Source organism: Chenopodium album, chromosome 1 (assembly GCF_948465745.1).
Source record: "Chenopodium album chromosome 1, dcCheAlbu1.1, whole genome shotgun sequence".
NCBI classification, from domain to species: domain Eukaryota; kingdom Viridiplantae; phylum Streptophyta; class Magnoliopsida; order Caryophyllales; family Amaranthaceae; genus Chenopodium; species Chenopodium album.
In genome coordinates, this window is record NC_137834.1 from 55,968,978 (window position 1) to 56,041,066 (window position 72,089).

General features: G+C 34.6%; 2 protein-coding genes across 7 annotated transcripts; one reads left to right on the top strand and one right to left on the bottom strand.

The window, feature by feature from the left end:
• Nucleotides 1–2,757: 2,757 nt before the first annotated feature.
• Nucleotides 2,758–16,589, top strand: LOC145556199 (CDP-diacylglycerol--serine O-phosphatidyltransferase 1-like). Of its 3 annotated transcripts, none has more exons than XM_081617855.1 (14): nucleotides 2,758–3,317; nucleotides 3,540–3,665; nucleotides 4,267–4,465; nucleotides 4,690–4,755; nucleotides 4,863–4,922; nucleotides 7,793–7,883; nucleotides 10,391–10,445; nucleotides 12,397–12,476; nucleotides 12,603–12,719; nucleotides 12,841–12,925; nucleotides 14,935–15,026; nucleotides 15,506–15,789; nucleotides 15,905–15,993; nucleotides 16,107–16,589. In XM_081617855.1, exons 2-14 carry the CDS (start codon nucleotides 3,581–3,583, stop codon nucleotides 16,232–16,234), a joined length of 1,431 nt encoding a protein of 476 aa, XP_081473981.1. In that variant the 5' UTR covers nucleotides 2,758–3,317; nucleotides 3,540–3,580; the 3' UTR covers nucleotides 16,235–16,589. The 3 variants fall into 3 exon arrangements, with proteins under 3 accessions (XP_081473981.1, XP_081473985.1, XP_081473991.1); XM_081617859.1 differs by having other exon boundaries at nucleotides 2,760–3,317; nucleotides 15,506–15,759; XM_081617865.1 differs by lacking the exon at nucleotides 3,540–3,665 and having other exon boundaries at nucleotides 2,760–3,317.
• Nucleotides 16,590–18,902: 2,313 nt separating this feature from the next.
• LOC145556221 (DExH-box ATP-dependent RNA helicase DExH5, mitochondrial-like) lies at nucleotides 18,903–42,584 on the bottom strand. Of its 4 annotated transcripts, none has more exons than XM_081617896.1 (20): nucleotides 42,334–42,584; nucleotides 41,928–42,207; nucleotides 38,763–38,923; nucleotides 38,602–38,689; nucleotides 38,150–38,395; nucleotides 37,938–38,033; nucleotides 36,930–37,118; nucleotides 36,682–36,841; nucleotides 36,472–36,602; nucleotides 28,983–29,150; nucleotides 28,601–28,873; nucleotides 28,247–28,441; nucleotides 25,474–25,677; nucleotides 25,243–25,312; nucleotides 24,991–25,139; nucleotides 22,182–22,487; nucleotides 20,961–21,020; nucleotides 20,662–20,814; nucleotides 20,337–20,447; nucleotides 18,903–20,166 (listed from the first exon to the last, which is right to left on the bottom strand). In XM_081617896.1, exons 1-20 carry the CDS (start codon nucleotides 42,384–42,386, stop codon nucleotides 19,699–19,701), a joined length of 3,561 nt encoding a protein of 1,186 aa, XP_081474022.1. In that variant the 5' UTR covers nucleotides 42,387–42,584; the 3' UTR covers nucleotides 18,903–19,698. The 4 variants fall into 4 exon arrangements, with proteins under 4 accessions (XP_081474022.1, XP_081474016.1, XP_081474010.1 ...); XM_081617890.1 differs by having other exon boundaries at nucleotides 41,928–42,173; nucleotides 42,258–42,584; XM_081617884.1 differs by having other exon boundaries at nucleotides 38,763–38,917; nucleotides 41,928–42,584.
• Nucleotides 42,585–72,089: the final 29,505 nt, after the last annotated feature.

The window sequence follows — 72,089 nt, forward strand, 5'->3', positions numbered from 1 at the left end:
ATTGTGCTACATTATCACTTAATGACACACACTAGTAGAAAAAAGCAAAAAAGCACCCCTTAATTGCCACTAGTTCAGTCCAAACCGGTGGCAAAAATAGGCTAAAAAATGTGCGGGTAAATGAATTAGTTATATTGGCACCGGTTCAGTTCAAACCAGTGGAAAAAACATATAGGCCACCGGTTCAAAGTGAACCGGTGCCATTATATATTTTTAAAAAAGCCGCCCCTTAAATTCCCCCAACCCTAACTCTTTTTCCCTCTCAACCGCTCCTCTTTCTCTTTCCCTCTCCTCTCCTCCTCTCTCCTGCTCTTTCCCTCTCCTCTCCTCCTCTTTCTCTCTCCTCTCCTCCTCTTTCCTTCTCTGCTCACCCCGTCTTTCTCATCTCCTCCTTCATTCTCTTTCTCATCTAGATCTCCTTCTCCCTCGTGTCCACCACAAAGACCACCATGTCTCCTCTTTCATTCGAATACCACCACGAACACATGCAACACCGTTCCCCCATCACCAAGACCACAACAAATCGATTTTGGTATTTTCTGAGTTTTTTAATCAATTTTAATTAGATTTTTTTTTTGTTTTAATCGATTTTTATTCGATTTGAATTCTGGTTTTTTTCCCAAGCTATTGAATTCGATTTCAATTTCTGGTTTTTTTTTCGATTTTGAATTTTTTTTTTTCGATTTCTGGTTTTTTTTTTTCGATTTCAATTTGATTTTAATCGATTTTTTTTATTTTGATTTTTTTTTTCTATTTTTGGTTTTTTTTTTCGATTTTGATTTTTTTTTATTTCTGTTTTTTTTTTTCGATTTTAATCGATTTGAATTTCTGGTTTGTTTTTTTTTCTGGGTTTGAATTTTTGGTTTTTTTTTCTGGGTTTGAATTTTTGGGATTGAATTTCTGCTTTTTTATTATTATTTTATTTTTATTTTTACCGAAGCTTATTTATATTAATCAATTTTTTTTTATTTTAATTGGTGCATGTATATTGATTTAGATCTTAAATCGAAGAATCAAGATGCAAAATGTTGATTTAGATGTGTATGGGGTTTATTTTTTTATTTATATTGTAATTTTTTATTTATATTGTACTCCCTCCGTTTTTAAATACTTGCTCCATTTCTCCATGCGCGGAGTTTTAGGATAAATGAGTGAAAATAATAATATATGGAGGTAGTGGGGTAAGTGGAAGAATAAAAAATTGTAAAAAACAAAAGTAGTGGAGAGGATTGGAGGAGAGAAAATATGTGGTGGGTCCACTAGGTGAGAAAATTAGTTAAATATTGTAAAAGCTTTCCAAATAAGGAAATGGAGCAAGTATTTAAAAACGGCCGAAAAAGGAAAGTGGAGCAAGTATTTAAAAACGGAGGGAGTAATTTTTTTTTATTCATATGTTGTAATTGATCTATATTGTAATTTTTTTTGATTATATATTATAAATTTTCGATTATATTGATTGATATTCGATTTATATTTTGATGTTCTTATTTATTTTAGTCAATTTAATTTTTAAGTGAAAAAAGACAAAAAAAAAAAAGGGGCACTTTTGGCACTGGTTAACCGGTGCCAAAAACAATGAAATAAATTTTTTTGGCACCGGTTAGCCGGTGCCAATAACAAGTTTTGCCACCGGTTTAATACGTTGGCTTTTCATGCAAGTAATTGGCACCCCCCAAATTGACATCGGTTCAAAAACGGTGGCATTGAGGGGTTTTGAAGTTTGAAATGGTGCCAATTTCGTTTTTTCACCTAGTGACGTCATTCTCCTCTCATAGCATTGTGCCACATCATACCAATTAACAAATCATTTCAACTATTATTAAAAAGTTTTTGATGGGTTTTGATCACTAAACCTCAAAGAAATAAAATCATCATTTCTCAAACAATAGAGTGTTAAAAAATATCTTTCTAAATTCTAACTCTTTTTCAATTAGTAACATAATTTTTAACATTTATGCATAACATACATAATCGATGATAATATATTTCATTATGTCAAAAAAGATAATAATATATTTCATATAGAAACAATTTAATCAAAGTGGTAACCCAACGCCCGGGCCGCACAATAGTTATATATTAAAAAGTGATCCTAAAACAGAATATGTGACACATGTCACCTTTTTAAAGCCTTACAAACATGACTTGTCACCTTCACAACATGTATTGGATTTGAGAACTAAAAAATGCTTATACAAAGACTTGAACTCGAGACCAACAAGTCTTAAGTTACAAGACTTATCATCTTAGCCATTTATTTTTTTGTGTTTTTCTACCCAAAAAATTACAATTAACTTAGATAATATACTTAGTGTTAATACTATTTGTTTCCATTATGTAACGATTGTAAGACGATTTAACAACTTAAAGTATAATGTTTGGAAACTTTGAATTATTTTCGATTAGATGAAAAATAATAATTTTATTTTTCTATTAAATTGTCAATAGTTGTTGAATGTCTTTAAATCATCATAATATATCATATATTGAATTTGGTTCCCTCTTCAAATCTTTTTCAAGTAATGAAATTTCAAGATGATTAGTAAGTATCAAGAAAAATGATTAGCAAACTAAACAAGTCCAAATAGCAACCCGGGGCATTGCTCGGGCTTTACACTAGTTAAAAAATTATTTTACGTATGTGAGAGATTAAAAGTTTAGTTTACGTATGCATTATCGCCTATATGGCGCAACACTTGGCGAAAACTTGGAATGTTAAGTGTCGTTGTCTTGTGGTATGACTGTGGCTTTATTGGACCTTATTCACTTCACCTTATTTTTGCTGAATTGAAATTATTTTTTTTTATTAAAGTTATTGTTTTTTTTTATTATTATTGAATTGACATTATTTTCACTAAAGTAAAAATTAGTTTTACTAAAGCGAAGTTAATTTCCTTAATTAGAAATTTTACTAAATATTACACATTGAGTAATTTTTTTGAACTAAATATTTTATGAGTGGAGCAAATTGAGAACTGAAAAGAATTGAACTACAATGATTGAGCTGAATTGAATTGAAATTAAGATGAACAAAATAGACCCTAGTAGGCTAGTAGGAATTTTTTGTTTTATAATTTTTTTTTCTAGGAAAACCTTAGTGAGAATTTGAAACAAGTTGAACAAAAATGGCAATTAACATAGAATAATATTAATTAGATGTTTAGATCTGACAATTGACTAGTGAGAATATGTGAGATTCTTTCTCCTAGTCCTATGTTTTCCGTTCAAAGCTTGTCACTTTTACGCTCTAATTTTCTCTCTCCTCCATTGAAGCGCATACTCTGAGCTTTTTCTACTCCATTGAACCAACTTCTGAGGTAAGATGTTTCTGTTTTTTTTTTTTTTTTTTTTTTTGGTAATCATCGAATATTAATTTCATAATCTAGGGTTTAATTATTACACTACCATTAATTTAAGTGTCAGGATAGTCAATTTAGGGTTCTTCTAAGGTGGATTATTGAACTATTGGTTATGATCAATGATGTTATGAAAGCTTTTAATGAGCGAATTGAGTATCGTAGACAACATGGCTATCGCAGGTAGAAGCAAACCAACCTATAAGGCGAATCAAACGGATCAAATGATCCATTTCCTTGTAATATTCCCTCCAAAACTTAGAAGCAGAGGGAGGCCAACACAGCGCTTTCTTTGTAAGCGGGATAAAAGTACGGCTTCAACGCCGCTTTAATATTACCCGCCGTACTCTTTTCAGTCTTTCCGTAGATAATCGGCATAAAAATACTTTTTACCAATTTGCTATCAATATACTCATTGTATAATTCTTTGACGGAATCAGGAAGATCTTCCTTATTAAGGAAGGACTTTAAATCATCCATAATAACAAAATAAACATCAGCTATGGAGTCTGGCTTCTCAGGGTCGGTTATAAGATTCGTTCTTTTGAGTTTTTCTATGTGCAATTTACGTTGATGATTTTAATCAAGAAGAATTTTATGTGATTTTCGATCCTAATTTGATGATTGAGTCAAATTTAATGTGTTGCAATTTTCGAGCCTAATGAAGTTCATCAGCTGAACCTGTATAAATTGAGCTCGAGCCAAGCATATTTGTATTTGAGCCGGTTGTAAGGGCTAGCACCCTTAATGAACCCCTCTTGATATTTGACTTGGTGGGTGCCCTTTTTCTGATGCTTGATTGGTGCACTGTGATAACTGGGGAGGGGAGGGGAATATTTTGTCGGGTTATTTTGTGATTTGTGATAGTTGTTGTATGTATCTTATTTAATTTCTTGTCTATTTATTCTAGGTTTTAGTGTGAGAGTTACATATATAAGCATCATATTTATGGAGGCTGATGGATCTAAGAGTATTAGTAGAAAAGGTACCACACATGCAAATGGTGGCACAAATGATTCGTGTGCGGATGATGAACTTGACCCCTGGACTGCTTGGGCTTACCGACCTCGGTCAATCACATTGTTATTCATTGGTGCTTGTTTCTTAATGTAAGTCTCTTTTGTTTAATTATTTTTAGTATCTGCTTTGTGTTCATATACAATTGTTTTTGATTCTATGCTCTGTGTTTGATTTGGATGATAAGTTATAACAGTATCTAAGCTTGGTCCAACTGTAATCAAGTAGCCCATGAAGTATGTTTCTAATTTGTGTGCAATTGTGTATACAGAGTATAATGTATTGTTTGTTTTTGCAATTTTCTTGGTATTTACAGCTGGGCTAGTGGAGCTCTTGATCCCGAGAGCAGCAGATCAGATGATGTTGTTACTTCAGTCAAAAGGTACTTTGAATTGCATGCAAGTGATGCAAGTCATGCAACATCATTATTCATCTCCCATTTATTCTTTGAATTGCACGCGTAATTGTCTTGTTGGTCTTGTTGTGCAGGGGTGTATGGGCAATGATTGCAGTGTTTCTTACTTACTGCTTGTTACAAGCTCCTTCAACGTGAGATTTCAACTTGCTTCTTTCTCTTTTGCAATATTTTCCCCAAATTTTATAAGAGCAACTCCAATGGCAAGCTAATTGTCAAATTAGCTTGCCATGCCACCTAAGATTGCAAAGCTATTAATCCTGCTAGCTAATTCATACCACAATGGTTAGGCTAATTAATTTAGATTTTTCAGCTTTATTTTTTAAATAATTAGTATTTTATTAGAGACAATTAATTTCTAAGCTAATTAGCTTAGCTAAGCTAATTTGCTTGGCATTAGCTTGACCAAGCTAATTATTAAATATACTCCAATGGTTGGGCTATTAGCTTGAAAATTATTAAAATTGCAAGCTAGTCCTTGAAAGCAACCATTGGAGTTGCTCTAATGCTAGATCTTTTTTTGTTGCGCAAAGCCTTGATAACAAGAGTTGCTGTTGCATTTAGTATTATATCTATGTGCAGATTGTCTATTTTACACATGTGCTTTAGATATAGGAAATTTTGTAAAAAAAACCCTTTTAAAGCAACTTTATCCTCAGGATAAACCTTATAAATTTTTTTTGGCAGCTTAAAACCAGATTGTAAATGTTTTTTGTTAGAGACAACCAACACCCAGTTTCCGGCATTGACTTGCTATTTTTCGGTGTTGCCCCCCTTAAACATGTCACGTGCCTCTTTTCTTTTTTTTTTTTTTTTTTTTTTTTACTAATTCCACCCATTTTCTTCTAATTTCCCTCTAATTTACTTCTTTCCCACTCTTGTTTTACATCTTCTCTCTCATCAAGTTGTTCTCTCTCAATTGAAGATCTTTCAAGCAAGGTAGTTTGATTTTGTGGCAATTATTGTTTTTGAAAATTGATTTCGACCAAGGAAACTATTAGACTGTTGAATAATTTGTGGCTAGTTCATCAAATTAGAGAAATTTAAAAAAATCAGGGTTTCTTGCCCCTTTTTTAAATTTGCGCTAATTACATCTGAATGAAGTAAGTAAGAGAGAAAGAGGAGGGTGTACTGCTAATGATAAGATTAGTAAAATGTTGCCTTCTATTGCTGGTAAACGTAGTTCCATCTATTGGGCGTTACCAGATTTTGCTTTTTGGGGGGTTAGAATTTGATTTTCTTTTGATGGGTTTTTGTTTGATTATTGAACTGAAATTTATTTGCAGTATAATTTATGAATGTTGTCTGATATATTTTTGAAGTATATTTAAAGAAAGGAGAGAGAATAAGGGTTTAAACCCGGTGGGAATCTAAAAAGAGAGTGAGAAAGAGGGAAGTTACAGGGAAATTAGAAGAAAAGGGGTGGGATTAGTAAAAAAAATAGGCATGTGACCTGCACAAGGGGGTCAATGCCAGAAAAGACCAAGTCAATGCTGGGAACTGAGTGTTGGTTGTCTAATTGTCTTTAACCTTTAACAAAAAAAATTACAATCAGGTTTTAAGTTGCCAAAAATTTTTTTATAAGGTTTTTCCTGACAAAAAAGTGGCTTTAAAAGGTTTTTTCTAACAAAATTTCCTTAGATATATGAAGTTTATGTAGTTGTAGTTGTGTTTGCTACTGAATTTTTTTTTTTTTACTATCCTGTGGATAAATTTATTAAATTGTTTCTTTGGTAAAGCCTGGTTATATACGAGTAAAAAGACTGATATAAATATGATATCTTGTTACATTTACTTAATTATCCATGTGGCCTTCGATGGTATATGCCTACGTCTTGTGATCATGTCTATGCTTTACTGCTGCACAAGGGAGCTATTTTGCTTGAAGATGAATCATATGAAAAATCTGGAATTTAAGAATTTTTTTGAGGTTTGAGTCAATGAGATTATCTAAACATAATCACAGATTTAGTGCTGTTCCTGGATCTTGTGAACATGAAAGCTTGTTGTTTTTGTAAAAGTTACTATTTACTGAATACAAGTGATGGCTGTTTGTCTCATCTTTTTGTTAGTTAGTTGGAAGTTTTTCACATTTGATTGTGTTTTTTCGTGCACCAAAGGAATACTTTTTCATCTTACGTCTTTAAGAAGACATATACTTACCATGTTTTTGTTGTGGATTAATTTCATGTTTTGCTTGGGCATACATACTTTCTAAATTTATTTTCGTATTTAATTTTTTTTTAGCCCACCACAGTTTATGAACTGTATTGTTTTCCTTTGCTAATGTTTTCTCAAACCTTTATGTTTTCTACTTCAACGTTTTAACCACTCTTTTCAAACTTTCTTGAATTTTATTCTTGATTCTCTTCAAAAACTCCCCTAATTTTTCTTAAATGCTACGTCGTTTACTTACTTTACTAATGTTTTTTCAAACTCTTTTAAATGATGATTTTGTTATGTCCTTTTCTTTATATCGTATGATTCCTTATGACGATTTATGTTAGCCGACCCCAAATCATTTTGGGACTAAGGCTTTGTTGTTGTTGTTGCTGCTGCTTGGGCATATGGGTTTTCTGTAGTGAACCATGGAAATTGATGTGTGTGGCATGGGCCGCATGGCATGACTATATCACTCCAATTAACCTAGGAATGGTTAGTAACATGCAAGTAACTGAGTAAGCTTACTCTTGTGTTTTTCATGATAGCAAATTGCTAATGCCTGCTACCTGGTTATCTAAAAGCAGTGTTAGGAATAATGTAGTAGGATAAGCTCCAAAAATGGGATTACAATCCCTGACTTTAATCTTTTCTCCACTAGTCTACAAGACTTGATAAATCACTTGTGTATTTGCAAAAATATTGAGTTATTATGTTTTATGTACTTATCTGCTTTTATCTAATCCGGTAGAAACACCTCAATTGTATGTTGAGTTTTTCAGTAATGTCTGCTCTCTCTCTCTCTCTCTCTCTCATGGACTGACCAGATTCGTACTTTATGCAGGGTCCTTATACGACCACATCCTGCAATTTGGCGCCTAGTTCATGGAATGGCTGTCGTTTACCTTGTTGCTCTGACATTTTTGCTTTTTCAGGTAACATACAATAAAATTTCTTTCTTTTTAATGTTTTGGTTATTTTGGATCAATTAGCTAGTATGCAGTTTTATGCTTTATATCCTATTAGTCCTGATTGTATTGGTGTGTATCATATTTCAGATTCGGCTATTTCACCAAATACCACTGAGCACTTTAATAATTCACCAAATGCCATCAAGGTTTTCAAAATTCATCAAATGCCACTGAGTTTTTTAAAAATTCACCAAATGCCACCGAGTTTTTAAAAAATTCACCAAATGCCACCGAGTTTTTAAAAAATTCACTGTGTGCCATTAATGACTAATGGTCGTTAACTCCGTTATTCATTAGGGTTTAATCATGATACATGTCCCGACATATTTGGTTCTTTTTTAAAAAAATAACATTGTTTCTCGATTTTCGTGACGAAAATTGTTCGGGTTAAGTTTTGGGAGTTATTTTGACCCTTTATGGGTTCAAATTAAGCTCGGAATTGGCAAAAAAAATAACAAAAATGCTCCGTTTTGTATGTCGAAAAATATCTCGATTAGCATATCATTAGTTTTTAACCATGAAAAATGATCGGGGAAGATTAAAGAGATTATTTTGACCCTTTATGAGTCCAAATTAAGCTCGGAATTAGAAAAAAAAAAAAAGGACCAATAAATAAAGCATTTATTTATTTATTTTTTTTGCTAATTCCGAGCTTAATTTGGATCCATAAAGGGTCAAAATGGCCTCCTAAATCTTACCCGATCATTTTTCATGGTTAAAAACTAATGATACGCTAATCGAGATATTTTTTCGACATACAAAACTGGGCATTTTTGTTTTTTGTTTTTTTTTTTTGGCAGTTCTGAGCTTAATTTGAACTCATAAACGGTCAAAATAACTCCCAAAACTTTACCCGAATAAATTTCGTCACGAAAATCGAGAAACGATGTTATTTTTTTAAAAAAAGAACCAATCATATCATGACATGTGTTGTGATTAAACCCTAATAACTAACGGAGTTAACAGACGTTAGTCATTAATGACACTCGGTGAATTTTTTAAAAACTCGGTGGTATTTAATGAATTTTGAAAACTTTGATGGCATTTGGTGAATTATTAAAGTACTCAGTGGCATTGGGTGAAATAGTCGTTTCAGATTTGATTTATGAGATTCTTACCCATTATTTTCACTTAATATGATAATAATCTATTCCCTCCATTCCAAATAAGTTATTACATGAACGTTTGCTTATTTATGGTCTCCAAGACCACCTTTGATGATAACAACAATCAAAACCTTAATCCCAAATATGGGTTTGGTACACAAATTAAGATTTTGTCTCATGCACTCGCCAACCATGATCTTCTCCTTCCATTTTTGTGGTTTCATAAGCTTTTACAAACTCCACTTCTTCTTGTCCGAAACTCCTTCCCTCCGAGTTATCTTGCTCTTCCCCTTCCTCTTTCAAGATTTCTTTGATCCCAACCCTCTACATTCCTTACTTACTGGTGTGTCTTCTGATCTCCACTTGACATGCCAAAATCAATGCAACTGGTTTTCCCTTATTTGATCCTTACTGGATTACTGTTCACAAATTCAACTTCCCTCCTAAAATTTTCATTTCTAACTTTATTCTTTATTAAGGTGTTCTCATACATCAACATACACATCTTTGTTTCTTTTTATTTTTTTTTTAGTATGATCCATCCTGAATGCCCAACATTTTGACCCATATTCGATAAAAAAATTTCCTTTATATTCAAAGTTATGGTACGGTGTAACTTTTCCAATTGCTACTTTCCATTTGAGCCAGCTGGACTTAATCTTTTGAGTTACATCTTGTTCACTTTCTCCATTCTTATGCAAAATTGACCCAAGGTACTTAAACCACTTGCTCATGGGCACCTCCTTACCATCCAACGTTACTATATCCCCACTTGACTTCTTCATATACTCGCTCTGGCTTAGTCTACACTCCTGAGACTCTTAACTTTTGCCTCAATTGCTCTAATTTGGCGTTAACGTCAACTCTAGTCTCAACCACCATCTATGTATTTAATTGATGTGATTACTAATTAATAAAAATCATTAAATATGTATATTTTGAAACTAAAAGCCGTCTCTTTTCAATCAAGTTCCCAAATGATAATGTTTCTTCTTGTATACCAGTAGTAAAATATATTGAAAAAGCAGAGGCAGTAATTATTTTGGGATGGAGGGAGTAATTATTATAAAGCGTAATTTGCAGGGAGATATATGGAAAGAACGGCAAGGGAGTCCATTAACACTGTAAATAATTAAGTTATTTGGTAGAGGAAAATGCAATAATACCAATTTAGTCCCTTCAAAATTTTTCTTTTGATCCCTTGCATGGAAAGATCTAAGGGTGTTATACTTTTCCTTTCCTTTCCAACACCCCACTCCTAACTTTCCTCCTCCTCATCTGCCAATCATATACAGAATAACAAGTTTTCTGGTGTTCATGTAACTCATCTTAATGTTAAGTATTTTGCTGAAACAATTATTTCAGAAGCGTGATGATGCTCGCCAGTTCATGAAATATCTTCATCCAGATCTTGGTTTTGGTATGTTGTCTGTACTTATCTTCTCCTTTCCTATTTAGAAAGTTTTTTACTGGGGTATTTGGTCAGTTGTGAAATGAGTAAAATCATGGAAAAATGGTATTTCCTATTATTCTTTTTTATTCATCAGATAGTCAATTGTGGGTTAAAGTAAGCCAATTTAACATCGTAAAGTGCGGTGGATTCAAGCTCAATGTTTATGCATGCCTGTAAGATTCCTTCAAATAGCTCCTTGTAAAACAATCTAATCACCTCTAGAATATGCATCTTCCAATTTTGTCTGAATCAATGTGGTGATATAGTTACTGAGCTTTAAAATAGGTTTTGATCTGATAATTGAAACTCATTACCATCTTATGATTTGATATCAACAAAGCGCTTGCTATGTTTTATCCTTTTTGTCTTTTGGTAATCTTGAAGTTGCATGCTAACAAGATTTGGGTAGTAAACTGTCAAACATATATAATCTAATTTGGATTTCCTTTTCTTAGTTGATAAATATAGGCTTTTCTTTCTAAGTAAAAGGAGGCACATGTGTTTGGAGTTAGTAGGCGATAATGTAGTGTGTTTGATCTGCCAAAAACAGCTTTCATTGTAACTCAGGCTCTGGATTGTAGCCTGAGCACTACTATTATCAGAGTGTTAGCATTGCCACTCAGCTTAGCCTGTTGATGTTTGAGGCCAATGGCCTGGAAAATGCAATAAGGATTGTTCTTTCCTCATCATGTGTATTTGTTCATTTGTGCTTCCTTGCCCCCTAAACTATAATAATCGAAGTTTAGAGAACCTCCCAATCGTATTTACTTTGATTTACTGTCCCCGCTCTCCCTCTTTGCCTCTTTAAAAGGGCATGGAAGGTGATTTTGGTTCCTTGAATAATAGGCCCTATGCAAGTTGTTATCCTTGTGAGAGCTTAGCTAATATTTTACTCAAGAATGTTGCTGAAGTAGCCGATTTATTTTCTTTAACCATCAAACAACAGTTGCCCAAGTGTTTTAGTCCAGAGTATTGTATGCTACCTATTGTAAATTTCACATAGGACACAAGAGCACTAAATCATGAGGGTTGGTGTAAGATTATATGCATGTTATACTGCTTTATTTGAAAAATTACAAGTCAATGGTGCTGATGGTTGGAAGAAGAGGAAAGGATTGGTCCCCATCAAATAAAGGATCCAAAGAAATGGAAGCTAGCAAATTCATCCATTCACACCCTATTCTGTTCACAAATCTTTTGTTCATCTACCATTTTTTTTAATAGATAAGATGGTATATGAACAACATGTGTGTGACATAAATATCACAGGAAAACTCTCCTAATTCTCATCTTGAAAAAGTAACATAAAGATGGATATTTGTTTTATATATTGCAGCTTTTCCAATCATAATATAAATCTACTGAAGGGATTTACCAAGATGTTCAATCTGTTGCACATGTTGACAGTGTAACAACCTTGGCTTCTCTTTGTACTGAAGCAGAGTTCTTGTCTCTTCATTATTCTTGATTTTCACTTAGGAAAGCATGTGGGTGATCTGTTCGATTTGGGTAGAGTGACCAGGCTTGTGTTGCTGGTTGATAAAAGGTATCAGTAGATAATGTGCATATCAAGTAACCTCATTTGGCCTTTTCAATTGGTTGTTTAGGTCTGTTACTATCTTTGTCATTAATCCTGAATCTATGACCTTCACCTATTTATCTAGTTCATATTTGTCATAAGTTCTTTGTATTAGTATTTTCTATCATGCAGGTTTATAAAATTTAGTGACAATCATGTCTTAAAATTTTCCGTTTTTCGTTAGTGGGTTTGCTTGTGTAGGAATCTCTGTGTCAAAGTTTGAAAATTAGCTGTGGCATACTGGCATAAATTCAGTAGGACCTCTGTAATCTGTTGACAACAAATGCTTTTACAAGTGTTTAACTTTCAGTTTGTGAATTATTTTGGATTTTATTGCAGAACTTCCTGAAAGATCATATGGCTCAGATTGTCGAATATATGTTCCTGAAGACCCCAACAACAGGTTTAAGAACCTTTATGTATGATAACTCCTTTCACATCTATCTTATTTGGAAATATATTTTCCTTGTTTCTTTACAATGTGCTTCTTCTTTAGCCTGCATCATTCATGATACCAGTGTTTTAATGCTCGAGTTCTTTTATAGGCAACAATATTTGACGAATTTTTCCTGGCGCACATTCTTGGATGGTGGGGCAAGGCGATTATGATTCGGAATCAGCCCTTGCTCTGGGTATTATCCATTGGATTTGAAATGATGGAGGTAATTATTCTGAAGAAGAAAAATAATCTCCCCTGTTACTTGTTTGTGGTGCTGTTCCTATTACAGGGAAACAGTTCGGGTTTTGTTATGTTATGATGTTGACTCTTGCTGTTCTTTTCAGCTAACCTTCCGTCATATGCTACCAAATTTCAATGAGTGTTGGTGGGATAGCATCATTTTGGACATCCTGCTCTGCAATTGGTTTGGTTAGTTGTGGAAAAAATTTCCTTCACCCCAGTTCAAGCTTGTGAGAAAATTATTTTAGCATTGATGTGTTGATTTGAATTGATTAACAACTGTCCTTCCTTAATCCATTTATGGTCTATAAAATGGGGTGCTCACAACAATTTGCATCGAAGGTTATTATCTGAATTAAACTTCAGTTTAGGCGTACCTTGTGAATTACCTTAACATACAAGATTACCATGTGAAAATTCCTAATAAATTCATTTTTGGCATGAAATTCTGAGTATTAAAGCTGAATCGTGCAAAGTACATGAACTCATTTTGGGGAAAAGGCTAGGCTTGGGACTTTGGGCCAACCAGAGATTTTCTTCCTATTGACTGTTCATATGCTTGGCAAGCTAGACCAAGCCTCGGGCTTTTCAGGCCATCACATCCATTTTCAGATGTGGATTTGCATATTATTTATTGATTTTACAGAGACTTTTGGCATGTGCATCTATGCACTGTGCAGAAGTCTTTGATTTACTATATTGCATGGGAACACTAGCTAACTAACCAAGCCATTTGTTACATGGCTTACTGAACTAGGCATTAAAAAATTTCCTAATCTTGGAGACGTGCAAAGTTTCATTTATAGGACTGTAGAAGTTTAAAAAAAAAAAAATTACCTCCTTGCTTATAGTCTCTTGAGATGTGATTTAGGACTAGACTACTGTTTCTAAAGATAACAGATGTGTGCCCAGTAATAAGTTGCTAAAGAAACAAGAACTGTAAACAAATTGCTTATTCATGTTGTCTCCATTTCTTTTTTATTTTTGGAATTTGGTAATATTCTGATATTTATCACTGTAGACAGACAAGTTACCGAATATATCCTCCATCTCATTTAACATGGAAGTCTTACTTCTGCACATTAAGGTTTGTGTTTCAACGTCCTCAAAATAGATACATTCTGAAATACTCTCAAAATTCCCCCCAACCCCCGATGTCAAAAGGTACTGCTTTAGATATGTTTCGACTTTTGAGTTTTCTTCACAAGTTTCTGCCCTAGAATCATCATATAATAATGGAGGAAAATCTTCGTATAGCCGAGATCTTTGCTGATCAAAGTCAATCAACTCGCCCGCTAGAGCAAGATGTTCTTTCTCTTTCTTCGGGCTGGATCTGACAGACTATCGCTCAATTTGCAGGCAGATTTGTCATGATCACCTATATTATTTATTTGGAATCCCCTCTCCCTCTGCTCAATTCGCAGTTGGATTTATCATTGCCACCTATATTATTGTTTCCGATAGTTTCCCTCTATTGCTCAATTTGCAAGCAGATTCTTCCTATTTACCATTATTTTTTTTCTTAAATTCTCCTCTACTGCTCAATTTTTTTGCAGATTTGTCAATTTCACCAATAGTTCTGACTTCTCTCTCCATCTGGATATGTATTTGATTGCTTGTTTAAATCCTTTTTTAATCATTGGCTTTAAGTGATGGCTGACTTTAGGAAAAAGGGAAGCGGGGAAGATATTATGTGTTTTCCCGGGTTTCCTGTCTTGTTCTTCCTCTTTTTATTTATTTTTTAATCATTATTATTTCTTTATACGAAACATGATGTTCCAGATACAAGTATACAACTTTTAGCATGTAATATTTTTTTTCTTAAATATTTAGTAGACATTTCCTTGTCTCCTATATTTTGGGACTCTTTGTATTCTTGTTTCCGTTTCTGTTTTTAACATCATGTTGTAATGTCCATTTGGGCATACGTTTTAGAACTCATGATCCTTGTAAGCTTTATAGAGAGAAATTGAACCAATTTCTAGAGATAAATAATGGGTATGAGTTTTCTCCACCTCGTTGTGTAGTATGTATGTTTATGATCTATGAGATCATGAACTCATTAACCTAACAGTTATAATGTAGTCCCAAACTTTTCTGATGTTTTTTAAGATTTCAATGTTGAGATCTATCAGTATTTACCTGATTAGCAGTGTATATTATGGTGTACTCAGTTCTTGTTATGATCTATTTTGCAGGTATTTGGACTGGTATGTGTACTGTGAGATATTTTGATGGGAAAACTTATGAGTGGGTTGGAATAAGCCGCCAACCAAATATCATTGGCAAGGTATGTCTTATGTTGACTTAGTGAGAGTGTGATTATTGTTGTTAGGTTATTGGAATCAAAGAATAGTCCCACTGTTATACTTCTTTCATAGCTATCCTACTAGGATAGCATTTGCTGGAAAAAAAATTCTTCTATTGGGAAATTAGTGCAATTTAAATTGAGATTGGGCTGTGCAGCCCCTATTTCAGAGGTTCATCCCAAGGCAGATTATGCCCACCACTCACCACTCCCTAACCACATGGAGACATGATCCCTTAGGGGTCAGAGTTATGCCTGTGCTTCAGGCAGGCTTCGTAATTCCATTTATATTGTTTTGTCTGAGATTTCTGTGGCCTCTATTTGCAATCTTTCACTCTGTTGAAAAATCCTTCTAAGTGATAATTTTCCTGCTCACAATATGGGTCAAATTTTCAAAGAACCTTGTCATAGCAATATGTCAACTTTGTGGTTAACAAACATCCATTTCTTGAATTTTGCAGGTTAAACGTACTTTAGGACAATTTACACCTGCGCGGTGGGATAAAGATGAGTGGCATCCACTGCTTGGTCCCTGGCGCTTTGTACAAGTTCTCTTTCTGTGCATTGTGTTTTTGACAGTGGAGTTAAACACATTTTTTCTCAAGTTCTGTCTTTGGATTCCTCCCCGCAATCCCATCATCATCTACAGGTTGATTTTATGGTGGCTAATTGCTATTCCAACTATACGGGAATACAATTCATATCTACAGGACAGGTATACAAATCCTTCCTTTTTATGGCCTAGGTAAATTTCGATTAGTTCCTAAATTCTCTTATTTTGAAATCCTTTGTTGCATGATAAGTAGCTAAAGGCTACCTTGAAGGCATATCACATTCTCTTCTTCCTTTTACCCTTACAGAAAACCAATAAAAAAGGTGGGGGCATTATGCTGGCTTGCCTTGGCTATCTGCATTGTCGAGTTACTCATCTGTATCAAGTTTGGAAATGGTGTGTTCGCTAATCTATGGCTACTCAATTAGTAGATGAGCTATTCAGCAGTTTCATTGAAATTTCCATTGTAGTAGTTTATTGATTCTTAATATATTTCTTTGGTCTTCCAGGATTATACCCAAATCCAATGCCTCTGTGGCTGGTGATTTTCTGGACGTCGTTTGGTGTAGGAATTTTGATATTTTTGTTGACATGGACTTGGAAATTGCAAAAATATTCAGAGAAGAAGAGAGACTAATTTACATTACATGAGGATTGTGGGGATGGTTCATGCCTTAACCTTTCTTGACTTGTAGCTGTTCGACTGTAAATACTTTTTTTTTCCCATGCAATTTGTAAATGCTCATTGTTTGAACATTAGATCACAATTTTCCTTTTAGAGGTATTTTTTCAGGTCTTGAAGAGTTATAGGTTAATATTTTCCTTCTAATCTAGGTTGTGGATATGTCTTGTTCCATTACTAATTTTGGTCATCTTGGTTGTATTCTTTCATTCTTCAGTATTGTTGTATAACTTGTATTGTACAAATGAGCACTATCTATTTGAATGCCCTAATGGAGAATTCTCGGTTTTTTGTGTTTGTATGGAGGTAATTGATGGTGTTTATGTTTGTGTTATAACTAAAAGGCAAAAAATGAGCATATTGCTAATTTGCTTTGTCTATGCACTTGTCAGATAACCGCAACTCACACCAATAGTGGCACTGACTGGCCGAGGATTGATTACCCAAATAGGCCACCTCTTCAGGATTGTGATAAACAGCACTCATGAACTGAGGATGATAGGACGAAGATCTCCATTCTCACACCGGCATAGGGTTTTTGCCTCTATCGTAGAGTAGCATACTTTCTATACTATAATATGCCGAAAGCAGTGACGATTGCTTTTGGGATTCATCTTAGAAGGCTTAGAGCTCATCTGCCCCTCTTAGTCTCAGAGAGGTCTGAATCCCTACTAACTATATTACATCTTTCTTTGCTTCATCGCCGGAGAGCCAGAGCGAGCCAACTGAACTGAACTGATTGGAGCTGAACTGAACTGAACTGAACTGATTGGAGGTGAACTGAACTGAACTGAACTAAGCTGAAATGAATATTTTATGAGAGAGGGAAATTAAGAGCTGAACTGAACTGAACTGATTGGAGCGGAGCTGAACTGAACTGAACTGAACTGATTGGAGCTGAACTGAACTGAAAATAAGTAAATATGAACAGGCCCTTAGCTATCACTAAACTAGACCAAATGACGTAGTCATTCTTGAGGCACTGCTTTCTAGAGTAGAGTTTAGGTTTAGACTTGTTCCAATGGACGATTGCATTAAAAACCTTGACAATAAGTCACTGAGGACGACCAAAATTCGATTTATCATAATAAGAAGAATGGAATATCGAGCATTAGTCTGGGATACCTCCCAGCCAAAGGGGGAAGGTTGAACGAAGTCGAATGAAATTCCGAGCTTTCATAGGCTTGCCCTAGACATAGTAGGAAAGGAAGTCACGAAAGTCGCCCACGAAAGTAAAGCTTGGCTTAGTTCTAAATCCTGGTTCTACGATCAAGATCCGCTTTTCAAAATGTGTTAGTACGATTCAAACATTACAAAACATAAATTTTCTGGCCCTAATTGTATCAAATTCTAATTAAAATATGTTAAAAACTTTAAAAATAAGATGGCACTTACTGTACAAATCTATAGGTATTACATATTTTCTTAAGTGAAATGTTTCTCCTGAACACATTTTCAAAACTTTGGATGATGAAATATTTTATTATTAAAAATTATAACAATTATATATTAATAAACTATTAAGTGATATTAATACTAATCATATCATATAACTAATATATAAAGCTAAACTTTTAGCCACACGATCATATAACTAATATATAAAGCTAAACTTTTAGCCACACGACGAGATAACGACACTTGGCGTTCTAACTTTTCGCCAAATGTTGCGCCACGTAGGATAGAGTTATATAGAATTCAATTTGTAGGATAAAAAAGTTAATTTTAGAATTATATTTTCAATCAAATTTGGATAGAATTTTAGGATAAAATACCAATATTTCATATGTACAAATTTTATAATTTTATTAAAAAAAAAATTTAACACTCATGCATTATCATATAAATTTATTTTTTGTATCATAGTATTTTTTTGGAGCGAAGGAATTAATTCAAAATGCACCACATCCATTATGTATAATATATTCTAATCAATTAAAACAATATACTTTACAATCTACATTGTGTGTAGACCTGTCAATCGGGTCGGGTCACGAGTCATTTTAGACAAGGTAAAAAAAATAAAAAAAATCACCAATATTATTATTATTATTTGTCATTACATTTCTACAAGTTTAAATCGTCACAAAAACACGTCAATTCCTAGGTAATTTTGTATCAATGATATGTTTTAAATTTTGACATATAGATTAAAATATATCTTTAAATTTAATAAACAACCCGGGCATCGCATGGGCACAAAACTAGTACTTTGTATTAGTTAAAGTGGATTAAGTGATAGCGCAAATATCAAAATGTTTCATTCATAAAAAAAATTACAGAGGGAGTAACTTAAACACTCCATGTTATGTTGAAAATTTTCCAGTGGAGTTGGAGGAACAAACTATCTGGCCAGGAGCCTTCGTTGTGAGGGCAGACCAGATTCAGTCTCCTTTACCATCCCAAATATTAAATATGAACAGCCGAACAGGTCAGTTACTATATTACACCTGATGTTGCATGATGTATTCCTCCTGTTTCGTATTACAAGATTTACAACAGTATAACGGTAAGATTTTAGAAATGATAAAACAAAACACCAAGAGGCAAATACCAGAGGTCTAAGAAAAAAACTCGTATGAAAAGAACCAAAATTCAGTACTAGATTAACAAGAGGCCTAAACATAAGTGTCATTGCTTCCATTGGTTTAAGGCAGTCACAATAACTGAAAAATGATGCAGACAGGATACCTGCCTAAAGAATAATTTGTATCATACAACAGATAGGAGCAGAAGAATTAATCTCCTTGATTTAACAGGTACTGCATTGATAAATTTTCTAAGCTATACTGAGACAAATCGTTTTTGTACAAAGGGACTAATTACCCGTAGTAGTCCCTAATATCTCTCTTCTAGTTGCAATTTACAAAATAGAATTGGATGTAACCTTTTCTGTGACTACTATCCCAAAATGGAGCGACATGTAAAGAGCAAAGCTCTTTTCCTAGCCATTTCGCCCCCATCACTATTCACTTCCCATCCTCCCCCCCCCCTCCCCCACAAATATCCTCTACATGCAAAATGTACAACCAATATATGGCAGTGTATTTCCTACCAAGCATCTAGAAGGTACAAAATGAACTAGAACTCACATATTTTTGTACACATAACATCATCTGTGCTCATCTTCTTTCGAGAATAATCCCCGTCCCCTCCAATTTTTCTACTTTGGTCAAAAGCAAGCATTTTCCATGGTGTTCTCTCATGAGAATGTAGACCATTGATATTTTTCCCCTTCAATCATGAACAAGCACTTACCATGGTGTCCTCTCACCAGAATGTTGACAATCAAAACAGACTGGTGAATAGACTCAACTCGATCACAAAACTATCCAATCATAAGGCCTCATCAGGCTCTGCATGCAGCATCTGCTGAGTGCAATCTGCTAATGCAGTTTCCAGTCAGTACATGTCAAGTATCAGTTGTGACATTTCTTGCTCTTTTTCAGCAGTATTGACATGTGATTAACATATTCATTTCCCATCTGGGTACCACCCATAAGCCACTCTAGAGCTTCAGAAGCTGCATCTTTCTCCGCATTCTTCTTGTTGTTGCAAGGTCGCCCCATGATCTGCATTCCATTGAACTCTACAGTAGCTCTGAATTGATTATTTGATAGTTGCTTCACTTTATATGTAGGGGCAGTATACCCGGCCCTAGTAACTAAAGTTTGAAGTTGACTCTTAGAGTTATCACCGCCAGGTCCACTTTGAGTTCTAGAAGACAAAGCCGGCACCATTGGTGAGATAGATGATTTAGTAACAGTAGGCTTTAGAATCTGGCGGCAAAACACAAATCGACCATCACATTTGTCCTCTGTAACAAGAAGTTTTATGGCTAACAGAAGGTCCTGATAAGCACATGTATCCATTCTGGGATTTTGGAGCTGCAAGCAAAATTATATATTATTGTGGAGTGACTTCAAATCGAATCAAATTGGAGAAACAAAAGCCTCTACAATCAGTCATACTAAGTGAACATTATACTTATTTTATATATATAGATTCCCATCAAAATTTAGACTCATAGAGCACCCCTGTAAAGAGCTTTTCTTACTTTGAGCTGTATGAAATCCTCCAATTCTCTCTTCAGGTTTAAGTATGTTTCTGCCATCATAGGTTTCATAAAAAATTCCAAGTATCCTCCCAGCATTTTCAGATGTCCATCCTGCCACAACAGAGAGTATCGAGTGGAAATGAGGATTGCTTAAAGTAGTACACAGAACCAGAGTTCAATATAGACATTATCATGTTTCTGAAATGAGTTAGAGGGTCAAGGAGAGGAAGGATGGTTAGTCCCTCCATCCCCCCCCCCCCCCCCCGAGTAAAAAAAAAACTTTCTGAAATGAGGATTGTTTTGGGGTGAAGATAACTCTTCTTACCATTTCCCCTTTGTCAATGTTTCCTCCAAACAGCAACACCACAGAATCCGACACTGCAGTTGAATCACGCAGGAAAACGGAGTTGACTTTAATTTTCTCATTGAAAACAAGCCATGGATATGGAATTTTTGCCTCACGGGCATTAACAGAATTCTGCAGCATAGAGCCAAAGATTAATTCCTCAAGGATACAATAGTATCTGAATATATTATTGAGTTTGAATTTTGAATACTCAGTAAAACAAATAATTGTGTTTCTGGTTTCATATCCAAACAAGAGAGCTAAAGAAATGATCTTACCGAGTAAAGGTGCACCTGACCATCTTCCATGGTCTTTAATGATAATGATTTCTCATTGTGCTGTGGGAAAAATTAAGCTTATTAGTACATAGAAACTGCAGTCTGCAGGTGTGATGAAGCAACTAAATTTAAAGATAATAAAAGAGAGCAGCAGAGACAGAAGCAACTCAATTAGTACATAGAAACTGCTTATAGATAGTAATAGAGAGCAGCAGAGACACACAGCATACCAAATCATATTATGATCATGCAAACCTTCTAATTTGTCCAGCTAACTACCTCATTATAGCTCCAATAAAACTTCTTCAGTAGTTTTAAACAACTAGATACCAGCTCTGGTTTGCTACAAACTCCCCCACCCCCCTTCCCCTCCCCACAAAATAGGCAAAAAGAACACACATATGATATTATGATTTGGTATGCAAACTTCTACTTTCTATTTCCATTAGCCCCGTTGAGAATTGACTTAACCATCCAATTTCTATAACTGAATTAGTGACTTACTATCACAATTTTTAGTATTTATTTTATTTTAGTTTATTTAATAATTAATAACAGTTTAAAGATTTACTAATGTTCAGTTTTATTGGACTAATATAGCTTTAAACAAATTTTGGAAGTACAGTCAACAAACAGGGTCATCAAAAAGGGTTGTTTTTGCTGTCCAAAAAAAAAGAGGGTTGTTTTAAGAAACAATTAGTCAACTAGTAGATATGCAAAGTTATGGTTGTGACCAAGAAAGGAAATGTGCAAGAGAAAACAAGCTAGTAATGGCAGAAGTATCACTCTTACAACTGAAGATTGATTCTACTTGAGCAATGGGGGAAAAAGAAGTGAGGAGTGGAACAGGAAGGGATTTCAAAAACTGGGTGTGGAGGACAAGGAAAGGGAGCTACGGACCAAACAAAGGGGATGCCAGTTCCAGTAGACAGTATGGCAGCAAGGCCTTGATGAGCATTGATAACACCAACAAAATTCAAGGAAAGATTATATGTTGTAGTTTAGATGTAATAAAATTTCAAGACGTTTTTTCTTCCTAAAGTCCACTTCCTGTAATTAAGGGATTCCTGACAATATAGCATGGCAAGGTACATTGGAATGATATGAACCCTTGCAAATTCATAATAACATAGATTCAAGCACAATAGTTTACAGGATACTGATTGCCATGGAGTGAGGAAGATAAGATTTAGGCTTTTAGCTGATAGTTAAACCACTCACCACAACAGAGCAGATTCCTGGATACAATCCATAGCATATAACTGCACGGACAAGCCTGTCGCCATGGCTCCATCCGTTGAAGGAAGATGGGTTGTCATCAATTAGTCCGGTATCCTTCAACAAAGTATAGAATTCCTTCCGAAGGGAATCAATCGCTTTCATGGACTGTACAGAGAGAAAGTTTTTCCAGCAGTAGTCATAACCACCATACTCTTTCTCAGCACTTTTCCAGCCATCATAAGCACGAACAAGTGCAAGATGGTCACTATAATCATGCGAAAACTGAGCTTTAGCAGCCTCTGCAAGCTGAAGAGAAGAACCAACACAAACTTATAAAGCTTCATAAGTATCACAACTGAATTGCATTAAGTTATTTCAAAGTAAATAAAAGAACTAAACATAAAGATGAGAAATAGGTGCACTTGGGCACGTGACCCAGAAGGGATAAAAAGTAACATGGACATTCAGCACATAAAGTGTGAGAAAGAAACCATTTCAAGAATGACATTTACAGTTCTCTTACGTTGAAATTCAGTTCAGTTCAGTTCAGTTCAGCTCAGCTCAGCTCCTAATTTCCTTCTCTTATAAAATATTCATTTCATTTCAGTTCAGTTCAGTTCAGCTGAGTTCAGTCAATGAGAACAGGCCATTAATGTGATGGAACCAGACTGAAGTTCCATGACAGGCAACTTACAAATTATAAGAAGCATATTACACAAAATCTCATCAGAATACCTATTTTACGGCCCTTGTACCCACTCTTATTCACCATGTGGATTTACACAAACTTCATCAAAGGAGTGTTTTCATTGAAATTATAATGGGGCTGCAAATTTTTATGGTACTTGTTGGGGTAAGATGTCCTCTAAGTCAAGCATCCAATATTGTTTCCTTATTCCCCATACTCCCAATCCCACCCCCTTTATAACTTGCCATATTAGAAAACTATCAAGTCATCGATATTATTTGGATTCTAATTGTATTTATATTTGAATTCTAGTTATAAACTATAATTCTTAAATGAGGAACAGAGTTGTGAATTCCAATTCTTTGATATAGCAAATGACCAATGGATTCTGAATTTCTGATTTTCAATGAACCAAAAGTAGGCAAATTCCAAACATTCATTCAGACACTCGAAAAAAAAAAAAAAGGCCTAATTTAATCTAATAAAATTAAAACTCGCATTTATAAAGAAAAAAAAGTATTATTAGCTTGCAAATTTATATCAACAGCCATTGATTTTTGGAAAGTCCCTAGCATTCCACTATTCTTGGAGGCAAATGATACTAGTTATACTACACATATTTTCAAATTTGCCACATTGTCTGTCAAAATGAATAATTTGATTGTTTTATACAGAATCACAGATACCACGTACTAATGAAACCTGATTAATAGGATGTCTATCCCTCCATATTGAGAACCCCACTTCACACTAATAATCTAGTAGGAAAACAGAAAGTCTTGAAAGGGAAAAGAAGAGGCAATTTCATCGATCCAAATTGTATATAACGGTTCCATTGTCAATAGTAAGAGTTTCCCCAAGACGAGTTGACTGATTATTTGTGATGAAAAGGGTCATCATGCTAATCATATTCCACATCATGTCATCTTTGCAGCTATAGTATATCAGCAGCCATCTGTAAATATCCATTTAAAAACCTACAAAAACTAAATATAATGCCTATGTAAATTACTCTTTTTCAGAATATATCTAGGCTGGAAGGTAAGTTTTACATTCAAAAGCATAACTCAAGTACAATAGCACTTGACGCATGCAATATGTGGGATCATTTTTAAATAATCTACAGCTAGTTTTATATTCAAGCACAATGCTACCAGCCTACAAATAATATTTACTAACATTTTTTTGATTTAAAATAAAGATAAAAAACAGACAACCTCTGAGGGCTATGCAATATGTGGATCATTTTTAAATAATCTACAGCTAGTTTTATATTCAAGCACAATGCTACTAGCCTACAAATAATATTTACTAACATTTTTTTTGGTTTTAAATAAAAAATAAAAAACAGACAACCTCTGAGGGCTCTGACTAAGGATATTACTGACGTTTTAAGAGAAAACCATCTATTTTTCCCCTTCCCTCGGTACTTTCACGGTTTCACCAACCCCTTACAAGTGATTATAAAATTAATGATGTTAATTAGTTGTCAAATATATAGTAGGCCGCTTTTGATCGCATTTTGATGTACTATATAAAGTTATAAACCGTGATGAATGAATGCAAACGTTTGCCAAAATTAAGATAAATTTTGTATTCCCTATCAATTATGTCAGTGACTTAATTTACGTCAATGAATTATGTCAATGAATCTAAACGTTTACCTAAATAAAGATCAATTTTGTATTCCCTACCAAAAAACCTAGGTAGCATGGAAAGGACAAAGGTTTCCCGAGAGGGGACATTATAGATTACAGTAAACCATCAATTTTGAAATCAAGAATATATATCAAGACTGTCTTTTAATTATAAGAATTATAAGAATTGATTATAAAATAAAGACTGTCATTTAATTATAAGAATTAATATCAAGATATTAGACGAATGCGGAAAAATAAAAAAAAGTTATAAATATAAAATTCAAGTGACACGTAAATAATAACCAACAAATGAGTTCACAAATTTAAAGAATTTCAATATGAAAATTACCTTTTGATGTAAGGGGTATTTTTATTTATATATTATTAGGTGTAGGTAACTTATTATAATAATAATTTGAAAAATTAATTAAAAACTAATTTTGGCTATGGAGGGGGGGGGGGGGGGGGAGTATTGACTTACGTCTTTCTTGTCCATAGGTGTCAGAAAAGGATCTCTTACGCTAAGGCCAGCAACAATGGTCAATACAGGATCCAGACAGTTAAATATGGCACCTAATACCAGCATTTTCCCAAGTTTTGGCTCCATGGGTAGCATTGTCAGGTATCGACCTGCCAAAATATTTAATGACATTATGTTATCAAATATTAAATTAAAAATTTCAACAAAGATCCCAGCAGGCATAGAAGATTGCAAATATATTTGACCACACACCTAGAACAGTGAGATTTTCATCTGCGTCCAACGCCCTGATGACCTTCAAATATTCTATAGCATTTTGAACCTATAAAATTAAAAGCATAAGAAACATAAATGGAATAAATGTTGTGAAGAGTGCAAATCAGGAAGCCAAAACAGCTGAAGCGAGAACATTCCAAAAGTATAACGTAACACAATTACACACTTGGAAAAAGGATCTAAAAAACTGAAGAATTTAAAAGTTACCGCCAGTAGTTCAGGTGACTGTAGAGCACTGGACAAGAACTCAGAGATACTGCCAAGTTTTAAACTTTTGATCTGCAAGCAGAGAGACTGTAGAGGCGTCCTCAGAATTTCTGGAAGCTGGTACTCTGCAAAAGCATCATACACACATCTTGGATAGAGATGGTAACATTCTCCAGGTTGAACACGACCAGCCCTCCCTCTTCTCTACATTAGTAAGGAATAAATTCAGTGAGGACATTTTCAGCAGGCAATCAATACTTTATTAATTACTACCTTTATTCTTAATTGTTCTTTAACACTTTCCCCATTAGTCTGTTCCTTAAAGTTCTTTAGACTTTTACTTTATTCTATTTATGGAAAACACCATCAACTACCTTACCCCGCAATATTTACACTTTCCCATTAACTCTCTCTTACTTATTCCACATTTTTCTTACACCAACTCACCTTTTGACTCCCTATCTCTTACTTAATCAACTTTTTCTTACACCCACTTACCACATAAACACTCTATTTTCAATTGCTTAAATTCTTATGAAAATAGTCAACATCAAGAACAAATAGGAACAGAGGTAGAACGTCAATAGATAGACTTTAGTGATGATTCGGAAAATAAAACTTAGTTTTAAAATTCTCTACATAAGCATTGTGCATTACAAGCTTTTATGCCATTCACACCTATTTGTTTGAATAATCTTGGTGCTAATTCACCATAAATAGCTTTAAACACAAGGTTTTTGTCATACACCACCTTTCAGTTAGATGCCTTCTCAAGAAACATACATTTAAATCATTAAACACCTTTTATATGGTATTCATGCTATTTACCATGCTTGAAATTTAACTGACCATTCATTCCACATCATCATGAATAATAATTGTATGCGACATTTATAATGGAAAAATAGTCGATTCAGGTGGCTGTAATTAGTAAAAACTAGGTTTTTTTTTTTTTTTTTTTTTTTTTTTGGGTGAAAAAGAGGGGCAAGCCCCGAGTTAAAACCTAGTTTAAAAGGTATGAGGTAATTATAAAATATTTATTATCTTAGAGATTTCTCAAAAACGCATAAGGCTTTTTAAAATATTATATGAAAGGAGAAATGATGTAGTGCCACGAAGTCAAGAATATCCTTTAATTTGCACAGTTACCCCGGCATACAAGGGATATTAACAGCTAGATGGTGTTTTAGGCAGGTTGACCATAATTACATTGAAAACCTCATGCAAAGAATCATGGCTTAAGTCAAGAAGTTGTTCTCTCTCCTATGGTGTGGATAATCATCACGTAGGTCTTTGGTATCAGCGTTGCATATGAATTCATGACAGTCAGACATGTCATGTTTCATGCACAGTAAAGTCGTCAAATACATGGACAAGGGTGCAAAACTTTAAATTTGTTGACACCTAATAAAGCCCTAAAGATGAATAATTCAATTTGGAACACAATGCACAAAAACTCTTTGGGACAGGTACATGTGGACCCTAGCTAGACCACCTACAGTCTGTGATGAGATGTAACGAATCAGAGCAAGCCACCTGTGTCTTATACAAACAAAAGCCAGCAGAGAAAAAAGGACAGGGTCTGAGACCTCTGACCACTATCTTAAACAAGGCGGTGAGGCAGAATCATACCAAGCAACAGTAACCAAAGAGGTGCAGCCACTAGTTGGCATATAAGGATAATGAAAAGGGGTGGTGAAGTTAGTAATTAAAGCTGTACTATTTAGCTAAGTAGTATAAAAAGGTAGAGAGTGGTAGAAATTTGGTGTAGTCCTTAGGAGAGTTGTGACCTAAAGTCACTATTGGAGCTTTGTAGGCTAAACCTAATACTATCGTTTTTACGAAACCATTAATTTGTTTAATCAAATTTATCAGTTTTCTCCATAATTATATAGAGTAATATCAGTCCATTACATGAGAAATTGTGTGTATTTAAGTGTGTGTTAAAACTGATGATATAGATTTATAGTTATTCATGAACTCTTGATTCCATTGTTGTTATTTGGGTCACATTTTGCATTCCCACTCCCAGTTTTCCAAATCTTAACAAAATTCACACTCTGAATTTTCCATTTTACTTCAACAATCAGTGTCAAACTGAAATTTCAGACATTAGTCTCCATAATTTAACTGCCCCTTGTGCTTTAGACTCAATTGATCACGGAACTTCATCTTGTCGAGACTTTGTCAACTCGTCAATAAACACTGCAAAGAGAAACAGATTCATATTGATGAATGTCACTCTTACACTTGCTCTACCAATTGTTCTCACTATACTGTACAGATCCTCCATGGATACTCCTGTAACCATATGCTAAATGAAATTCAGTTCGAAATTCAGCAGACATAAACATCTGGCTTCCATTCAAGATTTCAAGGTACCCCTAAACCCTGAGCCAACCAGATCTCTACAACGCAAAAAAAAACTTGGAGTTCCAGGGATCCAATAAGAAAGAAAATGTTTGATTATCCACTTAGTCCACCATCGGGGCAAGTGGGCATTAATCAAGGATAGCCTTTATGTTGGCAGGAGGAGAACAAAGAAAATGCAGTAAAGGTTTACGAATATACAACACCATATGTTAAATGGAGATGATGCCTCACTCGTTTAAACCCATACACACTCAAACGTGTTGGAAAATAAACAAGAAAGTAATGAATTCACTGGGATAAGCCTGAAGAGATCCTATATAAACAATTAAACATATAATCACAAGTTCACAACGAAAGTTTCATATCCTTGAATATGTGTTGGACGCAAGATGAAAATTACCTGTTGGGCAGAAACCTTTGCAATCCAAGAAGGAAGCAAGCAAGGAGTATTATTTAAGGCATCATATGATGTCTCCTTTGCCTTGCCACAGTCAACAACATAAACCACATCATCAATTGTGATGCTAGTCTCCGCAATATTAGTAGCCAGCACTATTTTCCGCACCCCATCTTCTGGTTTCTCAAAAATTAGCCTCTGTCCATAATCAATATGCAGAGTGTAAAATTGATGACAAATGACAAAATTAATGAAGAATGAAATAATGACATAAAGTTCAGATGAAACGCCATCTCATAGCACAAGCAAGAAGAAATAAGTTCAGTTGCAATTAATATTGCAAGACATGAAACTTACCTGTTCTGAACTTGCCATAGAACTGTGGCAAGCAAGCACCAATACTCTATTTGGATCACCCAAGATGGGATGAGCTTGGAGTTTGTCCTTAAGTGAACTTATGTCATCCCATCCGGTCATGAAAACTAGCACAGCACCAGGCCCTTCATTTTCACAAATATTAAATAACAGATTTTCAATCAGATTAAACCCCATGGAATCTGGATTCCAACAAGATAATGATTCCCTAGTCTGTGAACTATACTCTCTGAAATCAGCAGCAGCAAGAGCATCCTGGTAAATTACAAAAATAAAAAACAAAAATAAATAAAAGAGTGAGACTATAAAAGAGACATAGACACATAGTAAACAAAATAGAGGTCCCAGCCATTTAGCTGCATACCTCAACAACTGAGGCAATTTGACTTTTTCGTTTCCTGAAGCCTTGTTTGTTCATCTTCCATGATCTATCTGGTCCATAATCATCTATCTGATTGTAAGGAGTCATTCTATATCCAGACATTTCCAATATATCTTCAAGGAAATGAGTTCGAACAGGGTAGGTGAATCCCTAGAAGATCCAAAAGTACAGAGGTAAACCTCAATAAGTTCAATCAGAAAGCAACAAACCAAATAACCATTATGAACATGAACTGTAGCTTTTCAAGAATTGCAAAGTCAGAGATTACAGCACAAGCGAATCATGTCATCAATTTTCAAAGAGATTAAGGGAGTTGCAGACACCCTAGAAATCCTTGGTTTACATATCTAATATGATAAATAAGGAGATTGTTTATCAAGAAAGAATAAAAATCCTTATTTTTTATTCGGGAAAGAAAAAAGGTCTTTGACTCTCAAACTATCAATCAATCAATCAATCAATCAATCAAAGCCTGAATCCCATTAGTGGGGTTAGTACATGAACCAAAAGTGATTATTCCGTATAGTCATCCACTAAAATCTTCCTCCTCCTTCCCTTACAATCAAATATCCCATTCTCATGCACATCCATATGCTCAAACTAGCATTAGAATATTAGAAAAACCGGCACTAGTATATTAGAAAAACGAAAACTCATACCAATAAATTTCACAACACCAACCAAGTGTCTTCCCTTTCTCTTACCACCGCAAGGGAAGCATTCAGTATTCTCTAAATAAGTGATGCTGACATATACATTGCCTCCTTCCTAGTCCTGAAACGTGCAAGGTACAGCAAGGCACAAAGGGTCCCTGGGGCCTCCTGCCTAGGCACAAGGCGAAGGCATGCACCGTTTATAGGCAAGGCACACCCTTTTCACCTTTATTTTCTAAATTGTGGAACAAAACTTCAATAGAAGAGGCCCAATTTTAGTAAAATTTAAGGCAAAAACAAGGAAAAAAAAAGGGCTGTAAATATGGAACTTTTATAGGCAAGGCACACCCTTTTCACCTTTATTTTCTAAATTGTGGAACAAAATTTCAATAGAAGAGGCCCAATTTTAGTAAAATTTAAGGCAAAAACAAGGAAAAAAAAGGGCTGTAAATATGGAGCTTTAGATGTAGACACGGACCCACATGATTTCAAATTATTTGCAAAAGGATGCCCTAAGGCTCACATGAAGACACAGAAGAAATAAGAAATTTCTGTCAACAAAAAAAAAAGGGGGAAAAAAAACCAGAGAAAAGAAGGTGACTTAGTTGTCATCTGAAGGCTGTCAGTGTTGGGGGGGCATAGTAACAGAAAAAAGAACAAATAGAAAGGAGAAGCAGCAGAAAATACACGATGAAGAGAGGTGAAAGATTGCAGAGAGAGATAATTAACCTTGATAAGCTTCACAGGCAACAAATTTAGTTCTAGTAATCACCTGAGAAGGCTAGTCGGCAAAAATTGTCACAACTCCAATTGTCAGTTTTACATAACTTCTCTTATTAAGGTTTAACTCATTGTATAGGTTAATATTAATTTAAGGTACATAATAGCATATTATAATAAAATATTTGATCATTGTTTTAAATTTTAACTGACAAAAAAAATAAAAAATAAAAAAACATTGATTTGTTTAAAGTTGAAAAATCAGATTCCCCCTTTTTTCACATCACTACAAAATGCGGTCAAGGAGCTGCTCGTATGCCTTTCCAGAGGCGGCTGAACCAGCTCTTTCTAGTGTCAGCTTGTAGCTAGCTTAGCCTAGCCCTTCAAAGGTGCTATTCTTAGCCTAGATTTGTCCCTCACCAAGGGGCACGCTTTTAAAATTAAAGCTACCCTTGTCCACTTTTTTCTTGGTATTTTTCCTCAATGCATCCATTATCTTATGCAAGGGTTTCAAACTCAGATCTGGATACCAGAATATGATCAGACAACTAGAACTGAAAGCTAGGATGTTGGTCCATCTACAATAATAATCTGATGCTAGGTAAGGCTATTCACTTTTCTTGTAGCTTTACATTTGTTTTTTGAAGTGAAGAGGATCTCACAGGGTGTTGCAGCTAGACTGAAAGTGGTCAATATATTAGTAATGAAAGGCAGGCCTAGGTCAGGAAGGGCAGGTGGGTCATGGCAGTAGTGTAGCTGGTATAGAATGGTTTCTGAGCTCAAGCAGAGGTGGAGAACTAAAGACGAAATATGAGGGTGATCGGTGATTGCAAGATGTTGGTTGTCAAGGTGGTGAGAGTGGTGGATAGAGGTTTGCATTGTTAATTGCATTTGAGGTATGGTAGCCAGTTAGCCACACACTATTTTCACTTGATGCAATTATAGTGGAGGGTTGGAATATTATTTACGGAGCTCATCATAGAGAAAATTAATGCAACAGATTTTCTTTTAGGGCGTAATTTTAGCTTAAAATATGCATGGACATAGGTGGAAAGTGTCTTAAGACTGAACGAGATGAATTTTCAGATAAATGTGTTTCCATCAACATTTATTTATAGATAATGAATGCATCCTTGTTCAATTGTTATAGGCATGTGTTGACAACTTGACAGGGTAAGGGTACAAGTCATGATTATAGCAAAACAGGTCGAGCCATTAGATTTAATAGTCAGGGCAGCTTGTCTTTCAAAATGAACAATTAAGAATTAAGTCTACTGTTCTATTTACTTAAGTCAAATTGCAGCTTCTCTTTAATGCATAAATAGAGTTTTGGTGAGCCATTAAGACTTGGGTTCCACTCATAACTAGATAAAAACTGACATGTAAATCAAGTACAGAATTAGGAGTGCTATATACAGATTTTGGTCTTCCAAGTATTGCAAGGTTCAGGCAGAGATAAAGGTTGTAAAATAGCATTGTTTACCTAGCATTTTGAAAAATGATTTTAATTACTGAGATGCACTTAACTTGAGAAGTATTGCTTGCATTTTTAAAATTATTTACCATTTGATACCTAATGGCAAATTGACCTTAACGCTTCAATAAAGATAAATCTCGAAATTTTAATTTTCACTCTTGGTGGTTAAAGGAAATTTCTACAGGACAGTATTAGACTGGTAGTAATATAAGGCTCAAAATGTTGGGCATTTAAGATGTTAAGAAAAACGTGTGACACGTATCGGCGTATGTTGAGGTGGATGTTGGGAACATCTTGAGGGGAAAAATGGGGAATGTAGATGTTTGTCAGAAAGTTAGAACTGTGAATATTGAGAATAATATTAAGGAGATTCAACAACGTGGGTTGGACATGTAAGAAATCGACTTAGGGATGTAATAGAGCTGTCAATTCAGGTATTCAAGTCGGGTTCGGGTCAGGTCAAATCAGGTCTTGGGTCGGGTCAAATCAGGTCTCGGGTCAATCTAGCCTCAGATCAGGTTCAAGTTCCAGTCGGATCAATTTCAGTTCAGGTTATTCCGGGTCGTTCATCTTTTCGGGTGTAGGTCGGGTCCGATTCGAGTCAAATTCATAACGGGTTCAATTTCAGGTTCGGGTTGTATTGAGTCGGGTTTAATAGATGGTACATTCGGGTTCGGGTTAAGATTGGGTCAGATACTTATTTGGTCGGATAATCTTAAAGTTGGATCATTCTTGGTTTTGGTTCAAGTTCAATTCGAATAAATTCGATGTGGTCAAGTTAATTTATTTAATTACGCGCTGCATAATTTGTTCAAGCATTATCAAGATTTGATTACACTTATATAAGAAGTAATAAAGAACAAAAGGTATATAAAATTTTATTAAACCGTCCATGACTCGCTTCAATAACAGGTTGTGTTGGGTTATAAACGTTTTCAGGTTCTAATAGGGTCGGGTACTAGTTCGGGTTCGGATTGTTATCGGGACTTATTAAATTGGTTGACGGTTACTATCGGGTCGGGTGCGGGTGCGGGTTCGGATTCAGGTCATAAAGTATTGGATCTAATCAGTTGTCGATTAACATCAGGTTGGTTCAGGTCGGGTTACGGGTAACTAGTTTCACCCCATAGTTCGGGTACAGGTGAGGTTCAGATCGTTACCGGTTGAGGTCAGGTTCTTAGGTCAGGTCAATTTTTTACGACTCTAGGATGTAAGAAAGGTGGAGGGTTAGAATGATGGAAATTACAAAAGACGCCAAGTGAGGCCTACGACTTAGATAGAGAGGTAGTTAGAAGAAAAAACAATATTGGAAAGAAAGAAAATGGGAACAAAGAAAAGAATTTATCAGTTCGCCCGGAAGTAGAATGCTCTGTATTTGCAAGAGCAAGTGACAATGAAAAGAAGAAAATGGGAGCATGTGGACGATCATAGGAAATGAATTCTCGATTCATGCCACCAATACAATCCATGTTATTGTGGAAAGAAAGTTAAACATGGTAAGCCAGCTCTTTGACTTCAAAGATTTATTCTTTACAAGAACAAATCATTAACACACCCGCCATACTTTATATGATAATGGTCGTCAAGATTAGCCTTGTGTTTACTTGTGTAAACTCACATGACCTTGCATAATTTGCATTGATAGTACATAAATATTTTTCAATGTTTCCACAATTAAGCCCACTTTAGTTACCTGTTATATCTGGTTGTGCAAGTAAACAGAACAACTATCTTAGGGTGAAGTGCCTCATCATGTGAAAACAAACATAAGGAGTTGACTTGTAGTTGGTAATGTTTTATCAATTTGGCATTGATTAGTGGGTTTTATGTGGCATATCATGGTTATACTCTTGGCATCTGAGGTAAGGGGTATTTAATCAGAAAAAAACATGTACATCTGATATTCAAGTATATACAAAAGAAGGTAGATTCATGCAAAACTATTTTACAACTAGAGATAAAGCTAGAGATATAGAGACCAAATCAATACATCTTCAAACAAGATAACAAAATTGGAAGTTATAGCACAAAAGCATGTAAGGCATAATATAGTTACATGAGAAGATAGGAGATTACCTAGAAAGAAATGAGACTATCAGACTACTAAGGAAAGAATATTGCCCGGTTGTGACTAATGATTGTGGGAAAGGAAGAAGATTCTTAATAAATAGAAGAGAGTTACGTTATATGAAGGAAAGGATGTAGCAACACAGAAGGGAAAAAAAAAAAGCTAATGGAGCTTACGAACATATTCATAATAATATCATACATGATTTTTTTTATTGGAATTTATACAATCTTGAAAGGGCGCAAAGATTTACTATACTACTCCTTTTGTTTCGGATTAATAGCAATAGATTAATTACAAGACTTTTCTTTTCCATCCATTTTTTATTAAGGGTATGTTACAGTCACTTGATTATCACTTATCAGAACTTCTTTTAGTTGTAATTTGTACTTGGATAACCATTGTCAAACCGCATTATTAGAGCTTAACTAAACTTATCTATTACTCTATACTAAAGCAGAATCTCTTTTGGAGGGAACTTTCCCTCCTAAAATCTGCTTTATTCTTTTTTTTTTTTTTTAAGATTTTTACATAATTATTAACTTTCCTAGGAGCATCATTATCTAATTATTTATTGTTATGCACATTTTTCTACACACTTCAAATTAATTAATTAACAAACTTCATTATTTATTTATTTATGGGTTGACTATTGACTTACATTAATATAAAAACTTCTAAATTTCAATTACTTTTGCGTATTCATTTTAAAAGCTGAGGCTCGGGCATTATCTAGTTACAACTTAAATAAGTGAAAATAAAGTGAACATAAAATGCCCTAATTTACACCACTTCCTTTTTTTGCTAAGGGAGCCACTATTATCTTAGTATTTCTCTCTCCTACTAACCCCAATTTCACAACGTTTATATTATCTCTCTTTACCACTACTAACTAATATATCCCCGCCAACTATACATTATATTATAAAATCTCACTTTGGTCCACTACCAACTAAATATACCCCCACTAGCTATACATTATACTTCCTCTGTTTTTTTAATATTGCACAATAGGGGTTGGGTACAAATATTTTGGTAGTGGAAAAAACTAAGAGAGAGAGGTAAAAATACAAAATTGCCCATGTGACATATTGATAAACTAAAAAGTAAGTGTGAAAAGGCAAGGGTATGTTGGGTATTTGTAGTGTGAACACAAATAATTTTTTTTCTAAAGAGGAAATGGTGCAATATTTGTGAAACTTCCTAATAAGGCAAGTGGTGCAATAATAAAAGAACGGAGGAAGTATAATAAATTCTCACTTTGGTCCCTACCCTATGTTTATTCTTAAACTATGTATCAAATCTTGTGTTGTGAACTTGTGATTAATCTAAAATGGAGGGAGTAATTAGTCGTAAAAGAAGAGAGCAAATGGAACTTTTGATCCTATTTGCATTTCATTCTGTGTAAGACAAGGCCGCATGCACGAAACACGGTAAGAATTTCAAGAGATAGCCTTCAAGACTATTGACTAGATATGGGTTGACTATATACGTGATTACTATTGGAACATTATAAAGCATATTAGTTTATCTTCAGAGTAGCATGTATTTAGATAGAATTTTAATAAACTGTATCTTATTTATTTTGCTTCAAGTGATCGTAATGATAAAGCTTCTAAGAACCATCAAAAGTTGTTATTACATCCTGATTAGACTTGCATTCAGCTATCTTCTTACTCGTGTTTTATCCTATATTGACTTATTTTCTTTTATTTTTTCTCAAACATTTTCATACAAAAACAAGTTTATTCTAGACAATTTAAGCTTTTGTTCAGACATCACAAGATTAAACAAATGATGCTTGGACTCGCCTATGTACTCAACCATACCCATGTTGATGCAATCCAACCCGGGTGCGAACACGGAATATGGGTCAGACCTGGGAGGGAGAAAGTGGACTCACTGGTTTTGTACTTCTTGTTCTTCTGCAACAGGAATTTTTTACTCTTCTATATGTGGGGGTGGGAGTAGGTGTGGGAAAGTGAACCACTAACCCATGTGACATGCAACTGCAGTTATTACCTTTTGACTTTTCAAACAGCTTTTACTTCTACCTTTTACAATTATACTTTTCCATACATCTTTGACTTTTACCCCTTTTATTTGTATTCTTACTTGGTAAGCTGTACCAAAAATTAAGACTTCTACTTCGAAATCATGAAACTTTACCTCATTATACTATACTTTTTTAATTACTCAAAAAATTCAATTAAATAAATTTAAAATTCACAGCAACTAATAATTTTTTTTAAAAAAAATGTCATGTCCCCGAGTCCATATTTAAAATTTGGACACTTCTTAAACATGTCCCCTGATCCTTAATTTCATAGTTTTTTTAGTCTGACACTTGGACACATACCCAAGTCCGAAATCCGTACCCAAATTTAAGCATCCTGAGAACAAAGTGCAGAGCCTTAAAGGTCACATGATAACAAGGCAAATTAAACAAAATCCCATTTTCATAAAGGCATAACCTAAAACTCTTATTAATATTTCCAATTCATCCCTCAGTAGCAAGCCGAGCAACAACAGGCTAACCAATGGAAAACTTACCGGGATATGGACAACGGGAGCACCACCAAAATAAGAAGAGAATAGATCAGCATCTAATGTTGCACTCATCAAAATTAACTTTAACTCCGGTCTATGAAAAAGTAGCTCTTTAAGCACAATAAGAAGAAAATCTGGAAAAACAAAAGCATTAATTATTATTTGCTTATGCAACATTGGTATGAATATCATGTTTCCAGGATGTAGTTTCACCTTCATTCATCCCACGTTCATGAATTTCATCCACAAGTACATGAGTTATGCCCTTCAAAGTCCTATCAACAAGTAATCTTCGCAGCAAGATGCCTGTAGTGCAAAATAGAAGCCGTGTATCTCTCCCTTTCATCCCCTCCAGTCGAACTTTATAGCCAACCTAGAACAACAAAGGAAGTATGGACTAAAAAACCAACTAAACTTACAGATGAGGTTAATAACAACAAAGTACAAAGCCTCAAACTCACAGATTCTCCCAATTTCTCCCCCCGCTCTGCAGCAACCCTTTCGGCTACTGACATAGCTGAGATTCGTCTTGGCTGAGTACATATAATACTGCATGAAGCTCCACGGCTAGATTCTATTTCAGACTCCAAAATAAACTGTGGAATTTGTGTAGTTTTACCACAGCCTGTTTCCCCAGAGACAATTATAACCTATAATATGACACAGTAAAAAAAAATGTACAATCAGACATAGAGATAGGAGATAAACTTCAGCTTTGGTACGTAGTATCAGGGGAAAACGCCATCTACATATAATTTAGTAGAAAACAAAAAAAAATCCAAATTAGGCTGCAATCATCTCAGATAGTGGAAGGCACGAGAAAAATCAACTTAAATATATACTTGTATTCAAGAAAAAAGAAGCCAACGAAAAATTGATCAAGTAAAAGAATAACAAACAATAATAAACATATAACAGCTTAGAGTCCATGTGGGTTTCAATCACTGCATGGACCCACAAGTTTCCAGGTTCAAATTTCCAACACAGACGCCAGCATAATTAATAAAATTGAAATTTATAGCAATGAAGATTAAATATTATAAGAACACAAGAGAGAGCTTGACATCTTGAAATCATATAAGAAACTGAACCCTTTCCTCTTTAACTCGTTGAATGGTCACCAACAACCCCACCCCCTTCCCCCTTTCCTCGCTTTCCCTTATGTTCTATCCATTACCAGCTTCTTGTCAATAGAACCTTCTTCGTTTTGTTTCTTTTTGTGCCATTAGCCAGTGATGAGCAACTAGGACGTTACCACACTGTGACCTCTCCCCAAGGATGGAAAACTTAAGTTTCACTCTTCTCATCAATTGACGGCGATCTACAGAAGAATCTTCAGGCCAATCAAAAAATAGTCGAGAAAGGAGAAGCAGGGAAAGTCATAGAAGCTGACTTTGCACAAACATGACTGTAAAAGTGGAGTAATCCTAGCCCATCTGTCAAATTTGATGAATTATAACAAGAGTTACCTGATTACTTGATATAGCTGTTATCAGAGCATCTCTCTCCTTAAACGCTGGAAGGCTTCTGCGAAACTCAAGAATTTTCCTCCCTTCAGGGCATTCCTGTCACAAATTTTATGCAACTCTATTAGAAAAAATAAAAAGTACTAGATTGAACCTACTTTTAAAAGCAATAAATCTTCAGTTTTAGACAACAATGGTATACTGTAAGGATGAACCTGCCAAGCAAGCTGCTGATCACGCAGCTGTAAGTTTCTTCGCCTAATAATTCTCTCCATGACAACATTGCTAAGATTCAGAGGTTCTGGTTGCTCAAAGAGACCTTCATCAGCGGCTATACTACCACTACTGCTTGATCTTGAAAACCCATTATTTTGTAAAGCATTTACACTCTTAGATTTATGAGAAAGGTAGTCAGCAAGATAAGCATCCACTCTCCTTTGCAAATTACAATCTACTACAACCTGTGAACAGATTATAGCAAGAGCTAAGGGAGTAAGAAGTCTTAAAATTGAGTTGCAAAGAGAATTGAAGATCTGAGGAATAGCAGAGTTGGCATATATACATGCAAAGTGGAACAAGAATCAATGCAAAGTGGAACAAGAATCAGTGCAAAGTAGAACAATGACATGACACATCAAATTGTATTGGGAAGTAGAAGCTGCAGTACCTCTCTCTGGGGACGCTTTTCATCAAGATCAAATCTATAGTTAGGCAGTGGAATCTTGCTAAATACAACTACTTTGACGTATGAATGGCTGCAAAAGGCAACACATAGTCTTAGAATAGAAGCAGATTAAAGCAGCAAAATCTTTATCAAACTCAACATACCTATATAAACCCATACTATTTGCCAAAGCAGCAATCTGTTCAAAGTCACGTCTGTCTTTTTTATCCCTAGATATCAATTCTTGCTTATCCTTGTCTCTTAGAAGCATGTTAAACTTCCATTTCCATTGATCCACATTATCAGCAAATGAAGCAGGCTGAAACTACATTGAAATTATAGACAACAACATGTTTCAAGACATCAGAAAATAATAGATAAAAAAATTGACTAAGCCGAAAAGGCATGATAGAAGTGATCAAGTTTACACACTAGCCCTCTTTCTCTCTTTCACCTTGTTCCCACATAAACTTTATATTCTTGTTTGTGCTGCCATCAAGTATATTGTGGGCAGCAACCCCATTTCTTAGATTTTGAAGTTGAATTTCTTTTCTTTAGGTTTTTTTTTTAATCAATATAACTTTTCCCTGAAATTGTGAGGTTTTTTCACGATGCATCGATTTTTAATACCATCATAAGCCATCCTTTGTTTCACTAGGTATGAGGTACAATATGGCGCAAAGGGTCCCTGGGACAAAGTGCAATATGGCGCAAAGGGTCCCTGGGACAAGGTGCAATATGGCGCAAAGGGTCCCTGGGACAAGGTGCAATGCGGCGCAAAGGGTCACTGGGACAAGGTGCAATGCGGCGCAAAGGGTCCCTGCCTCCCTGGGGCCAAGGTGCAAAGCAAAGGTGCACACCTTTTGGAAATTGAGGCGCACCAAACTACCAAAGAGACTAATTTATGTTTTAAACTAGTTGTACTTTCTGCCACAGAGAAGGTGTGAAAGGGTATCACCACTAAATTAAGTGCCTTCTTTAAAAAAGATCAGAGAAGAGGGCAGGACTTGAAGAGGGGCTCACTAACTCACTATTTGAGAGGGTGGTCATCTACCTAGAAGGGAGTGACTGAGAAGAAAAAAATATATAGAAGGGAGAAAGCATTTGAATTTATAAAGGGCTCCTGCTTGCTACTGGTAGTATAGGGTAATCAAAGTAGGAGAGAAAAATAAAAATAAAAAAGATGTAGATTGAAGAGGAAGGGAAGAGATGAAGGAAGAAGAATGAAAAAACAATAGAAAGAGATGATAGGGGGGGGGGGGGGGGGGGGAGAGAGAGAGAGAGAGAGAGAGAGCAGGAGAAGATCGAAGAAAGAGAGGGTGAGAGACATAATTTGAAGTGAGATAAAACTGAACTAACCTGATTAGGCTTGACCAGATATGGCCACTGGGCCAGATAGTGTCTACAACTATAATGAAGAAGTCTCACCGGCAACGAATGTCATACCAGCAACCACCAACTTGTCAATCCTAATTCACGAATCAGAATTATTTTTTTTTTTTTTTTTGGTCATTAGGATTTCAAATAGGGAGTTAGAGGCTTTTGCTCGAATTACATCTTAAAGATTGGGTAAAATTTAGTTTGAATATACTTTGGTCTTATAATTGATTTCAACCAAAATATTAGTTTACGAAGAAAAATTAGTTTTAAACCTTCCCCCCCCCCCCCCCCTCATTATATTCAACACATGTCACTTCAAATTTTTATCAATCCCACCCCTCTACCAAGTTCCTCTCCTTCCCACCCCCCCTCATTCACTAAGCCACCACAACTCTCTCTCTCTCTCTCTCTCTCTCTCTCTCTCACACACACACACACACAAGTCCCAAACAACAATACCCATTCAGCTCCACACTCCGACATCATATCACCAACTCATCTCCCACTCACCCCTTCCACTCCCAAAAGCCCATTTTGACCGCCAAACCTTCTTCCCCAGCCTACTCAGCATCCCTTTCCATCATAAACTCATCTTTAATGCTTAACTAGTTCCCCATTATTATATATTTTTTTTCTTTTTCATACAATCGCAATAAAATCCAGCCCCATTGCATCCCAAGTTCAAATAAAGATTGATATTTTATTCATGGTTATAGAACATTATCTCTTAAACTTTCAACATCATAGACTTTCAGCAGCTTGATTTCTCACTATTTTCTTCACGATTCAAATCTTAGGAAAATGGACAAAACCCAAGTATCATACAACTACCAAAACTAGTTATGTAAATTATGGTCAAAGGATGTTTATTTAAGATACATTTAAATTAACAGCAATAAAGATGGTCTTAATTATACTAATATAATTAATATTAATAGGTGGTTCCTTTTAGCAAAATAATTAAGTTGAACAAAACAAGTTCAGTTTAACAAGAATAAACTCTATAGGCTAAAGAGAACAAAATATTGAGGTTCAATCGAAGAAATTTCTAGCAAGTTGAGACTTATAAGGTCATTTGCTACAATCAATAACTTAATCCCGCTCTATCTCCAATGACAAAGCATGTGCAGAAAAGCGCTTCTTCAAAGGTGTTACAGGAGAACATTATGCCTTTTCTCCACAAACAAAGTGGTCATTGCCACTAATAACCTCAATGCATAATTAATACTAAAATAACATCATGAACATGGCAACTCAAATCTTAAGGATTGTCGGATCTACTTGGATTAAAAAAATAATATGAGAGGAACGATTTTAACATGATCCTATAATTTTACAATCCTATGATAAGTTTTTTTAAAGTACGTATGCACATTTGTTTAAAGTCTTCAGCCATAGCTATTAAATAGACACAATTCAAAAAAATTACATTATTAAGTCAATTGATAAATTGACGTTAATAATATTCAAAAGTAAACCATATTTTGACAACCTTGAGCACAATGTATCCTTAATTATTGCAGTTAAATGAAATTTTATGTAAAATGTAGCATAACGTATACTTTTTCGCTTGTAAGTAGGATCATACAATCCTACTATTTGATTCTACTGATTGACCCACCCACCTCACTGATCCCAGTTAGGATTTCCCAATCTTGATAACCTTGCTCCTATGAAATATTTGTCTGACATTTTTGTAATTCTCCATCCGCCAACACTACAGTTGATACACTTTCAAAGGTACTACAAATGCCTCATAAATGGCAAGCAAAAAGCAAGTGAGACCAACATATAAATTCCATTATGCTACAAATTACCATCAATAACCCTTTTAATCATTATAATTAATACTTGCTTCACTCTCCAAATTCCATGCAAAATTAAATTTAATCTACCTCAAATAAAATGCAGCAAAATAAATAAAATGCAGCAAAATTGAAAGTGCTTACCCCAGAAGAATACGAAGGCAGCTCAGACTCCCCGAATTCGCGGTCAGACCCCTCTTCGGAAACTTCATCAGCAACCGAACTTGGCTGATTATCACTAACTTGACGATCATACTGAAACAAATTGCTACTCTTCGGTTGACTGTAGAACTTATAGTGAAAACTATTTGAATTCGAATTCACATTCCCAAATCCCTTACTATGTTGCTTCGGATTAGGAGAAGGAGACACATTCCGCTGTTGATTAAACTGAAAATGCCCAATTCCACCACTTTGATTCTGACTATTACAACAAATTCTAGCATCAAAATTAGGGTTAGGGCTTGAACTAACAGTTTGATGATGGTCGATACTACTGCTGCGAATTGGAGATTGTGGAGAAGCCGGAGAAGGGACGGTGATAACTGACCTAAGCCGCTGGTGCGGTGGCACGTACACCGTAGATTGCGGCCGATCTTTCATAGTTTGAAGACGTATTTCTCTGAAAAATTTAGGGGTTTTTTGTGCTTGAATTTGCAGAATTAAGGATGAATATGAAATTAGGGTTTTAGTGTGAATTGATGAGAAGGAAGAAGATGATGATGGTGTAAATGGGAGTTGGAGTTGATTGTTGTGTGTCAGTTGAAGTGGTAACGGAAGAAAGTGTCAATACATACTCTGCTGATAGTATGCACAATGGTTGCCCACAACCACTGTGGTTATCGCTTATTTTATTAATTTCTACCTCTTCCACCTCACCTATAACCACTCTTATACCCATTTAATAACCAATGTCTCCTAATAGTTAACCACATCTTTTTTGTTATACATTTTTTCTCTCCTACTTTTACCCAACCCCACCACACAATATCTCTCTTAAATCCTATCATATATAACTAGTGCTGTCAAATTTCAAACCGAAACCGTTTAACTGCCCGAATCCAACCGACCCAAATGAGAACCGAACCGATTAAAAACCGTTTCTTTGAAACCGAAAACCGACTCGAACCGCATTTTAGTAAACCCGAAACCGAACCAATCCGAGTAATGTTAAACCGTTTAAGAACCGAACATGTTAACAAACCGAACCAAATATAAACCGAACTGAAAGAAAACCGAACCAAAAAAGAACCGAACCGTATCTAACCCGAAACCGATTCTAACCCGAAACCGTTTGAACTGGCATAAAAACCGCTTACACCGAACTGTTAGCAAACTGCTACCCGTTTGCACCGAACCATTTAAAAACCGAACTGATTGTAAACCGAACTGCTTATAAACCGAACTGTTTATGAACCGAACCGTTTATGAACCGAACTGCTTATAAACCGAACCGTTTATGAACCAAACCGCTTATAAATCGAACCGTTTACAAGCTTTTTATGTATGTAATAATAATTTTTTTTTGGTGCACTTTTTTATGTAATTATATGGATTAAGTATTAGAAATCTTAGAATATATTTAGCATATATTCCATACTTATCAATTTTTCTTGAGACCATATACTTATCATATTAATTGTATATATCTTAGTAACTTAGTTAATACTAAATTCCCTTAGAAATAGCACTTCGTTAGCTAATCCGTGAGTATTGACTTTAATTTGGTTTTTGGGGAATAATCTGCAATTTTGGTTTTTTGGGCAATAACCTACAATTTTTTGGCCTTTTGGGCCTTATTCATCAACATAGCAGTATTCCAGTAGCATAATAGGATTAATAGCATTAACAAGTTATAAAACTTCTAATTCAACAAGTTTCAACTTAACAAAACCAAAACAAACCAATCCAATCCATACACATAATTAAACAATTTTTAACAACAAAGTAACAAAATCAAACCAACCAATCCATACAAACAAGTTTTAACAACAGAATTGTACAAGTTTTTAGCATAACAAGATTAACACCAGCACCACAGTCTGCAGCAGAATGGCAGATCAGTAGCAGTGCAGACTGCAGCAGCAGAATGGCAGAACTGCAGCGATGGAAGAAGAGCAGCAGAACAACAGAATGGAAGAAGAGCAGCAGAACAACAAAATGGAAGAAGAGCAGCAGCAGAATGGAAGAACAACAGCAGAACAGCAAGTCAGCAGCACAGCAAGTCAGCAGAACAGCAGTAAGGAGAAGAAGCAGTCAGCAATAGCAGCACCCTATACTTATCATTAGTGTAAGAAATGAAGCTACACTTTTCTCACAAAAAAAAAAACAAGAAAGCTTGAATTAAGCAACACAATATAAATTAAGCATCAGTAAATATAGCAACATCCATACCTTTCTAATTAGATGCAAAACTTTCATCTATCACCTCTTTACCAATTTCAAGGACGTCTTCTTCAATATCACAATCATAACCACGTAACCAATTTTGTGTGGTAACCAACGCCTCAACATTCTTAGGCAAAAGTGCACTCCTATACTTGTTTAAAATACGACCACCCATGCTAAAAGAAGACTCAGAGGCTACCGATGTAATAGGAATGACCAAAACATCCCTAGCCATAATAGCTAATATGGGGTACACATTAATTTGAGATTCCCGATACTTGAGAACATCATAATTCTGCCCTTCAATTGATGGTTGACGAGGAGTATTCAAATAATTATCAATCTCCATCGATGGTCGATTTAGGCTATCATCAACATCAACATCCTAAAAAAGTGCAAAAAATATGCTTTTATTAAATAATAAAAATTAAGACATACAATTATTATTTTAGTAAACCACAATAAACAGAAAATGATTACCTTGAATATATCATCATCATCCAAGAGACTATTTGATTTATCAACCCCAATAGGGATGGAGGGGGGAACAATTGTACTTGACTTAAAACCGGAACACATAGAAGAATAAAAGTTATACAACTCCAAAAGAGCATCTTTAATCACCTTCGCCTTTTCAACACATGCCTCCTCAACATAAAGCACTTTCAACATATTCGTCAATCGAAAAAGCTTATAGCGAGGATCAAGAACAATAGCTATTGAAAGGATCAAACTATAGTCATCCCAATAGCCCTCAAACTTTTCAAGCATAACTTTTGCCATGGGTGCAAGTTTAGGGTCTATATGGGCTTTAGTTATTGTGTGCTCAATTTTCAAAACACTAGCAAAATACAAATTTGCGGTAGGATATTCAGAACCAGAAAATAACATAGTGATTTCATAAAATGGCTTTAGGAAATGACATATTTTTGCAAGGGTATCCCATTCATCATCCGAAAGTTTGAATTCATAACCCATATACTTATCGATAACCACTTTCAAGGCTTCCTTTGCTTCTAAAGCTTTTCGGAGCATCGTATAGGTGGCATTCCAACGAGTCACAACATCAAGACGTAACTTACCATTAAATAGACAGTTAACCTCAGAAAGAGCATGCTCAAATTGAGTAAGTCTAGAGTCCGAAGAATCAATATATTTACAAACCTCACGCAATTTTTGAACACTACTATCAACTTCTTTCAAACCTCTTTGAACAATAATGTTCAAGACATGAGCTGAACATCGAATATGAAAAAATTTACCATTACAAGGAAGAGGAGAAGTCAACATTAAATCTTTCTTCAAAAGTTTAACCATAACATCCATAGATCGAGCATTATCAACAGTAATTGCAAAAGCTTTACCCTGAAGGTTCCACTCCCCAATAAGTTTAAACACAAATTTTTCTATCTCAGCACCAGTATGAGGAGGACCACAATATCTAAAATTCAGAATTTTAGACCTTAGACACCAATTTTTATCAACATAATGTGCAGTCAAAGTGAGATAACCTCGATTAGTGCATGCTGTCCACAAGTCACAAGTGAAGCTGACTCTACCTTCAATTCCAGAAAAATATTGCAACAACAAGGACTTAAACTTATCATGCTCAGCAATACAATATTTCAACATAGTGTTTCTACACACATGCTTCACATTAGGATTCAGATTCGTAAAAACTTCCCTAAGGCCATGATGCTCCACAATATTTAAAGGATAGGAATGCAAAATTATAGCTCTAGCAAGCAATTGTAAATGACGAGTTTGATTAAACGTAGGATCAACAACACTTTCAAGATTTGCAGGATGATGTATATTTTTACCCATGCATGCCTTAGTATGAGCTTTACAAGTGGAAGTACCAGCCTTACCTGGTGCTTTATATTCATTACCGCAAACATTGCATCGCGCATATCTTATCGGAGCAAGACCAACAATCTTATCAAAAAAGGTGTAATGCCTCCACACATCTGATGTTCGTCCACGCTTACTACCACTAGTGGTAGTGACTTGTTGCTGAGAAGAATCTTGATTCTGAATAGTGTTTTGAGAATCTGAAGTTTCTAAATAATCTTGTCTGTCCTCATCATAATTTTCATACCCTTGATCCGTTGCTGAAAAAACAGGATCAAAACAACACATTTCAGCCTTATAACAAATAATTGTCCCTATCAATGCTAACACATTTAGGTACTTTTTACACTCTAGTTAAGAGTCGAAAACCCATTACATTGAGATGTACACTTAATAGTGAAACCAACAAATAGAATAGAGAGTGAAAAGTCATTAATCCCATATTATTTTTCTATAAACGCTAATAAACTCATATAATCAAATTTCAGTAGCAACCCATTAATTTTTAACTATTAGAAAATTAAATAAAATGAACCCATATTATATACTATTACCACTAACTTACAATTATACAATTATATACTCATTAAGGGGAATTATAACTATAATAATGCAAAACGTAGTGGACAACTATGTTATATAGTGTGGTAGCTTAGAAAACCTAAATTTTAATGTCAAATTTGATTATTGGTCTTTCACTCTTTCCTGTTCAATTCTTTAATCTTGATTCATTTTGATTGATATGCAAACAATAATGCAAAGCAGTCAAGAAATACAACCGTCAAATACTAACTAACTTAAGATAGACCACTAATCAGAGTTATACAGTAAACCACTAAATTACAATTATACAATTATATACTCATTAAATCAACTACAACTTTAATTCTTCTACTTCATAAATCAGATTAAATCAGTTGCAAGAAGTACGAGGAAGAGAGATATCATACCTGGACAAAAAAAGAGAGGTTTAGAGCAGCAACAACACTGATAAGCGAGGATTAGAGCAGCAACAACACCGATGAGCAGCAACAACGAACGAAAGGCGCCGTGAATGAATTAGGGAGAATTGAAAATGAATGAGAGAGACGACAAACGAAGAGGCACCGTGAATGAATGAGTGAGATCTGAGAGGAGATGAGAGAGAGAAAGAACTAGGAGGCGTGAAAGTGAAAGTGGAATTAGGGTATCAAAATGGTTGAGATGTAAATCTAACCATTGATTTTTTAATCTATGGTTGAGAATGGTGATCCGTGTGTGTTGTGGGGAAAAGAAGCTAACCGTAGATTGTTTTTAATCTATGGTTGAGAGTGGTGATCCGTGTGTGTTGTGGGATAAAAAAATTAACCGTAGATTGTTTATTTTGATCTATGGTTGAGACTGATTAGATGATGTTTTGTGTGTTGTGTATTCATTTGATCGGGATCAGTCTCCAAGACGCGTATTAAAACATCTACGTAGTATATCTTTATTTTCATACAAGTATAAATTATAAAAACGTTATATTAATAAAATATATAATGATACAAATTTAAAAAGATCACTCATGAAGTCATGAGTCATGACTCATGAGTCTCGTGACAAAATTAAGTTTTACTGTTTTATAGATTAGTGGTAATTTATGGTCAATATTTTCAAAGTTTGACCCCAAAAATGACAAAGGGACAAAATAAAGGGACGGATGGAGTATTAAAATAATAGTTAGAGATGGTGTAGATCATTATACTTAAACTACACGAACAATGATCCTAATTTAATTTAAAACAACAGCTCAAGTTATTGATCCAATCAAAATAATGTTCACTAATTTATAACTTTGTACTAATACATACAAAGTATTTAACTATGAGATGGTTAGATGCTATGTGTTAATGTGTACATACGATCGATTGAACTAATCAATATTACCTTGTTAATAAATCATTAATGTTTTCTTTCATTACACAAATCAAACTACTTTGTAATATCTTCATAATTTCATGAAAATATATAAAGATAAATGAGCCATAATTATTAGTCTTGTTGATTAATCAAGTATCGAATTACCAAATTGCAAATTTTCATTTAATAAGAACTCATCAAATCATGACTATGACACTAGTATTTAAATGATTAAATAAGAAACATATAACAACCTAGTTGTAAAACAATAATACATTAATTCACTAACTTTTATAATCTACTTCGTAATACACTAGTAAGATCAGTATGACTTAACTTGAAACAGAACATGATATATATATTTATAAAATCAATGTGAATTTGTTTATAATATGATGCCTAAATATGAAATGATGAAGTCTCGACTTTATATAAAACTTGTTAACCAGCAAAAGGTTAGCAAATACTATCAAATTTCAAACCAAAACCATTTAACTGCCCAAATCCAAACGACTCGATAAACAATCGATTTTTTGAAACCGAAAACCGACCCGAATCGTAATTTAGTAAACTCGGAATGGAACCGATCCGAATAACGTTAATTAAACCGCAGAAGAACCGAACTAGTTATAAATTGAACCCAAAAAGAACCGGATCAGTTATAAACTGAACCGAAAAAAACCGAACCAGTTATAAACCGAACCAAAAAAGAACCGAACTGTTTCCAACCCGAAACCGCTTCCAACCCAAAACTGTTTGAACCGGGATAAAAACTGTTTACACCGAACCATTAACAAACCGCAACCCGTTTGCATCGAACCGTTTACTACCCGGACTGTTTACAACCCGAACCGAATTAAAACCGATCAAGATTAAACCGAAACCGAATCGAACCGATAAATATTTAAACCGAACTGAAACCGACCCGCGAGACACTTAAACCGATTTCAAACCGACCCGATTTAATACCGAACCGATTTCAAACCGAACCAAACCTGAACTGTCAAACCGTTTGACAGTGCTATATATAACTAATACACTTGGTAATAATCAATTAAAACTAATAATTATTATTAGCATACAATAATTAAATAAAATGACTTATGTTTAAATTAATGCATTATATTATTTAATTAGTAAGTAATTAGTCGTTAATTAAGAAATACACAATAATTGCAACTTTACTAAATTCGATAATAATAAAAATAGTACATATTCTATCAAATGACAACAATCTTTAAAGATAAAAACGAACCGTGCTTGAGTACAAATACAATAATTTAATGTTACGATTATACAACTATTAACGCAAATTATTTTGCCTACTGTGAACACCGAATTTGAGCCACATATGTTCAACTAAGTCTTTCTTTAAGGCTTTATGCATAGCTTCATCACGAACACGAGCTCTATTAGACATATAAATTTCCAAACTTGCAATTCGGTTGTTGCTATTTTCGAACTGAAAAGGCTCTTCAGTGTTTCTATTACTTGAAGACGCGTTTGTAACTTGATCATATTCATTTGGATCGTAATACGTTTTATACGTATCTCTTTCGTCCTCAACGATCATATTGTGCATAATGATACATGCTATCATTATTTTTCCTAACATTGATGCGTCACGAGCTAGCGCAAGATTCCGTATTATTGCAAAACGAGCTTGTAATACTCCAAAAGCACGCTCAACCTCCTTTCGTCTAGCTTCTTGTAATTTGGCAAAAAGACCTTCTTTTTCATTTTGTGGTAGTGATATTGTAGGAATGAATGCTGCCCATTTAGGATATATGCCATCAGTGAGATAATATCCCATATTGTAATGATGGTCATTCACAACATAGTTAATAGAAGGTGCACGACCTTCAAAAACATCGTTAAACAAAGGGGATCTATCAAGAACGTTAATATCATTACGACTACCTGGTGTCCCAAAAAAATCATGCCAGATCCAAAGATCATATGATGCCACAGCTTCCAATATTAATGTGGGCTTACCTGGTCTTCCAGAAAACATACCTTTTAATCGAAGTGGACAATTTTTCCATCGCCAATGCATGCAATCAATAGAACCTAACATACCTGGAAATCCTCGACGTTCACCAATTCTCAGTAGTCTTACTAGATCTTCTTCATTGGGCTTTCTAAGGTATTCATCACTAAAGTAAGAGACAATTTCTTCCACAAAATGTTGTAGTGAATCTCTTGCAAGAGATGCAGTAATTCGAATGTAGTCATCTACAGAATCAGCAGAGGTGCCATAAGCTATTAGCCTCATAGCAGCTGTGCATTTTTGCAATCCGGAGGCACCAAATCTTCCTGTAGCATCTTGTCTTTGTTGAAAGATGGGATGACGTTCTTCTAAAGTTTGCTTTATTCGGAGAAATATATGTTTGTTCATACGAAATCTCCGACGAAATAACTGTGGGGGAAACACAGGATGGTCAGCAAAGTAGTAATTCCATAAACAATTGTGTCCATCCTCACGATCCCTTGGAACGGGGATCCTTGGTGCCCTTGGAACTTGATTTAACATTTGATATATTTCAATTGGATTGGACATAAAAACTTCATCCATCATTCGGTTAACAAGATGATTGGCTTGCCTTCGTCTTTCATATCAATCTGTTTGGCTATTTTCTGAATTGGATGAAGAATTAGAAGAGTTGGAGCTTTCGTCGGATGACATGTTATTAAAAACCAAGTTGATATGAGAATGGAAGGTAGAAGCTTTTTAGGGGAAAAGATGGATGGTTAATCAAGTGAAATGTATCTCATCCATTTATAGAACAAATGTGTTGGGTATGTAGTCATCTTTATTGTCTTATATGGTGAATTTGAAGTCTTGCATGCATGCATTGATTCAGAAAAAAATCAATAATTTTTTTAGTAATGTAGATGCATGCTTTTGTATTGTCAATATCACCTTAACATTGTTATGTACGTAAAAGCAATATAGTGTTACTATTACCTTTTCAGTGTTAAGTACATCAATGTATAGTATCTAATATTTTCTTTTCAGTGTTGGGTACATCAATTCTTTTTCAGTGTAATGTAAATCAATTTACTTCTTTTGCTGTGAAATATCAAAGTGAATTGATGAGTTTAGTCAAATCAATAATAATTATATGTATATAAAGCGTATCGTATAATACGATTTTAATACTATATATGTAATAAACTTGTTTTTTTTTTTATATTAATAATAACATTACAATGTAACATTCATTCATATCCTAAATCAACAACACATTAAAAATTGCGAAAATAAAAATCGAACCTTAGTACATAAAACAGAAAACTAAAAAGCAAATTATTTGAAATTAAGCTAAGCAACATTTAAACTATGATTAACCATACACCTAGTACATCAGTCTGAGGGGAACAACTTCTTCAATAAATTGTTCCTTAGTTCTTGATCTTCCGAAGATAGGTTTGGCTTTGAATCGAGGTGTTTAAATAACTCCATATTAATCTTTCTTTGCTTCCTTGCTTCTTTCTCCCTTTCTAGTTGCAACCTTGTAAGTTTCACTTGATTTTCTAATTGCCTTATAAGGTTCATGTTTTGGGCCGTGTCCAACCATTGTTGCCATGCTGCAAGTGGCATATTTGTCATCTTGCTCTTTCCTTTATTTTTGCTAGATTCGTTGCTGGAAGGCAAGCCTGAATACCCAATATCACCACTGGTTGGTGTTTCCGGGTTTGATGAAGATGAGTAGTTGCTAGCTTCATTGATACGTGATCTCTTTGAGTCACTTCCTTGAGTAGATGTTTTTTGCTTGCATTTTTGAACAATATCTTCACTTGGTTTCCACGCATCATGTTGTATCAAAATGTCCCAAATATGCTTATCTTGAAAGGTTTTAGACATCAATGATATCTTTGTTTTGTCAGCAGCATATATACTATACGCTGCCTTCATAACATCTTCATCATTGTTCCCACTTCCCCTTCTTGATTCAGCAGGAGCATGTGAACCACAAAATTTAGAACATGAAGCATTGATCCTTCTCCAACGGTTTCTAAGTTGCTCCGAACCCCTCATTTTCAACAGATCTTCTCGTGTTACCCCGTCAGTACCTTCTTCGAAACACCTTTGTTTGTATAATCTAACATTATTATACATTTCCTCAATTTTCCTCCAAAAAACATCCCCTTTTTGGTTAGTGTTAGTTTTTTTTATTTTGACTAACCTCAATCCAAGCCTTCACAAGAACCACTTCTTCAGCTTTTGACCAAAACTTTGTTTTTCCATCTTGATTGCCTTCTTCATGACCTCTTTCATTGACTTCAACTTCTGGTTCATTGTCATCATCTGATCCAGCCGAAGTGTATGAGCAATTGAAACTCGAAAGTACACTATCATCACCTTGTGACATAGGAAATTGGGACATAGGAAATGTTGGATCACCTTGAGAGACTTGAATATTCTCAAAAGATGGGATAACATTTTGAGAATATGAATAATTAGGATTTTGTGGTGATTGAGAAGGGAAAGGAGTAAAAGTACTTGGATTTGAGAAATTGAGATTTTGTGAACCATAATTCGAAAATTGTTGAAAATTTGTATCTAAATCTGAGTTGAGATCAATTGGAATGTTAGAATAGTAAGGTTGAAGATTTGGATTATTTTGGGGTTGTGATGAGTTTTGAGATTTTGTGGGGGTTTTTTTCTATTAGATTTTGGAATATTCATCTCTGCACAATTTGATAATAAAGCGAGTAATATTCACTAAAAAAAAATTGTTTCAAAATACCTCAATATTGGGCTCATTTTATAGAGAAAAATAAAATAGAGCTGTTGGTGTATTTTTTTTTTTTTTTTAGAATTGTATTTTAAAAATTATGGCCGTTACAAAATTACAACGATAATAAAATCAGAGCAAATCTTAGCCATTGATTAAATGCATAGGTGTCACAATCTCAAGCAGCCTTGTCATTATATGTCACTATCAAAAACAATAAAATATTCAATGACCAATCTACAATAACCGGTTATTCTAGTAACCAGGTTATTGAAAATTTTCCCCAAAAATTTCTCTCTCCTCATTATTTTATTATTATTCCACTTTCTCTCTCTTAATAACCAACCTCAATAACCAATGGTTGGGTATGCTCTGAGGTGTGTAAATTCTGGTTCATCAGTTACGGTGTATTTTCTTGTAGTAAAGTTAAGGGTTGTATTTTTTTTTTTTACAAAGAGATTTCATAGATAAAAGCAATATTACAAGATTTACAACCTAACAGAGCTAAGCAACACGTCTAAACAAACCCTCAAAAAGGGCTTACTACCTACCATTACATGAAGAACAACCAGAACAACATATTGAAAAAGTCTCGCAGCAAACATTATAGCGGCGGAGCCTTGACAACCAAGAGGATCGAACCACAACCATGCTATGGACCAAGATAAGCCAAACTAACTTAACTAGTCGAGATGGACCAAAAGCTCAGGACATGAACATCGAAGAGAACCTGAACTAGCACTGACACCCAGGGGTGAAGTCAGGGATTAAAACTAGCCTATATGTGAGGAAATATAAAACTATTACAAATAATAATGTATGTCCATTATACCTTGTAACTATCTCTTTAATATGACTATCTTAAGTGTCTTTGTAACTTCCTTTTATAACCTCCATATGCCTTTAGTTCACATTGTACTTGAATGGACTTTTCATTGTCCATATAGGTTATATTGTTCACATTATATATATATTGTTCACATTATATACTAGGTTAAGTCCCGTGCCATGCACGGTAATTTTTAATACTTGATATTTATCATTAGTTTAACACTATTATTTAATTATTAAAAATTATACCTAATTGCAAAATAGGATGAAATTCTATAATTACAAAAAAAAAAAAAAAAAAAAAATCACACTAAAGAAAACAGAGACAATGATATATGCACGACTAATAAAAATAACTATGAATTACATTACAAAGTTATAAACTATTATTGCATATTATTGTATTAAAAAATAACATGTTTGTTTAAATGTGTACAAATAGAATATACTTATCAAATAGGAAATGAAATATTATTGCATATTTTGTATCAAAAACTTCTCTAAAAAGCTTTGGCCAAAAAAAAAAAAAAAAAAAAAACTTTAGAAGGGAATTTTTTTAACCAGGAGATGACATGTGTCATTCCGGGTTTCGCCTTTAGTATAAAGTTATATATATATATATATATATATATATATATATATATATATATATATATATATATATTTCGCCTTTAGTATAAAGTTTTATATATACACACACACACACAACATAGTTACTTATCTACATCTCCCTCTTATATTCTCCCTTTTCCCCACATTAAATTAATCAAACAATATAACAAGGAGGATCATATTGTTGGCTTGTTGCATCAACCTTAATTAGCCGAGTTGCTAACGAAATATACACTACTTCGTACACATTATTATTATTGTTCTCCCATTGAGGTAAGCTTCACTTTGTATTGATTAAGCTATTTTGTTCTAATAGATTATTTTATCATGGATAAATATGTCGTTAATTATTTGGTATGATTACAATTTGCTACTATTTTATCATGGATAAATATTGCATGATTTGATTACAATTATCATTTTTTTTTTTGAGGAATCATTATTTTACATAAATACAATTATCATTAGCAAAATTTCACACCAATAATCCAACCTTTCACTCATTCTCCCAAAATAATCTAACCTTTCGATTAACCTTGAATAATTCTAAGTTTACAATTATTTTCTTCCACCAACCCTAGCAAGTCACCTTACCCTTTATAGCCGGTTACCATCCACGTGGCACTTCTTAATTGGTCAATTTTTTTAATTTAAAAAAAATTAATTGAAAATTAAAAAAAAAAAATTGTTTCTCGTTTCCCCTTCCTACCCATTTCTCTCTCCTCTCCCTTCCTCCATTATCACCACCTAAACCACTCACCACCATCTACTGTACCACCACCTACAACCACCTCAACACCACCAATATCACCACTCAACACAACATACATCCACTACCAACCCACAATTCAACCGCAAACAACACCCACAACATCAACTACCACCCACAACATCAACATTGTACGACCACAACCAATTCAACCCCAAATTAAATTGAGAAAGAGAGAGAAGAAAAGGACAATGGTGCGGGTTGAGCTTCCAGTTTCTGGGTAGGTGGGGTTGGGGTTTTGGGTTTTGGATGGGACAAGGCAGTGGCGGATCCAGGAATTGTACCTAGGGGGTTCGAACTTCCTCAAACACCCGATATCCGAATGCAAGGATATAAATCGGGTATTCAAATATAAAATAGAGTGTTTAAAAAAATACTAATACACAAGTACACAACAAAATAAGTCCAAATTTCAATAAACAAGTTTGATAATTTTTTAAATTTGTTCCAAAAATGCTCTAAACTTTCACACTCACACACTACAATAATTACGAGTAAAAAAAATTAATCAGTACTGCATTACTCTACTGCCCATTTAACAGTTAACAATACAAGTATTTTTTTAAAAAAAATAAAGGAGGTAATTTTATAAATTAGAAATTATCCCAGTACATATGATCAAGCAAAGGTACGGCCCAGCCATGAACACAAACAGAAGCTCCACAAAATCTAGGTTCAAAGAAGACATCCTTAGGTAGGCTAACGAAACAAAAACTAAAGCTAATCCAACAAACTATACAACAAAACAATCAGCATATTAACAGTTAAGAAATTGAAAAACTCAAAAATAGATTACAATTGAAAAACAATTGACAAATTAACACTTAAAAGATAAAAGATTAACAATATACAATTTAAACAAGTAAAAAAACATATTAAATATTTAAGAAATTGAAAAGAAAAAAAAAAGAGGGAAGTAAACTGCCGCCTAGGGGAGAGGCCAAGTAGGGGAGAGGCCTCTGACAGAGGTGACGCTGTAGCAAGGTGAACTTAGGGAGGATGGCTAGGGTTTGTCTATGAGAAAAGAACGAGAAACAGAGGCAGTAAGGATCGAGGAATAGGGAGAAAATTAAAACAAAAAAAAACGAAGAAAGCGTACCCGAAGTCTCGAACCCGAGACTTTTAATCATTAACCTATCCAGCTGAGCTGCGTGAATAACATCGCATATATTGGTTTTGAATATAATTTATATAGGTTTTTTTTTCAATACAGTTCTCATTTTTTTTTCCGGATCTAACGGGGTTCAGTTGAACCCCCTGAACCCCCGCTGGATCCGCCCCTGGGACAAGGTTTAATGGTTTCAGCTAGGTGAGGTTGGTGGTTCGAGTATATGGGTAGGAGTGGAGGAAAGGTTTCGGGCCTGGGTTTGGTTGTGGTGGGGTAAGTGGTGGCGGGGGTTGTGGTGGTTGCAAAGGGGATAACACGTGGTGGGTTGTTTGATGGAGAGAGGAGAGGGTAGTGGGGCGGGCTAGTTGATGCCTTGACGGGGTAGGTTGATTGTGATGTGAGGTAGTGGCAGGAAGGTTCAAGAAGGTGAGGTAGCCATTGTTAAAGGCTAAAATCTTGAAATGGGGGTGAAGAGAGGAGAAGGAAGAAGGGAGGGAAAAATTAAGGGAAAAAAAAATAACTGAAGTTCAGATAACCAGTCAAATAGGATCGGTAGAAGAAAATATATAGTAAACTTAGGGTTATTCAAGGTTAATTGAAAGGTTGGATTATTCTAGGAGAACGGGGCAAAGGTTGGATTATTCTTGTGAAATTTTCCTTATCATTATCATGCGTTGATCATAATCATGATAATTTTGGTCCTGATTGTTATTTTGGTTGATGACATTTTATTCCAACAAGGTATTTATAGGCATATTTATGTATTAGTTTGTATTAAAGATCTAGAAGTTTCTTATTGAAGATCAAACTCTATTGTGGGCTTTGGATTAAATATGATAGACTTTTATTACTATAAATTAAAAGATACACGCTACAAGTGTACAATATAAGAAATTAGATGAAAAAAATCGATTCAAGAATGGTTTTATTTTTTATGGGGAGTGAGAACAGTTGAATATGTAAATTTATGTAGAAGAAAGGGAGCGATTATTATAGGTTAGTTATGATAGGATTTTTTTTTAAAAAAATAATTCTTAAATTTTAACTGTGACTGTAAAAATAAAAATAAAAATTAATAAAAAAGATAATTTTGCAACTTGAGAGGGTAATTTGGGAATAGTGAAATTTATCACCCAAAAGGCTCTTTCACTTTAAATGTAGGATAGGTGTAGTTAGACCTGGAAAATGGGTCATTCGGGTCGGGTCAAGTTCGGGTCATTTCGGGTTTCGGGTTGATTTCGGGTCGACTGATAATCGGGTCGGGTCGGGTATCAGGTCATCACTTCGGGTCGGGTTAAGTTTGGGTCAGGTCAGTTTGGGTCAGGTCAATTTTCGGGTCGGGTCAGTTCGGGTTAGGTCAATTTTCGGGTCAACTCCGGGTCGGGTCAACTTCTAGTCGAGTCATATTCGGGTGATTCATTGGGTTAAATTCAACTCTGTATATATATTTATTTATTTATTTTTTGACGAAAAACTCACTATATTTATTAAGGCTATTTTTTTCATGGATTATAGTAATTGTTTGACTTTTATTAACCTTTTTTTTTTTGGTGTGTTTAGAACTTTAGACTGAGAATCACTTTCAGGATCTCCTGAAACTAAGAGGGATGCTCTAACTAATTGAGTTATACCTCACTCTCTTATTGATCTTAGTTTTAATACGTACTCTTATTATCATTGTCATTGTTGTAATAATTTCTTTGAATTATTCTTTTACTCCCTCCGTCCCAAATTACTCTTAACGATTTGACATTTTGCACTATTCACACATCTCACTTTGACCATCTTTTTTAGCTATTATATGAAAGTCAATGTAGTTATGTAAGATGTTGTTGGGTCTATTTTAATGTATAATTTCCTAACATAAACTTTTTATAACTTATATAATTATTTACTAAAAGAAGTTAAAGGTCGGGTCATTTTCGGGTCGGGTCAACTTCAGGTCTCGGGTCAACTTCGAGTCGAGTTGTTTCGGGTCTTGGGTCAACTTTGGGTCGGGTCATCTCGGGTCGGGTCGTTTCGGGTTGGGTCATTTCGGGTTTCGGGTCAAGGTTGGGTTAGTTCCACTTCGGGTCGGGTATGGGTCGGGTCAGGTTAATTCGGGTTTTGTGTCAATTTCGGGTCATGGGTCGGGTCATTCGGGTCGGGTCATCGGATCTGGGTCAGGATTGCCAGGTCTAGGTAGGTGTAATTAAGGATACAATGGGCCGGGTTTGGGTCGGGTCCATTGAGACCCGAACCCAAACTCGAAATTTTAGAGGTGGATCCAGATCCGATCCAAATCCACCGGGTCTAAAAAAATCAGACCCAGACCCAGATGCATCAAATCTAGCGGGTCTCGGGTCCAACTATAGTTTTTTATAATTTTTCATAATCTTTTATATATATTATAAATTTATAACTATACTACTACTAGATATAATAAAAGATGCATATTAAAAAATTATTTATATTTTGGGAAATTCTCAATGGTAACACTATGATTTTTAGTTTTCTCAGTGGTGAATTGCAAAAAAATTTATTATCTTTGGTAAACCTAAACTATTTATAATTATTACTAATGACATTAATGATGACTTTTTAAATAAATAGTTAACTATGGCTAGGATTTTATATATTTTTTAATATTTAATTAATTATATTATATAAATTAAATATAAAAAAAACCCTCCTTCCCCAACAGCCACCTTCCTCACTCCCCCACCATCAGGCCGGCCGGCGCCCAGCCTCCCTCCCCCACGTCGGTGCCGGTGCTAAGCCCATCCCCCAAACCCACCCTACCCCACGAAACCCCTCTCTCCCCTATTCCCCGAAACCCACCTCCCCCACCCTCGAAAACCCTAGCCACCCATCCGCCACCCTCGAAAAATCCTAATCTGCCCTCCCCCACCCTCAAGAACCCTCGACGAGGGTTTTTGTGGGTGGGGAAAGGGTCAATTAGGGTTTTTCGAGGGTGCTGGGCTGGGTGGCTAGGGTTTTCGGGGGTGAGTGAAAGGTTGTCGAGGGTTTGTGAGGGTGTAGGAGGGCCAATTAGGGTTTTTTAAGAGTGGTGGGCTGGGTGGCCGAGGTTTTCGGGGGTGGAGGAGAGCTTACCGAGGGTTTGTGAGGGTGTGGGAGGGCCGATTAGGGTTTTTCGAGTGTGATGGGCTGGGGTTTTTGGGGGTTGGGGAGGCGAGGTTTAGGTGGTTTCAAGGGAAGAGAGGTGGAAATCAAAGGGGGAGGGGAACGGCTGGTCGCCGGCGCTAGAAAAGGGGAGGGGATCTGGGTGGCGGCGGCGCCGGCAAAGGGAGGGGCTGGGTTGCTGGTTCGGTGGGGAGGGTGGGGTGTTTTTGTTTTTATTTTTAAATTCAAGTTAATTATTAAAAAAAATAATAAAACTAACCTTGGTTAATGATTTTAACTAAAAAGATGTTAACCATGGTTTAATATTAACTTAATTGCTTCATTAAGTTCACCATTGAAAATTATAATAAATTAAAATTTACCAAGGATAATAAGAATTTTTGCAATTTACCACTGAGAAAATTAAAAAGTTTAGTGTTACCATTGAGAATTTCCCTTATATTTTTTATACACAAATGATTTGTTCATTAAAAAGTAAAGACAATGCATGAAAAAAAAAAAAAATTAAAAACTCAGATTCTTGGGTGCTTGTTGTTTTGGTAACGTACTTTCTCTAAAATCTATCTTCTCAACCTCTAATTACGTAGTATATTACTAATCTAATATATCTAATTAAGTGGTTTATTTTAATAATATATCTAATATACATTTTTTTATTTATAAAAAATTTAAAATTAAATGGGTCCATGGGTCGGATCTGGGTCCAAAAAGTGTAGACTCAGACCCGACCCATTAAACTTAGACCCAGACCCAACCCAGATCCATCGGGTCTAAAATTTAAGGACCCAGACCCTAAGATATGGGTTGGGTCCAACTAGGTCTGGGTCGGGTTTATGACCCATTGCCATCCCTAGGTGTAGTGAGTGTTAATTTGGATTACATATTCGTGTTGAAGATTTAGTTGTTCTTTGTTGTCACGTTATCATAAAATGTTGTCTCTAATGATCTCTGATGATTGTATTGTAATTTATAATTTGACTAGGTTAGGTCCCGTGCCTTGCACGATGATCTTCATAATTTATCATTAGTTTAATACTATACTTAATATTTTAAGTTATCAAAGTTAACGTTAAAAGAGTGTTTGTAATTTTTACTTAGAAATTATTGAAGATATACATACTATTTTTCTTAAATTAAAACATTAGAGTACATTTAAACTTGAATGGAATACGTTTTATGATTATTTGAATATTTTGTTTTAGAAAAAATATTTCATTTTTGATTCTTTTGTCAATTAATTATTTTTTAAAATAAGAAATAATGAAATGTAATTTAGCCTAAGTCTAGTATAGAATGTAGAGAAGATTGTTGGAAAAGAAAAAACAAAAAACGCTTTTGCTATGATTGATTTGCTACATAAATTCTTGTTATAATTATTTTGCTACCATTATGGATTTTTACATTTTAGTTAATTCTTTTTAAGTTGAGAAGAAATTTTTACCCAAAATAAGTTTTCATTTTTTTTAAAAAAAAAAAAAAAAACTATGAACACACTAGAAAACGACACGTGTCATTGCTGGTGTGTCTTTTAGTATATAGTTATTGATGATTACCAATTGTGAGTAGTACACCTCTACTATATATTATTATGATTGCTATTAATTTAATTTATTATCATGGCTTATTTTAGTTATGCAACATCTTTATTGGTTGATTCGTTTCTTTGATTCGTGCATTACTATTGATAAGTATTTTGGTCTCTAATTATATTTTGCTTGCTTAATTAAGTATATAACTATATATGATTATCATACATATTAATATATGATCTTAATATTAGCAAGCCTTTATATCATGCATCATTTGGTTATAATAGTACTGCTTAATTTTATTTTGCTAATATATTTGACATGTATATGTTTGATATTTTATGAGATCTAATTTTGAACAATATTTTATATAGTGAAAAATGTCGAATCTTGCCAACCTTGAATTTGTGGCCCTTGATATTACTGGAAAGAACGATTTATCATGGGTGTTAGATGCTGAAATACACCTAGATGCTAAAGGGCTTTGTGAAACAATCAAAGAGGCTAATGAGGCAACAGCTCAAGATAAGGCTAAGGCCATGATATTCCTTCGCCATCACCTCCATGAATGACTTAAAAATGAACATTTAACTGTGAAAGATCCACAAATTATTTGGAGTAATCTAAAGGAAAGGTATGACCATAAAAAAAACAGTGATACTCTTTAGAGCTTGTTATGAATGGTTGAATTTGAGATTGCAAGATTTAAAATCTGTTAGTGAATATAACTCAGCTATGTTTAAAATAACTTCTCAATTGAAATTATGTGGAGAAAATATTACAGATGCAGAAATGCTTGAAAAGACATACTCCACTTTCCATGCTAATAATATTGTCCTACAGACACAGTATAGAGAAAAAGATTTTAAAAAATATTCTGAATTAATATCTTGTCTTCTTGTGGCTGAGCAAAATAACAAGTTGTTAATGAAAAATCATGAATCACGTCCTACTGGCTCTACTCCATTCCATGAAGCGAATGTGACAACCCATAACGGGAAAGAAACTAAAAATAAAGACCATTCCAGCAGTAGTGGTTGAGGTAGAGGTCGCGGTCGCGGTCGTGGCCAATGGCATGGTCGCGGTCGTGGATGTGGTTTTAGTGGATATGGTAGAGGTCGTGGAAATCATTTCACAAACTCACATTCTCACCAGAAGTGGGAACGTAGAGATGATAAAGAGAAAAGTGAGACCAATATATGTCACTGTTGTGGAGTAAAAGGCCATTAGTCTCGGGTTTGTAGAACTCCAAAGCATCTTGTTGAACTTTACCAAGAATCATTGAAGAAAGGAAAGAAAGTTGAGGCAAACCTTGTTCTTGAAGATGGTGAAGGTGATTTTGATTTTAGTAATGCAAATCATTTCGATGTTGCTGATCTCCTTACTTCCCCGGAAGGGAATAATTTTGATTTTGGAAGTATAACTCATTTAGAAGTTGCTGATTTCTTCACTGCCCCAGAAGGGAATAATTACAATTATATTGTTTTGTGTCAGTTTTATGTATTAGACTTTTTACTTATTCTAGTGATTTACTTTAGTTATTTTCTATGGTTGTGATAAGGACTTTTGCTTTATGAATTTATGAACTATTTGAGTGTTTTTATTAATTTATTATTTTATCATCATAATTTGTTTTTTTTTTATGCTTTCATGAAGAACATAGATATTACTCAAGTTCAATTTGCTATGAATGGTGAAGAATTATGTCTTGCTAACAGTGCAACTACTCATACAATACTTAAAAATAAAAATTATTTCTCTCAATTGATGATGAAAAGGATTAATGTGAGTACCATATTGGGTAGCACAAATATCATTGAAGGCTCCAAAAGAGCCAACATAAAATTGCCTTGGGGAATTGAAATTAAATTAATTGATGCTTTATACTCCCCATTGTCTCAAAGAAATTTATTAAGTTTTAAGGATATTCACAACAATGGTTATCATATTGAGACAATCAATGAAGAAAATAACGAATTCCTTCAAATCACGAATATAACTCAATGTACAAAAACATGTTTTGGAGAAACTCCCTACATTCTCCAGTGGTTTGTACTACATAAAAATCAATACTATCGAAACTCATGCTATAGTAAACCAGAAGTTTACTGATAATTTTGTTGTTTGGCATGAACGGTTAGGCCATCCCTGTTCAATAATGATGCGCAAAATAATTACGAATTCATGTGGGAATTTTTTGAAGAGCCAGCAGATTCTTCAAAATAATTTTTCATGTGCTGCCTGCTAAAGTTGATAATTCGCCCATCACCAGCTAAAATTAATTTTGAATCAATTAGTTTTCTGGAACGCATACAAGGAGATGTTTGTGGGCCCATACACCCTCCATGTGGACTATTTAGATATTTTATGGTTTTAATTGATGCATCAAATAGATGGTCACATGTGTCGTTGTTATCAACTCGTAACTTGGCGTTTGTGAGATTACTTGCCTAATTGATTAAGTTACGGGCACATTTTCTAGATACTTCTATTAAGACTATTTGACTTGATAATGCTGGTGAATTTACATCTCAAGCTTTCAATGATTATTGCATGTCCATTGGGATAAATGTTGAACATTCTGTAGCACATGTTCATACACAAAATGGTCTGGCGGAGTCATTAATTGAACATCTTTAGTTAATTGCTAGACCATTGCTTATGAAATCCAATCTCCCAATTTCTGCTTGGGGACATGCTATAATACATGCAACAACACTAATTCGCATCAGGCCAACAAGTTATCACAAGCTCTCCCCATTACAATTGGTTTATGGTCAGGAACCAAATATTTCCCATATAAGAATTTTTGGATGTGCGATTTATGTTCCAATAGCTCCACCACAACGCTCTAAGATGCGGCCTCAAAGGAGATTGGGAATACATGTTGGGTTTGAATCCCCGTCAATAATTAAATATCTTGAGCTTACTATAGGGGATTTATTTACAACTCGTTTTTGCAGATAGTCATTTTAACGAGTCACTTTTCCCAACATTAGGGGGAGAAAAAAGAGAGCTGGAAAAGGAAATTAAATCGAATGAATTATCATTATCTTATCTTGATCCTCAAACTAAACAATGTGAACTGGAAGTTCAAAAGATAATTCATTTAAAAAGTTTAGTTCAATTGCCAAACTCGTTTGCTGACCCAAAAAGAGTGACCAAGTCACATATTCCAGCTGTAAATGCTCCATTTAAAATAGATGTTCCGGAAGGACAAAATAGATTTTCTAATGAGTCTAAACCACGTCAGAAACATGGAAGACCAATAGTTTCCAAAGATAAGAATCCTCGGAAAAGAAAAGGAGTAATGATTGATGATGGTCAAGTTTAGGAAACAATTTTCGATCGAATTCCAGAAGAGAATTTAGACATGATACAAGAAGAAATTTAGGTACCCAATAATGAAGAATTTTCAACAAATTATATCATGTCTGGAATTACATGGAACTGAAATCAAATTGACGTTGATGATGTTTTTGCATGCAATGTAGCATTAGATGTTTTGGATAATAATGAGGATCATGAACCAAAATCCATTGAAGAATGTAGAAAAAGAAATGATTGGCCAAAATGGAAATTAAAGAAGCAATTGAAGCAGAATTAAAATCTCTTGAAAAAATAGAAGTATTCGGACCTATAGTCCATACACCTGAAGATGTAAAGCCAGTGGGATATAAATGGGTCTTTATGCGAAAGAGAAATGAAAAGGGTGAAGTTGTAAGATATAAGGCACAATTAGTTGCACAAGGATTCTATCAAACACCTAGTATTGATTATGAGGAGACATACTCTACTATGGTGGATGCAACTACTTTTAGATTTCTGATTAGTCTGGCAATAAGAGAAGGACTTGACTTACGTTTGATGGCTGTAGTCACAACTTATTTATATGGCCCACTGGATAATGACATTTACATGAAGCTCCCAGAAGGATTCAGTTCTCAAGAGCATTTATGTATTAAATTGAACAAATCTCTTTATAAATTGAAAAAACCCGGGAGTATGTGGTATAACCGTCTAAGCGAGTATTTGTTAAAAGAAGGTTATAAGAATGATCCTTTTAGCCTATGCGTTTTTATAAAGAAATTTGGATCATGATTTGTTATAATTCCGGTGTATGTTGATGATTTGAATATCATTGAAACTCCTAAAGTGATTTTGTGACTGTCAATTATTTAAAGAAAGAGTTCAAATTAAAATGAAAGATCTTGGAAAGACAAAATTTTGATTGGGGTTATAAATAGAGCATCTAGAGAATGGAATCCCCTTGTGCATCAATCAACACACATAGGAAAAGTTCTTATAAGATTTCTTTATGGATACATCACATCCATTGAGCAGCCCTATGGTTGTAAGATCACTTGATGTAGACAAACACTACTAAAATTCGGTCAAATTGCGACCGTTTTTTTACGACCGTCTTTAAAACGGTCGCAATTATAATATTTGCGACCGTTTTTAAGGCGGTCGCAAATTTGCGACCGTTTTTAGGCTATTTAACAGTCGCAAAGGTATTTAAAAATTTCTTTAAAATAATATACATGTTAAAAATAATCCTAAATAAAAACAATTCTATTACGTCCGCCAAAACGGTCGCAATTTGTGAACATTACGACCGTTATAGAAACGGTCGCAATTTGCGACCATTTGCGACCGTTCTTAAGGCGGTCGCAGATTATAATATTTGCGACCGTTTATAAGGCGGTCGCAGATTATAACAATTTGCGACCGTTTTAGCGGTCGTAATTGTTTATTTATTAATTTTTAAAATAGGGTATATAAGGGGCTTAAGCTTCCCAACCCAAACTAACCCTAATATATTTTTTTGGGTTAACAGCCGCTCCCCCCCCCCTCTCTCTCTCTCTCTCTCTCTCTCTATCTCTCTTCTCAGCCGACCCTCCTCTTTCACCCTCCATTTTCCTTTTCTCCACTCTATCCTTCTCACGCCCCTCTTCTTTCACTCTCACCTCCTAATTCTCCTCTTTCACTTCCGAAAATGAAGCAAAGCACTTGAGAATTGAAGAATAAGAAGCCGGAAATCGCTGCTCATTCAAGATTTGGCCGGAAATTGGAAGCTTCGCCGACGATTTCCTTCTCCTCCACGCTCCTTGCCACCGTCACGACCACACACTGTAACAAGACCTCCACCGTCACAAGAACGAGCCTAAGAGAAGTCAAGGTTTTCTAGATCTGATAATTAATTTAGGTTATATTTTTTATCTAGATTTATTGTTTCTTGTTTCTGATAATGTATAATTGTTTTATTGTAATTTTAGTTTTTAATTTTGTAAGATCTATATTATTGTTTTATTTCTGATTTGTGTTGTTTATTGTAATTTTAGTTTATAATTTTTGCAAGATCTATATTATTGTTTTATTTCTGATTTTTGGGTAAATTGCTGTAATTAGTATAATTTTATTTCTGATTTTGTGGGTAATTTTCTTAATTTTTTTATAATTTTTATGGGCGGCGTGGTGTTGAGGTGGTTTCGGGTGAGTGGTGTTGAGGTGGTTTCGACTGAGCGACGTTGGGTTGAGGTGGTTTTAGGTGAGCGGCGTTGGGTTGAGGTGGTTTCAGGTGAGCGGTAGTTGATTTATTGGTTAGGGTGAGGAGTTGTGGTGGGTAAAGGTGGTTTGGGTTGGCGGTGGTGGTGGGTTAGGTGGTTTCAGGTTAGCGGCGGTGGGTTTTCGTGGTTAGGGTGGGCAGAAGTGGTGGGTAAAGGTGGGGTTTGGGTTGGCAGTGGTGGTGGGTAAAGGTGGTTGGTGAGGCTGGATGCGAAAATCAGTAGTGCGTTTTTTCTTTTTTCTTTTTTTTTTAAATTTTAGCGACGGCTTATGGCGGTCGCTAATTCCAAAAATTGCGACCGCTGACATAACTAGTCGCAATTTTAAATTTTTGCGACCGTTTTCTAAACAGTCGTTGAAAATAATAAAAACGGTCGCAAAAAAAACTGCGACCGTCAAACGGTCGCAAAAAAAACTACGACCGTCAAACGGTCGCAAAAATGATTTTCTGCGACCACGTGAATAACGACCACCACCTTACGACCGTTGACGGTCGCAATTACTAATTGCGACCGTTTTTACTATAATCTGCGACCGTCAGAGACGGTCGCAATTTGGCCGTATTTTAGTAGTGAAAGATCCGTCCTGACCTCGGGAAAATGATGAAGAAATTCTTGGTCCTGAAGTACCATATCTTAGTGCAATTGGAGCACTAATGTACCTTGCAAGTCATACACGACCCGACATATCATTTTTAGTTAATTTATTAGTGTAGGCGTCGTTCGATGTGCGCCTACGTTAAAGCATGTGTGAATATGTTTGGCACTCTTAAGAAGTGGGAATTGACATATACGATTAGGGACAAGGAAAGTAGGGAGCCGCCAACAAGTTTTTAAGGAACTTGTAAACCGTTCACGGATCATAAAAGGCAACCACGATAAAGGGACAACGATAGGCAACAACGATTGACCCGTGAAGGTTACACCCCATTCATAATCCATGAGATTACTAACTCCATATGGTTCAGAACCACGAAAGGAGGATCGGGGATGATGGTACAAAGTGAGTCATGGAGTCACATTCGCCTGTATTGGCCTCTACTTGATTCTTATAGTGAAAAGTGATTCCTGCGATCTCAAAGGCATACAAACAAAATATTCAATTTGCTCCAATCCATTATTAAGCTAAATTGGTTGAATATTAATGCAACACATAATTCTAAAATATTAATGATCACTTGATTTAACAACAAGATTAAAAAGGAACCTAAGCCGGTTTTCCAAATTATCTTATTAGGCGTGATTTTCTATTACATATTCCCTTTAAACATGCAATATAGTGATCATAATAACAATAGAATAAACATTAATATTGGAAGCAATTTAACAATAATAGCGTTAGTCAAATATAAAATAACCCTAATCATGATACTAGCAATATTGAAATAAAATAAGAGTAATTAAATTAATTAATTACTCACATTCCGCACGTTCCTTTAAATTGCTACATCATGAATAAACTGTTAGTAACTTCAATTAAAATATAAATCAAATTGAAAAAAATTAAATTAAATAAAAAGTAGAGTTGATTTAGTCCAAACCCTTAGTCAATTATACCTTTCACGCCTTGGTTTAAGTATAGAACTTTGGGTATTATATGGACTCCTTGGAGTGCTTAAAGGAAGGAATAGTGAAAGAATGGGGAGGCTAGTGTTTAGGCTAAAGAGGGAGAAGAGAATGATTTGATGATCAAGCTTGTTGATGATTCAAAAAGGGGAGATATGACCTCTATTTATAAGGAAAAAAGAGGGGTCGAAGAATCAAGAAAAGATAAGAATTCGAATCGGATAAAACTCTTGCGATAGACAGCCATTTTTGCGGTTTTTGTTTTTATCATATCTTTTGATCCAAAATATTTTGGAATTAGATTAAAATATTGACTTTAATATATTGTTTAGGATTCGGGAATAGAGAGAATATTGACTTTAATATAGACACCGTCTCACATATATATCCATATAACTCGAGTTATAACTATTGACGGGAATATAGAGAATATTGACTTTAATATTGTGACACCGTCTCACATATATATCCATATAACTCGAGTTATAACTATTGACGGGAATATAGAGAATATTGACTTTAATATTGTGACACCGTCTCACATATATATCCAAGTTATATTGTTCACATATATATTGTTCACATCATATACATATATATATTGACTTTAATATGATTCGAGAATAGAGAGAATCGTTGGAAAGCTCTTGAAGTCTACTTTCTAACCCAATTAGAATAAGATTAAAATATTTTGTAGAATAAAAGATATGGCCGAAATAGTGAGACGGTGTCAGTTTTGGATAGAGTTTGATATTTTATTCATATCTTTTCCGTTATAGCTTGAATTGATATTATAATATATCATTGGAAAGATAATTTCAAGGGCTATCCAACCATATAAAATTTGGATAAAAAAATATGAGACACAAAAATCATATCTGACTATCTTTGAAAGTCTTTCAATTCGGATAGAAATAGGACTTTAAAAAAAGAGGGGTTTTATTCAATTTCAAACTCTTTAATCTTATTTTTTAAAAAAGGATAATTAAGATCTTTTAGAAACTTATAGAAGCTTCCAATTAATCCTAATTGGTTTAGGAATTGGATTAAATCATTTGGACCCTCCACATGATCATTGGGTCGTAGGTAAGGTGGGCTTAGGTTCGGTTTGGGCTCAGTTTAATATTTTGGCCATAACTTATTCGTTATAACTCGGATTTGGGCTTATAATATATCATTGGAAATCTATTTTCAAGCCCCATCCAACTATTAAATCATTGGACTAATATTATGGACCAAAATAAACAGGACTAAACGTTTTTATAAAAAGGACATGAAATGAGTGATTTATAGGACACGAAATGAATTATTTTGGGTTTAAGGCACGAAAAGAGGAAAACAAGTTATGCTTTGGGGAAATGGGCTAGGAATTGGGTTTTTTTTATGAAATGGAAATATGGATAGAACATGGATTTAAGCACTCCAAATATTAAATACTCAACCCGACCAATAATGACAGTGAAAGGTGTTCATCATCGGGTTTGGTTTGGGGAGACATTTTTAGGTGTCTACAATTAGCAAGGTTTAGTTCATGTCCAACCCGAAGGCATTGGAATGGGATTAAACATTTACTTCGTTATCTTTAAGGTACAAAGGATATGAGTTTATTTTTCCCAAAGTTGTCCAAAGAAAATTTGATTGGTTTTGCAGATGCAGGTTATTTATCTGATCCTCATAATGGTCGGTCACAAACTGGATATGTGTTCACATATGGTGGTACTGCCATTTCTTGGCGTTCCATGAAACAAACCATTGCAGCTACTTCTTCCAATCATTATTAGATTATAGCAATTCACGAGGCTAGTCGTGAATGTGTATGGTTAAGGTCGGTAATTCAACATATAAAAGAAGTTTGTGGTTTATCATTTGGGAAAGAGGAACCGATAACTCTGTATGAGGATAATGCAGCTTGTTTTTCTAAACTTAAGGAAGGATACATCAAAGGTGACAGAACAAAGCACATCTTACCCAAATTTTTCTTCACTCATGATCTTCAGAAGAATGGAGATATAAATGTATTGCAGATTCGTTCAAGTGAGAATTTTATAGACTTATTCACTAAGGCTCTTCCGACCACAAAATTTAAAAAGTTAGTTTATCGTATTGGATTGCGTCGTCTCAAAGATCTTCAGTAATATAATAAGGAGGGGGAGTAATTGCGCGCTGCACTCTTTTTCCTTTATCCATGGTTTTTTTCCAAAGGGTTTTTCTTGGAAAGGTATTAATGAGGCAACATATAAGTGAATTAAATCTTTCTTAGACAATGGGCATCCAAGGGGGAGTAGTGTTACAAATAATAACTAGCCTTTTGACCCGTTCAATGCACGGGTTGTTACTTAGGTTATTTTTTCTTGAAAAGTGTCGCTGTTGTGTGGAATTTAGTTAGGTATATATACATAGATATTGTAGGGCATGAAATGACACATTATTTTAAGTTATATTTAAGTTTAGGAGATGAAAAGACTATTTTATTGTTAATGTAATGAACACTAATTAGTTTAACTTTAATTTATTATATTGAATATTAAACCCGTAATTTTCTTACTTAAATTTGTAAGTTTTAGAATGCATAAAGATTAAAGACTCAAACATTAATTTTATATTTTAATGGGAATTTAAAAAGAAAGGATTAAGAGAGGTGACATGTGGTATATGAGTGATTATGCATGGTGACATGTGACTTAGTATAGATTTGTGGTTTGTGTTTTTAAATACAAAGTATAGATAGATATAGATGTATTCCTGTTATATCTTGTAACTATCTCTTTGATATGACTATCTTAAGTGTCTTTGTAAATTCCTTTGTAACCCCCATATGCCTTTAGTTCACATTTTAACTCTTCATGAATGAACTCTTCATTGTCCATATTGGTTACATTGTTTACATCATGCATATATATAGATGGCTCATGAAATGAATGAATATAGACAACACAATTACCTATCTACATCTCCCTCTTATATTCTCCCTTTTCCCCTTATTTCATAATAAAAACAAAATATTTTAATACTCATATTGTATTTAATATTTTTTTAGCAAAAATTACTTTTGCACTTTTATTCATTATATTTGACCATATTTTTTACTAGTATATAAATTACTTCGTATAATTTATTAATAAAAAAAGTTATTGTATTAAGCAACCATTGTTCTATATTCATTGCAACATTAACGTTAAGAATTGCATGTCTGCGGTTATATACCATTAATATGTCACATCATGTATTAATGAAAATTATAAAAATTTGATTGTTTGAAAGTAAATGTTGAGACAATTATTCTAACAAGATCTTACAAGATTATATTTGTCACAATATATTATATATATAGGAGTGTGCGAAAAGTGTAAAATTTAATACACCACATGATTATATTCACTATATAATTTTAAATATATCATATATTATAACTTTACTATTTATTTTTATAGACATCAAACAGTAAGATTTGTCAAAAATGTTAATAAGTGGCTTAGGTGCCAAAGTATAAACACAAAAAAAAGGGGGGAAATAGATTGGATTAAAAGAAACGGTACAACTAATTTGAAGTTTTTAAAAAAACATAAAATAAATCGAAAGGTTTAAAGGTAGGATGGATTGATCCTAAGATCTACGGCTGTATTCCACAATGAAAGAATAATAACCGCTGAGCTATAATTTGTTAGATAATATTTGTGTACAAATCTAATTACTTTAAGGGGGCCAACACTATAAAAACAGAGGACCTGATATTTGGGCCACATGATTCGGGCCTCCACCAGCCCCCCCGGTGGCTCCGCCCTTGCTGACACAGAAGGATAATCATGATATATACTGTTGAGAGACGGTATAACTGGAACTTGAATGGACCTGTGTAGACACCTAATTGTGTCTCCCCAAAAACCAAACCTAATGATGAATATCTTTCACGTCATTTGATTATCGAACGAGGTGAAATGTGAAAAGTCTTGTGATGCAGTTGTTTTAATAAAAAAAAGTTCTTTCTGTTTTTGAAAATATTTCTTTTCTTACTCTATTTATGAAAAACATCCAATCCATTTTAGTATGGTCCATGATAAGGGTACAATAATGGTGTAGTTGGATGGGGTTTGAAAAAACCTTTTCAACAATATATTATAAGCCCAATTCCGATGAATAATGAGGAAGTTATGGTCAAAAATACTAAATTGGGCCCAAACCGGATTTTACCTACGACCCAATGATCATGTGGAGGGTCCAAAGGTTTAATCCCATTCCTAAACTAATTAGGATTTAATTAGAAGCTTCTATAAGTTTCTAACAAATCTTAATTATCCTTTTTTGAAAAGATAAGATCAAAGAATTCGAAATTGAATAA

Excerpts from the sequence above, each read along its gene's own strand:
- LOC145556221 (XM_081617876.1), bottom strand. The coding sequence starts at position 42,386 with ATGAAAGATCGGCCGCAATCTACGGTGTACGTGCCACCGCACCAGCGG. Across the intron at positions 20,815-20,960 it reads GTCAGGTGCACCTTTACTCG|AATTCTGTTAATGCCCGTGA; the intron begins GTAAGATCATTT and ends TCTATGCTGCAG. Across the intron at positions 20,448-20,661 it reads ACATTGACAAAGGGGAAATG|GATGGACATCTGAAAATGCT; the intron begins GTAAGAAGAGTT and ends CTGTTGTGGCAG.
- LOC145556199 (XM_081617855.1), top strand. The coding sequence starts at position 3,581 with ATGATCCATTTCCTTGTAATATTCCCTCCAAAACTTAGAAGCAGAGGG. Across the intron at positions 10,446-12,396 it reads TCATCCAGATCTTGGTTTTG|AACTTCCTGAAAGATCATAT; the intron begins GTATGTTGTCTG and ends ATTTTATTGCAG. Across the intron at positions 15,790-15,904 it reads CCTTCCTTTTTATGGCCTAG|AAAACCAATAAAAAAGGTGG; the intron begins GTAAATTTCGAT and ends TTACCCTTACAG.